Here is a 69,054-nt window from a genome sequence, read left to right as displayed (position 1 = left end):
AAAAATTGGGGGCATTTTTTTTCAAAATTGGGGGCATTGGGGCAAATGTGTTAGTGGAATTTGAAAAAAAAATTTTAACTGGGGGCATTTTTTTTAAAAATTGGGGGCATTTTTTTTCAAAATTAGGGGCAAAAAATTATTTTGGGATCGAGAAAATCAGCTTTTTTGGGAATTATATTGCCCCCTGATAATGTGTTATAAAATAATGAAGATTATATCTTTAAAATCAATTACGTGTAATAATCCAACCTTTTAGGTTTTATTACTTAATAAGATAGATTCCAAGATTGGATCAGAGCTCAATAGATTGATACGTGGGTAGATAGATAGATAGATAGATACCATGTGTCCTGAAAACGAATAATAAAGTTAAAAAGGCTAATTCACATCAAAATCTAAAAAGACCGTTTTTGATGACAATGAATCAACAAAAAGTGACAATTTCTAGGTTTATTGCAACTTTTAAAATTTTGTACAAGGAGTAATTTGGTTTATAAGAAAAAAGTATTAGAAAACTCATATTATCAAATTTTGAAGGAAAAAAGAACAATAAACACGAATATCCGACATCAATGATTTATAGATAAAGCTCCAGGCCTGAGGCTAAAGTTTTCTCCATGCATGGAAAGGAATTTCCTGTTAGAAGATTATAAGTTCAAATAAGATGTTCTTGATATTTCGGAATCTCACGTCAAGCTAAAGTAAATTCTACGTAAGACTGAAATACGATTTGTTGGCTACATTTCTCTTCTAAACAAAGGGTAATTGAGAAGAACTAAGATGTTTAAATTTCTAACATGTAAAAAGAATTAATTAGCTTTCCTCATACTTATCATAAAATCAAAACTAGAAGAGCTACGAGGTCACAAAGTCGTAGAAGTAATTCGCATTAATTAAAGTTTCAGTTCACAGTTCACAGTTCACACATTTCACAGTTCACAAATCACAGTTCACAGTTCACAAATCACAGTTCACAGTTCACAGTACACAGTTAACAGTTCACAGTTCACAGTTCACAGTTCACAGTTCACAGCTCACAGTTCACAGTTCACAGTACACAGTTCACAGTACACAGTTAATAGTTCATAGTTAATAGTTCATAGTTCACAGTTCACAGTTCACAGTTCACAGTTCACAGTTCACAGTTCACAGTTCACAGTTCACAGTTCACAGTTCACAGTACACAGTTCACAGTACACAGTTCATAGTTCACAGTTTACAGTTCACAGTTCACAGTTCACAGTTTACAGTTCACAGTTTACAGTTCACAGTTCACAGTTTCCGATGTATTTTCGAAAACCATCCATCGACTTTTATACTAACAAAGAAAATTATAATTTTGTCAAACTATTTTTAGTGAATTATATTAATCATGATGTCATCAAAGAAAAATAACTTTAATTGTTTATATTATCGAAAGGAACTGGGTTCTTTTCAATCCATATGTCAAAGATCTTATATTTGTCGAAAAAAAAATATAGGGATTAGAAAATCAGGGTTTGTGGAAAAACCATTTCTTTGTTAAAATCTAAAAATAAAAACCACTTCCAAACATTGAAATATTTAACATGAAACCAATTTTTTGTGGCTTTGTGAATTAAATGTTGAATTTATAAATGCTCATTAATTTTAAAATTTTTGAAACAAATCCTAAATGGTCATTTTACAATTTCTTGTTTGTTTTTGGGACACCCTGTAGATGGTTCGATTGGTGAAATAGATTTCTATCTAGATAAACGTGGGTTGTTGGGCAATGTTGGATTACTAGATTAAGACCTAGGACAAGGGGAGAATTCGTCACACAATGTCGGTTTTAACTAGGACAAGGGGAGAATTCGTCACACAATGTCGTCTTTAACTAGGACTAGGGGAGAATTCGTCACACAATGTCGTCTTTAACTAGGACAAGGGGAGAATTCGTCACACAATGCCGTCTTTTTCTAGGACAAGGGGAGAATCGTCACACAATGTCGTCTTTAACTAGGACTAGGGGAGAATTCGTCACACAATGTCGTCTTTAACTAGGACAAGGGGAGAATTCGTCACACAATGCCGTCTTTTTCTAGGACAAGGGGAGAATTCGTCACACAATGCCGTCTTTAGCTAGTTAAAGGAGAGAATTCGTCACACAATGTCGTTTTCAGCTAGGAAAAGGGGAGAATTCGTCACACAATGTCGTCTTCAGCTAGGATAAGGGGAGAATTCGTCACACAATGTCGTCTTTAGATAGGACAAGGGGAGAATTCGTCACACAATGTCGTCTTTAGCTAGGACAAAGGGAGAATTCGTCACACAATGTCGTCTATAACTAGGACAAGGGGGGAATTCGTCACACAATGTCGTCTATAACTAGTACAAGAGGATAATTCGTCACACAATGCCGTCTTTAACTAGGACAAGGGGAGAATTCGTCACACAAAGTCGTCTTTAACTAGGACAAGGGGAGAATTCGTTACACAATAGCGTCTTTAACTAGGACAAGGGAAGAATTCGTCACACAATGTCGTCTATAACTAGGACAAGGGGAGAATTGTTCGCACAATGTCGTCTTTAACTAGGACAAGGGGAGAATTCGTCACATCGCACAATAGCGTCTTTAACTAGGACAAGGGAAGAATTCGTCACACAATGTCGTCTATAACTAGGACAAGGGGAGAATTGTTCGCACAATGTCGTCTTTAACTAGGACAAGGGGAGAATTCGTCACACAATGTCGTCTTTATCTTTTTACCAGAAAGTTTAGATAATCAATTTTTTTAATGGTTAGTTATTTGAGTTAATTTTACAAATTGTATAATAAACAAGGTTGAAATTACTCTGAGTTTCATTAAATTATTACAGTACCATTTTCAGAAGAGTTTAACGATGTCTAGCTTGTAGAAAAAAAATAGAAAATTAAGTTTTAAATAATCTATTGGCAAGAGTTTCAAAAATAGAAAAATAAAGATTGAAAAAATTCCCCAAAAAATTAATAAAAAAAAATGTCAAATTTTTAACAAAAAGTATTAAAGAGGCAACGCTAAGCGCCGAAGTATAGAATTAGTAAATTTGTAAATAGTAGGTTCTGATATTCCCCGTGTAATTTATACACATAAACATATATAGATCTACACTGATCTAAATAGATACAGCTATTGTCTATTCTACCCAATATGCAACATTAATAGCAAGGAGACAATTTGTTTCATGGGGGGTCATGGGATGATAAGGAATGGTACAGGGGGGTACGGGGGGGGGGAGAGGTTGCAAGAATAAAATGGCCAACATTCTATTTAAAATTTATATTTTATAATATGATTCGAAATAATTTATTTTGCTTTCCCACCTTTTCGTGCTCTCCCCCCCCCCTATTTTCACCATAATACCCCCCCCCCGCACTGTTCGACTGTGTTTTCCCCTGACAATATTGGTTCTCAGTATATTTACGTTAAATTTACAACTAATTTTCCAGTTAAAGATATCTAGAATATATCTAGGAAATATCTAGAATATATCTAGAATACATCTAGAAAACATCTAGAATATATCTAGAATATATCTAGAATATATCTAGAATATCTCTAAAATATATCTAGAATATATTTAGAATATATCTAGAATATATCTAGAATATATCTAGAATACATCTAGAACACATCTAGAATATATCTAGAATATATCTAGAATATATCTAGAATATCTAGAATATATCTATAATATATCTAGAATATATCTATAATATATCTAGAATACATCAAGAATATATCTAGAATATCTAAAATATATCTAGAATATATCTAGAATATATCTAGAATATATCTAGAATATATCTAGAATATATCTAGAATATATCTAGGAAATATCTAGAATACATCTAGAATACATCTAGAATTTATCAAGAATATATCTAAAATATAACTAGAATATATCTAGAATATATCTAGAATATATCTAGATTATATCTAGAATATATCTAGACTATATCTAGAATATATCTAGAATATATCTAGAATATATATTGAATATATATAGAAAATATCTAGAATACATCTAGAATCCATCTAGAATATATCTAGAATATATCTAGAATATATCTAGGAAATATCTAGAATATATCTAGAATATATCTAGAATATATCTAGAATATATCGAGGAAATATCTAGAATATATCTAGAATATATCTAGAATATATCAATCCAATAAAAGGGTTTAACTAATCGTGTTTTGTTTTTCGTTTTTGCCTTACATTTTACGTCAGAATAATAAATACAAATTAAACTATTGTAAAAAGTTAATATAATGTAAACAATCAAACTTAAAAAATATATGCAATTTTAAAACATGCTAAACATGTCAGATTTACTTATGAGCCTAGCTCTAAAAAGTCAATAACTTTAATTCTTTAAAATAAATCAGAAAAGATGCCCCCCCCCCCCGTCCTGATGTTACGCCCTTTTATTCCTTGTTATCTGGTCTCCAGGATCTATTGTAAATATCTAACGATAATCATAAAACTAAACTAAAACCCATCGTCCTTTCTACCTATTCATCATACAGGGTGTCGTCAGAAAGTTTTCTTTCTACCTATTCATCATACAGGGTGTCGTCAGATAGTTTCCTTTCTACCTATTCATTATACAGGGTCTCGTCAGATAGTTTCCTTTCTACCTATTTATTATACATGGTGTTGCTAGATAGTTTCCTTTCTACCTATTCATTATACAGGGTGTCGTCAGATAGTTTCCTTTCTACCTATTCATTATACAAGGTGTCGTCAGATAGTTTCCTTTCTGCCTATTCATTATACAAGGTGTCGTCAGATAGTTTCCTTTCTACCTTTTCATTATACAGGGTGTTGTCAGATAGTTTCCTTTCTAACAATTTCTTATACAGGGTGTCGCTAGATAGTTTCCTTTCTACTAATTCATTATACAGGGTGTCGTCAGATAGTTTCCTTTCTACCTATTCATTATACAAGGTGTCGTCAGATAGTTTCCTTTCTACCTATTTATTATACAAGATGTCGCCAGATAGTTTCCTCTATTCATTATACAGGGTGTCGTCAGATAGTTTCCTTTCTACCTATTCATTATACAAGGTGTCGTCAGATAGTTTCCTTTCTACCTATTCATTATACAAGATGTCGCCAGATAGTTTCCTCTATTCATTATACAGGGTGTCGTCAGATAGTTTACTTTCTACCTATTCACTATACAGGGTGTCGTCAGATAGTTTACTTTCCACCTATTCATTATACAGGGTGTCGTCAGATAGTTTCATTTCTACCAATTTCTTATACAGGGTGTCGCTAGATAGTTTCCTTTCTAGTAATTCATTATACAGGGTGTCGCAGGATATTTTCCTCTTTACCAATTGATCTAAACGGGAGTCCCGAGAATGTTTCCTTTCTACCAATTCACTATACAGGGTGTCACCAGACTGTTTCCTCTATTCCTCTACAGGGTGTCACCAGAAATTTGCTTTCTTTCCATTCATACACAGGGCCAGTGTCACCAGAAACCTTCGTTTTTAAAGGGTATTACAAAAAAATCCTTTCTACTAATTTATCTGTAGAGTGTCTTTATTTCCATTCATAAATAGGGTGTCACCGGAAAGTTTAATCCACCAATTGACCTGAAGGGCGGCACAAGAAAATTTTCATCTTGTTAATTTTCAGGGCGAACAGAATGTTTCATATTCATTGTGTGTCAACAGTAAATTTCCATTTCTCTCCATTCATCTCGTGTAAAGTTCTCTCCATTCATCTCTGTAAAGTTCTCTCCATATTCATCCTGTGTAAAGTTCTCTCCATATTCATCTCGTGTAAAGTTCTCTCCATATTCATCTCGTGTAAAGTTCTCTCCATTCATCTCGTGTAAAGTTCTCTCCATTCATCTCGTGTAAAGTTCTCTCCATATTCATCTCGTGTAAGGTTCTCTCCATATTCATCTCGTGTAAAATTCTCTCCATATTCATCTTGTGTAAGGTTCTCTCCATATTCATCTCGTGTACGGTTCTCTCCATATTCATCTCGTGTAAGGTTCTCTCCATATTCATCTCGTGTAAGGTTCTCTCCATATTCATCTCGTGTACGGTTCTCTCCATATTCATCTCGTGTAAGGTTCTCTCCATATTCATCTCGTGTAAGGTTCTCTCCATATTCATCTCGTGTAAAGTTCTCTCCATATTCATCTCGTGTAAGGTTCTCTCCATATTCATCTCTGTAAAGTTCTCTCCATATTCATCTCGTGTAAAGTTCTCTCCATATTCATCTCGTGTTAAATTCTTTTCGTATTCATCTCGTGTAAAGTTCTCTCCATTCATTTCGTGTACAATTCTCCCCATTCATTTCGTGTAAAGTTCTCTCAATTAATCTTGTGTAAAGTTCTCTTTCTATATAGCTTTTATTTATCTATCTATCTATCTATCTATCTATCTATCTATCCAGTATCTAAACTGGAGAAATTATTGCTTACTATCTCTTAATCTTTACAATGGGTAAAGAGACAAGGAGTATATTTTATTGTTTAAATAAAAGCTGGCTGCCCTCAGATCTTAATATTAAACATGCACTGTATTCAAAACGACATTAATTACTCAACACAAAAAAACTAAATTAAAAAAGATTTCGACCTCACAATTAGGTTTTTTTTATTATAGCAGTTTTTTATAACTTAGTATTTCTTGATTAATGTATTAGCTCAATTTTAGATATATGTACATTTTTACCTTGATTTTTACCTAACATTGTTGGAGGGGGAGGGGGGCGGGTGAGGCCCCCCCTCGGTTTTGCACCCCTGAAACCCTATGTTTGGATGAGCAGTGAAGAATATGTCAGTGTTCCAGTGTAAAGTGGATTTAAATCCAATATACATCCTAGAGAATCTGGAAAATTGAACCCTGGGGAAATCCAGGGGGGATAAACAACCGGGGGAATAATAAGGAGACGGAGGGGGGGTTTTCAATATACGGAGGGATTATATTTAAATTATTTAGTTTATCCTCTGAATTAATAAAGTTGAAGAATCTGTTATAAACTTTGTTAGTAATCACTTTGCACCCACTCGCGTACTTATGTACACTGTACAGTAAATTATACATGTATTCACTAAATAAACTAGTTTTATACAAACTTTTTTTCTGACTGACTATATTTCCTGCATAAAACAGAGATCAAGACTGCTTTGAAATTTTACACCAATTTTCAAGACAGTCGAGCCTTGGCCCCTAACTAACTCTGTTATACCTATACGTAGACCTAGACATTTAAATTTTACAACTGTAAATCACTTGTTTTTAGCTTGAAGGTATTAGAGTAATTGGACAAATTCTCATCATTTTTTACATCAGAGCTTGCAACCTTTTGATCATTTTGGATGCACATTAGTTCAAAAGACGCATGATTCGAACCGGTACAAGGATAACGGTCAAGTCTATACCGTACCAGCCCGTCTAGAGTAAAATTCATAAAAAGGAAGGGGGTAGGGTACAAGGATAACGGTCAAGTCTATACCGTACCAGCCCGTCTAGAGTAAAATTCATAAAAAGGATTTGCCCATAATTGCTTCACGCTCCATTATTCAGAATTAGAACGTCAAAGTTAAGCAACATTACTTGTGCGAATTTGTGACCTTTGTTACGCACAAGTGTATGAAAAAGCCAATTCGTTTTGTAGCTTATTATATAAATTAGAACGTTTTTAGTTATTATCTCAATTAGCTCTTAAATAGGAGTATTTATGTTAAAAACATAAAATAATTCATTCCAGTAGTAAATGTACTTTAGTTTGACGTGGTTTCCATTTTCTTGTGAAAGTATGTTCTCATTACTAAGGAATATCAATATCTTAGAGATCCACACTGATACAAAAAGTTGCATCGATTTGCACGACTGTATCGACTTTAAAGTGTGGCAATGTCTTGAGTTTACTGGCCTTACTAACTTACTTATATTTTACTGTAGCCCTGATCAAGGTTATAATGCAAGGAAAGTTAATTGCTGTCGCGTATACTCTGCGTATATATTAAAGCCACTTCTCTCTGGGCGGAATTTGTAAACAAGAATATATGCATCAGTGTTCGTCTATTATCCGAGGAGGTTAAAAGCATTCAATTTTAAAAATTTTGAAAATTCACATAATAGTTTCCTGTGACCAGAATATTTCATAGATTATTTTTATGAAAATTGATTCCATGTCAGGCTGTGACTTCCGCCTTGTGTTTACTTTCCAAAGACTGTAAACTGCAGTGCAAAAAATGCGTACACCTCTGAAATAACTTTCCTTGCATTAGTACCTTGGCCCCGATCAAAATCACATTAATTTGGGTGTTAAACATAAAATACAAATATTTTGAAATTTTTTTTTCAGAATTAAAACAATAAAATCATCTTTCAGAAAAAAACTTTGACCCAACAAATGTTTCTTTGATATATTTGTCGGTTGAAAGCAATAATTTTAAATAATCAGGGGGGGGGAGGGGGGAATATCCAAATGTGCAACATATTTTCTAAAGAATCTCCAGGATAAACAAATGCCCAAATATAAATTGGTCAATTTTAAAGCGTATATAAAAAGCATTTATTCAAAGCTTTTTGAAATCATTTTAAAACAATTCTGGCAAAGTCACACAAATCTCAAAATTGCATTGTCCGTGCCGGTACAGCACGTTTACTGTATATGAACTTTACCGTACTATCCACATTGGCTACCCATTGTACACTGTACAGTCGTCCCAGCACGTTTTGTGAAACACATGTAGCCTGGCCATAGATCACAGTGAAGAAAGAGACTAAAAGTAATTATTTTCATTTACTAATAGCGCCGATTGAAGGATTCATAACTCTGATTGGATAATGCGCTGGATAGAAAGATAGATGTTACCGCCATGCAATTTCTGTTGGTTCAGAATAGACAGAAAACGCATGGCTGAACCCCGATTGGATTAAGCGCTAATGGACTCGGCATACATAGAGTGTATCATACATCCTCTGATTGCAGAGCTACGGAGAAGAACAAAAATGTTTTGAATTTATCATACTTGTGTTTAAAATCAAACCAAGAGGCACTACGATGTCAAAAAGTAGTTTACCAGTAATGTCGCATACATTTGATGTTCTAGTTCGCAAAGCAAACAAACGAGGATTTAAAAAAAAAAAGTTTGAGGTCTCAGTTAGTTCTAACTGTATCATCACTTTGTTTATTTGAACATATCAAAAACATCACGCATTAAAATGTATTTTCATAGCAAAAACTTGCAAAATTAAGTGCATAATTTTGTTTCTGTGGACTTGCAAAGAAGTCCTTTTTATGTGGAAAAAATGTTGTTACTATCTAGAATAAACTTTAAATGTGAACATATTCTGAAAATCTGTTATCTTCTATCTTCTTCTCCTTCTATCTGTCGGTCCATATAATGTTTAATCTGCCTTTATTGCAAATTATTCTTCAGGGCGTCCAAATAATATCAATTTATCCTAATCAGTAGACCAATTTCAACGCGCAACAATCCTATTGGTTGAAAATATTTCATCTCGACTTTCATTGGTCCACCGCCCAGAGCTTGGCTCTGATTGGTGGTTGAGAAAATCTACAGCTGCTATTGGCGGATTTGCCTGATTAGGGTCCAATGAGCTGGTCTGAATGGGGCAATGATGGGTGGAGCGGTCCATCATGGGGGAATGATTGTTCCGTGAGGATTTTATTGGTTCTCATTATATCCGGCGGTATTGTATACTCAGTAGAGATTAAACCATCACACAACGCACCCTCATTATCTCACACAACGTACATAAATAGTCTCACAACGCGCACACTGTGCAGTGATAAAGAACGATAAAGTAAGAAGAAGATGGCAAGCGAGAGTGAAGATGAGAAACCTCTGATATTCAGGAATTTAAACAATTCAATAACAAAAATGTTTAAGATTTCTGATTTTTTATTTTTTTTTATACTTTTCTTTGACTCCATTAAAAATCTAATATGTTATGATCAACAAATCAACGGCAATGGGATTGAGTCTTAGCCACAAGTTCCGATTTTCTAATATCTTTGCAACCTGATGTCGTAGACCTTAGATATTTCAAACTATGAATTATGTTAGATCAATTAGCATTAGTTTGAAATACCACCAGGTTGCAAAGGTAAAGGGATGAAAAAATTTGAGTTTGTGACAAAGACGTACTCTTTTCCTTTTATTGACCCAGTAGATTACAAAAGCATTTCAAAATATTTTTAATCGTCTTACGAGAAATACAAATTTCATTGTTTACTCCTTTTCTAAAATCAAAATTGCGATATGATTTTATGTTCTCTAACAATTAAATTATCAAATAAACAAATTTCTATATTTCATTTTCCATGTAAAATAACTTTAAGAGATACAAAAAATTCCAAATCACAGGTTTGAATTTTTAGATGATACAACGTGATTTATCCTAAACCTCCTTTATGTTGCAAACCATCTCTTTAAATTGATTGATTGATTGAATTGTTAATAATCAGACCTGAACGTCTAACCTCTGATAAACGATATAACGAAGTGGCTGATGATGAAAAACGAGGGTTCAGCTCCTCTCTCTGTAAACAGTATGATTGGAACTTTCTAAAGAAATCTGATTCTAGCAGCAGCAGTAATAATTCTTCAGAGATCTTTCATAGAGAACAAAACAGCAGCTCAGCGGCAGATATGTTCAAAAGCAGCTCTGCAGTAGATATGTTCAAAAACAGCTCTGCAGTAGATATGTTCAAAAACAGCTCTGTAACAGAAATGTTTGAAAATAGAGATAATAAAGATAGAAATTTTACATCAATCCAAGGTTAATATTTTATTAGTTTTTTTTCCATTTTTTCTCTTCCTTATTTATTCGTGCATCCGTTAAACCTAGATTGCTCTAACCACGCCAAATTGAAGATTGAAATCATATCGTATCGAAGAGCTATTGCATATTGAAACTAAAACAAATGTTATGCATTTTTATAACATTTCTATACTATTTCTATAATATTTCTATAATATTTCTTAATAATTTCTATAAACATTGATATCGAAATGATACTAAAATAAAGCTTTCAAAGGTACCGTTGTGAATCGGGCATTGTAATCTGTACATGGAGGGTCACATGACATTACGCTTACAGTCCTCTTAAGTTCTTTGTTATGTAAATCGTTATTCATAGCGTTCTCTATATTTTGTATCCATCTATAACCGTTCTATTTAGCATTATCGTAACTCGTCCTATTCACCATTAACCTTATATTTGTTCTTTTTAGCATTAACCATTAATTATCATTTGTCCACAATTATCCAGACTGCTATGAAGAGTCGAATATATTTGAAACAAAGCTTTCAAAGGTACCGTTGTGAATCGGGCATTGAAATCTTTGCATGGAGGGTCACATAACATTACGCTTACAGTCCTCTTAAGTTCTTTGTTATGTAAATCGTTATTCATAGCGTTCTCTATATTTTGTATCCATCTATAATCGTTCCCTGTAGCATTATCATAACTCGTCTTTTTTTCATTACCCATTTATTTGTTCTTTTTAGCATTAACCATTAATTATCCTTTGTCCATGATTATCCATGTTCGCCCTACATATTATCAGCCATAAATTTCCTCTTTATCATTATACGAATTTGTCCTTTACATCATTATATATATTCGTTCTCTTAATAATTATCCATATTCGTCCTTCATAATATTTTACACATCTGTCCTTTACATCATTATACATATTCGTCCTTCATGTTATTATCCACAATCGTCCTTTAAATCAATATCTTTATTCGTCCTCTTTATAATTATCCATATATATACGTTCATACATATTCGTTCATACATATTCTTTTTTTTAAATATCCCTTTTACTTCTTTTTATATTATCCAAATTCGTCCTCTTTATTATTATTCATAGTCGTCATTCATATTGTCGTCCATTGTCGTCCTTTTATCATTATCCATAGTCTTTTTTTTCGATATATATTGGTCTTCATTATTCCATAATATATAATATCTATCTTTATATATATGTGTATATATCTGTGTATATATGTATATATCTGTATATCCATATAATAAAACAAGACATTCGTATATAAATATGTTGCCTATAGCCGGCCAAACGACTGGACAGATTGGGCAGAAATTTTTGTGGACACTCATGGGTAGCCAGGGGTGTTATAGGCTAAAAAAAAAATCGAAATTTTTTTCAAAAATTATTTATATATTTTTTTCCAAATTTTTCCAATTTGGAAATACACAGGAAACGCCGAGCCCTTCAACTAGTATCTGTATATATCTTTTTATATCTGTATTTATCTTTATATATCTGCATATATCTTTATTTATCTATATACAAATGTGTTTAGACCAGAATGCCCTGGACGCTATCCGAAGGTACAGGACGGCGTTCACCAGGGAGCAGATTGGTAAACTAGAAAAAGAGTTCCTTAAGGAGAACTATATTTCAAGGTATTATTATTATTATTATTATTATTATTGTAGTGGATGCTATGGAGCACATAAAAATGTGGATTAAGAAGACGACATTTAATCGATCTTAGTAAGTGAAATGGATCTTTGTGCAGTGTATTATCATTATTATTATTATTATTTTTATTATTATTATTATTATTATTATTATAATTATTATTATTGTTGTTTGATTATTATTTATTTCAGACCAAAGAGATGTGAGTTGGCTCATGAACTTAATCTTCCAGAAAACACAATTAAGGTAACATTTGGATTTATTGCTATTAGAATTAAAGCATTAATTATTATTGATCTCACCTCATTCTCAAACTAGCCTTTAAGGGCTATTAGCGGCCCCTAGTTGTAGGATTAGTTTTATCTATTAATTGTTGCTCTTAAATCAACAACTGTTCTTCATTCTCTAATTAAATAAAAAATTAAGGTTTTTTTTGTTAAATTTGGTGCATATAAAAAAATATAACTGGCGACATTTTTGTAAGTGCAATTTTGTTTTTTATTTTATCGTCCATAAACCATCCCTGGGGCCATGTGAATTGCCACACAAAAAATGACCCCAATCGATTTAGCCGTTTTCAGAGTTTTTTATGTTTTTTATTGAGAATCCCTCAAAATTATGAATACAAAATATAGAAAAGAAAGAATGAAAATGTAATTTATTAAGGTTTGGTTCCAGAACCGTAGAATGAAGGATAAACGTCAGAAAATGATTTGGCCTTGTGGAGATCCAATACTTTCTGCATACCTACTTCAGGTCATAATACTTATAATTTCTGCATACCTACTTCAGGTCATATTACCTATACTTTCTGCATACCTACTTCAGGTCATAATACTTATACTTTCTGCATACTTACTTCAGGTCATAATACTTATACTTTCTGCATACTTACTTATACTTTCTGCATACCTACGTCAGGTCATAATACTTATACTTTCTACATACCTACTTCAGGTCATAATTCTTATACTTTATGTATACCTACTTCAGATCATAATTCTTATACTTTCTGCATACCTACTTTAGGTCATATATCTTTCTCTTGGTATTTATCTTGATTTTGTTCTTGTTCTTGTTCTTGTTATTGTTCTTAATCTTGTTCTTGTTCTTGTTCTTGTTCTTGTTCTTGTTCTTGTTCTTGTTCTTGTTCTTGTTCTTGTTCTTGTTCTAGTTCTTGTTCTTGTTCTTGTTCTTGATCTTGTTTTTTAGGTTGTTCTTGATCGTTTTCTTAAGCTTGTTATTATAATCTTTTTCTTAATCTTCTTCTTGATCTTCTTCTTGCTTATTATGATTATTGTTTAGCTAGTTCTTGTTCACCTTGAATTAACTTATTTTTTATCTACTAGTTTTATCTTGTATCTACTAGTTTTATCTTTTATCTTGTATCTACTAGTTTTATATTTTATCTTGTATCTACTAGTTTTATCTTTTATCTTGTATCTGCTAGTTTTATCTTGTATCTTTTATCTGCTGGTTTTATCTTGTATCATGTATCTACTAGTTTTATCTTGTATCTGCTAGTTTTATCTTGTATCTACTAGTTTTATCTTGTATCTGCTAGTTTTATCTTGTATCTGCTAGTTTTATCTTGTATCTGCTAGTTTTATCTTGTATCTGCTAGTTTTATCTTGTATCTTAGTTTTGGTAATTTTATTCGAATTCTTATCTGTGTACTTAACTTAACTTAACTTGATTATTTTCTTGTTCTTGTCCTTTTTCTTGATCTTATGTTGTGGTCTAAATGAGTAAATTTACAAAAGAATTAAGTCTTTGCCGCAAACTCTGATTTTTAATCCCCATATCTTTGCAACCCAATGTCGTAGACCTTAGATTTGTCAAACTATGGATCAAATAATCTAGGTTTTAAATATGTTAGGTTTACATTTCTCATTTTTTTTATATTCCAGGCTGCTGCATCCAGCCCCTACCCTTTCTCCCCCCTCCTCCCTCATCTTCCCATGCACAGACCGATGTACTCCCCACATCCATCCTTCCTCCCCTTCCCTCCCCCTTCCCTTCAAGACTTCATGAAACCTTCTCCAGAGCTTCCTCTCCATCCTTCTCCTCCTTCTCCGCGGAACCTGGAAAAAAGCAAGGATGAAGAGAAGAATAAGAATCTGTTCCAACCGTATCTTGACGCGGAGCAGAAAATCAAACCATGAGCAATGGATTAAGAATAGAAGGAACTTGTTGGAAGAAAACCGGTTTATTATTAATAAGATTTAATAAGGACAAAGTAAATAATATTGCAAACAAAGGAATTGAGTCTTTGCCACATACTCAAATTTTCTAATCCCAATATCTTTGCAACCAAATGCCGAAGACCTTTTATGTTTCAAATTGTAAATTCTCGTAGTTAAAACAATCTAAGTTTGAAATTCGGAAATTTGATTTAGTGACAATTTGCTGAATTCCTTTTGTTGTCCTTTTCCTGGGCGAGGTCCAAAATAAGTCCATTAACTGAAGTCTTGTTTTCCCATCAAAGATTTCCAAAGGAATTGAGTCTTTGCCACAAACTCTGCTTTTCTTAACCTTATATCTTTGGATTCCAATGTCGTAGACCTTAGATATTTCAAACTATGAATTCTGTTAGATCAAATAATATAAGTTTGAAATATCAAAGATTTACGACATTGGGTTCCAAAGATTTAGGGGTTATAAATTCAGAGTTTGTGGCAAAGACTCAATTCCTTTTTATCTTTCTCCATTCTGGTGTTAAACGTTAAAAGCATGGGCTTCCACAGAGGGGCTTAAAAAGATTTCTATCCGAGGGGGCTGTACCCCCATCGCCCCCACACCCTGTTTTAACGCCTCTGTTCAGAAGTACTGAAATCCTAGTATACTAGATGTTCAATATTTACATTATGAAAGGGTTTAAATTCTTTTGCACATTCAGTTAACCCTTTTTCAATTTTCACATTGTAAGTACATGATGAAATATGAATATTTGTTTTATGTAATGTTTTTTCATAATTTATAGCATCTTAGTTACAAGAAATTAAAAGAAAACATTTTCGATTTAGTCAAGAAAATGTATTCTTGAAAGTCAAAGTTTAGTTTTGATTACAACTGTGATTACAATTCTCATGTTTATATGATTTTAAATTACGTAAACTGGTACAATACATGGATGTGACCGTAGATAATAATGTATCTTACCTAAAGGAATTGGATTAGGGCATAAATCTGATTTTTAAAATAACCCCTTAAAGGGACTATACGTGTATTTCAAGGAGGGGTACGCTCGATTCACAACGGCACTCTTTAAACCTGAGTAGAATATCTGAAAACTAATATTAAAAATAATGATTTCTAATTTTGGGTTTTTGTAAATATAACTTGTGGATTTTGTGTAACAGGGACAAAGAACAAAATTAACAGTATTAAACACCTTTTAAGATGGAAAAACATTGATATATTTTCCATTGTTTTTCATATAAACGTTTAAGTGGTACCGATTTGAATCTGGCATACCACTCTGAAAATCGAAGTTCGATTGAAATTGTGTCTTCAATACCTATATACAACGTTTCTATATACTAGCTTTAAATTCTTGCATTTGAATAATTTTCATTAAAATTACAATCAGAGAATTTTATTCCAGTTTATGAGTTTAAAATTCAAAATTATATCAAGGGAAATTAAATATTTTATTTAATTCTTAATACCAAGGTTCCTCAGTAAGATATTGTTTCTGTAAATTACCCATTGAAACTTGCATGAGTAAAATTAGTTCTGCCATACTTTGTGAATAAAATCTAACTATGTAAAATGTATATCTTTTAAAAATTTTTTAATATGTTTAGTCTTTTATGTTTTTGTTTAACGGACATGTGGATAATACATATGATATACATTTTTCTACAATGAAATAGTTACAACAGAATCATTGTAACGTTTTGGTTCTTGTTTTTAAATAATTAAAAAATCAAATCTTGTGAGAAATTATCCAGCGAGTTTGTGGTCTTCAATTATAGAAAGTTAAAACAAATAAATACTGATAATCTTTTTGTTAATATTTCACTCTCAAAACTACCATAACTATAAGCCAGTTACTTTCTTTTAGAAACTTCTCATTTCTGTGTGAATCTAGAAGGAAAGAAATTGAGTCTTTACCACGAACTTGATTTTTAATCCCTATATCTTTGCAACTCAAAGTCGTAGCCTGTAAATATTTCAAACTGTAAATCTTGTAGTACCAAATCTAAGTTTGAAAAATCAAAGGTTTACACCATCAGGTTTTAAAGATATAGGGATTACAAAATTTGAATTTGTGGCAAATACTTTAAAAGATATGCTTTTATCAAAAAGATACAAAGCTGTATTCCGCTTTTTATATCGTATAATACGTTTTGATTCATAGGTTAGATCTATATTTATAAGAGGGATGGATGTTAAGGTGGTGGTAATTGTAAGAAAATATACTTTAACGATAACTCTACTCAAAGTCTAATTAGAATCTAGCTGACTCTATCTCTAGCCAAAACTCAAGGCTCTCTATCCTTAGCCACAACTCAAGGCTACGTATATGTACGTATTAAACGAATAATCGTGTTGAACTAATTTATTTTATATACAGGTGAAATTCAACTGACCGTAATGGCCAGTCAGGGTCAACATGAAACATGATAAGATCGATAAACGAACATAGATAAATCAGATATTACTAGCATGGTTATATAATTCATTACAGTAATAATTGGACATAATTTGATTCTTTTTTTAAACTTTCAATAAAACTGTATTCGGTTTAAGTTTGGGTCTTAAACACGTGACCTGATATCTGAAAATGTACTTGACGAGGAGGTGTTCGGTGATGAACCATTTTTTGTGGAATCTTCTTAAAAATAGAAAAACCCTCAGAAAACGAATTTATTTCTCATCTCTAGTTGGAGTTAGCTGAAAGATAAGGAAGGAGGGTTGGGTTGGGGGCGACGCAAATGACCGAACTGGAAGTTAAAAAGAAGAATTTATCCCCGTGTTTTATTGGTTTGTATAATGTCCCCACCCTAATAACGTTTAGCGTAGTAGACCCCAATAAACTGAATAATATGCCTTGATTGATATTATACTGGAGACACAGCTAGCAGGGATAATTAATAGATAAATAGATTGATAGATAGATAAATCGATAGACGGATAAAAAGATATAAAGATATACTGATATACAGATAGAACGATAGAAATATAGACAGATAGACAGATAGACAGATAGACAGATATACCGATATACAGATAGGCAGATAAGAGATAGAAAGATAGACAGATAGACAAGAAAACATGTAGACAGATAGACAGATAGACAGACAGTCAGATAGTCAGATAGACAGAAAGACAGATAGACAGATAGACAGATAGACAGATAGACAGATAGACAGATAGTCAGACAGTCAGGGAGACAGATAGACAGATTAGACAGATAGACAGATAGACAAGAAGACTTGTAGACAGATAGACAGATAGACAGATAGACAGATAAACAGACTGCGAACGATAATCTAGANTCGTCTTCATTCATGAAAATATTAAAAGGAAAACGAATTGAATAACACAGATTTGAAAAGTGTTTTATTATTCTAACTTTGATACATCATGATTTACAAACGTGGCAACTAATGATTGTAAATGCGATTTTGAAGTATTTAAAAATAGAGCTTAATGTATCATACAGTAGCCGGCAGTTATGTCAATACAATGAAGACGACTTTTTATTTAAGTTTTGAATATTTACAATTGCTATTTTGAAATTATTAGATTACAAGTAATCAAAGAGAAGCTTTTTTTTAATGACAGCTTTTCAGTTTCCATGATATGTGTATATATCCATGAGCTGTTTAAAATCAAAATTGAAATTGAAGGTCGTCATATTGTATTGATGTATGCAACGACGACTGTGATCAATAACTAAACAGATTTAAAAACACAAGAATATTTCCTATTGAATAAAACAACTACAGATTTAAGTTTAAATTTTGCTATTTCTGAATATATCTAGGGCGAGTGTATAGAAAATATTTATTCCACAAAACATAAAAAGATCGTAATGATCGTTGATAGATGATAGCTAATAATGCCAAATTATGTATCACAAAAAAAGTTCCCAATTTGTGAGTTTTCTTCAACTTGGTCTGTACTTTCTTTAACTTGGTCTGTACTTTCTTCAACTTGGTCTGTACTTTCTTCAACTTGGTCTGTACTTTCTTTAAAAATGTTTAAGACATAAGGATGGTCATATACAATTTTGGGGTTATTTGATAAATTAAAATTTTAACAAAATTCTTTATATCTTGGGTAATTTTAAAGGTTCAAAAAAGACAGTGCAAGGCCAAGAGATATTTTGTGATAATTGGTTTTGACAATCGAATCTGTAAAATCTGTTTTAATAGTGTCACAATATCGTATATCAAGAACCATCATGCTAGTGGAACAAACTGTATTTTAACTTTGTTTCTATAAAGTTGCATATATTTCAGCTGTCTATGAAATTATTCTGTATAGCCTTATGTTAAAATACAATGTTGAAAAAGAAAGGCAAACCTATTTCTAAAGTATTAACGTACAATGTTATAACATTGGCACTAAATTAATTTGTTATGTGTAAATTATACATTCAAATATGTCATTATTATAGAAGTGCATATTTATTATATACATAATACATATTTAATTATTTGATGTGAAATTACGTTTTCAAAACATAAACGGCTCATTAATCATTACTTATTGTACACATACAGCGTATCCCACATCACATTAGATCGTTTATAACTCTAAATTGAGATTTTAGGGACTAATCAGAAAATTTAAAAAGAATGAATAATTTAAAAAAATGTAATAGGCTAATATAACAATTATCTTGAAGAAAAGGCCAGGTTTTTTGAGTATTATGTACGTATTTTGGCTGTAAAGCTTGGAGATAATCCAATATGATATGGGACGATCTATAGCTTAGCTACAAGGTATTTCACAAAAAATATGTATTTTTAATTTAAAATTGTTTGCAGCATTCATACCTCATCCTGATTTTTACCTAATTCTTTAAAATTCAATATTTCTAATCAACATTGAAAAAGTTAACGGTCAGCAGATAATAGTTAACAGTCATAATAAAAAATATTCTAAAGAATGGATCTTTGCCACAACCTCAAATTTTCTAATTCCTATATCTTTGCAACCTAATGGTGTAAACCTTTCATATTTCAAACTTTTTGGACTTTTGTTGTTTTTGGCATTGCTTCATAATGCTTTCTTTGGCATGAGATATTATATTTTGAATAGGATTATTTTAATATATAAATTTATAAACACCCTTATATATTGTTGCCGTTCCCAGCAATACATATATAAACCTATTCATTTGTAATATATGTGAATTCTATTCCAATGTAAACTTTTTATGTAGGTTCCGAGGTAGGGAGGGGTTATATGCAGTTTCCAAGATAGGGAGGGGTTTTATGCAGTTTCCAAGATAGGGAGGGGTTTTATGCAGTTTCCAAGGTAGGGAGAGGTTATATGCAGTTTCCAAGGTAGGGAGGGGTTTTATGCAGTTTCAAGGTAGGGAGGGGTTTTATGCAGTTTCCAAGGTAGGGAGGAGTTATATGCAGTTTCCAAGGTAGGGAGGGGTTTTATGCAGTTTCCAAGGTAGGGAGGGGTTTTATGCAGTTTCCAAGGTAGGGTTTGGGTTTTATGCAGTTCCAAGGTAGGGAGGGGTTTATGCAGTTTCCAAGGTAGGGAGAGGTTATATGCAGTTTCCAAGGTAGGGAGGGGTTTTATGCAGTTTCCAAGGTAATGAGGGGTTTTATGCAGTTTCCAAGGTAGGGAGAAGTTATATGCAGTTTCCAAGGTAGGGAGGGGTTTTATGCAGTTTCCAAGGTAGGGAGGGGTTTTATGCAGTTTCCGAGGTTGGGAGGATTTTATGCAGTATCCGAGGTAGGGAGGGGTTATATTCAGTTTCCGAGGTAGGGAGGGGTTTTATGCAGTTTCCGAATTTGGGAGGGGTTATATGCAGTTTCCGAGGAAGGGAGGGGTTATATGCAGTTTCCGAGGTTGGGAGGGGTTATATGCAGTTTCCGAGGTTGAGAGGGTTTTATACAGTTTCCGAGGTAGGGAGGGGTTTTATGCAGTTTCCGAGGTTGGGAGAGGTAAGTATTCTTCATATGCTCCTTCCAATAAGGTTTCTTCTTCATCAATACAGCTCTGCAGGGTTTCTTTCACTTGACAGCCTGCAGAGGAGCAGCTATCATACTGGGTTTCATTTTCATATTCTTCTCCCAACCTAATGCAATAGATGTTAGCTTAGAGAAAGAAGCCATTAAGTAAAACTATTTCAATGCCGTAGAAATAGAACTTATTAATAAACATGGAGTTTCTTGTCACGTTATTTTCATTGGAGGGTGATGATTCTTTTCTTGTACTGTCCCGTTCTACCGTTTATATATGCTTTTGTTTATTGTAATGTACAAGTCATGCTCTAGAGGCCTATAAGTCGTGTCGGTTCAGTTTTTAGTTATATCGTGCTGTTTGGTTTCTTTAGTAGGGCCCGACAGGAAAAATATGTATTGGCGAAACTGGTCAAAGAAAATTGAGCCAATACATATTTTTCCTGTGGGGTCCTACTAAAGAAACCAAACAGCTCGATATAAAATGGAGTACCGTCTGCAAAGCATGTATAATCATATGGTAGGGCGAACCGCGTCAGTTGTCTCTCCCTTCTATTCCTTACTCCCTGGGTGTAAGGCAGAATAATTGTAATAGGGAAGGGATGAAGGATTATTTTCTGTTGAGAAATTAATTCAAAACGTTTAAAGGGACTGTAAGCGTAATTTCAAGTGACCCTCCATGCAAAGAAGGCAATGTTGCCCAATTTACAACGGTACCCTTGAAACCTTTGTCTGATCAAGTATGAATTAGATATCAATGTTTTTGTTTTTTAAACTGTTTACTTTCATTTTCGGGTTCTCTGCGAAAGTAAAGCAACGGAGAAACTCAAAGAAATAAACACTTTTCGACTCAGAAAAACGACAAATTCTTCCACATTTTTTGATCAGATTAAGCTGGTACCGTTGTAAATCGGGCAGCATAGCACGCAAAGCTGGTGTATATTTGAATATCCGAGCTGGGCCGACCATTTCGCTCCTAGTTTGGACTTTACAGACAACTTACAATTACTAATGTGGCAGACCTGTGTGATTACCATCTTTGCACGGAGGGTCACGTAAAATTACGCTTACAGTCCCTTTAACAGAGATTGTTGCCGTCCTCAGCAAGACATATATATATTACCTATTTATTCGTAATATATTTCCCATTTAAACTTTGTCACAAATTCAAGTTTTTTTCAATTCCTTTATCTTTGCTACCTGTGTGATATTTCAATTTTGGATTATTTGATTTAACAGCATTCACCGTTGAAAATATCAAAGGTCAAAGACATTGGGTTAGAAAGATATATAGGATTACAAAATTTGAGTTTGTAGCAAAATTATTTCAATTTTTTCCTTTATTTTGGATGAAAGACTAACATTTTCAGCACGCATATTATAAACGTATTTTTACTTTTGACAGCATCATGAGAAAGCCAGCAAAAAGAAATTGAAAACTTTAATAAAATGGCTGAATTATGAAAATTTAATAAAATTGGAGAAATTGGAAAAATTAAATATTAACTTTATTATCAATTTTTAAAATAGAATTGTAGTACGCACGCACATGTAACACATTTAAGTAAACTGCTCTGGTATTATAAATAGACTAGGCTTTTAGGGCGCTTCGCGCCCATCTTCTTTTTAAATTGTGAACATATTCTTTTTGTTTACATGTTTAAACAAAGAAGAAAAAAATTTTGCGGATATAAAAAAAATATTCGCGGATTTTCAAGAATTTAATTTTTTTACAAAATTATAAACCTTTAAAACACATTTTTTTTTAATCATTCATAAACTTTCCCTGTGATCACGTGATGTCCCAAAAAAAATTTGGGCCCGATCGGTTCAGCCGTTTTGACGTTTATTGGATACAAACAAACAGACAAACAGACAGACAAGCCAAATTTATATATAGATTAGAACTTTGCTCTGAGAAATTTTCAGTTTTCAAAATGTCTTACAAAAAATTAAGGGGATGATAACTTTAATGTGTTTTTTAAAGAATAATTAATCTTTTATTTGAAAAGGAAATGCCATATTACTTTACAGAAGTTGAATATAGCCTTTTGTCTATAACCAAATTACAACCATGCCCTGTAAACCTTTATTCATGTATTGATTGATAGTGGTGTTCTTTCTTTCCTTCAATTACAGGTTAAACGGTAACTATTGTGAATCATTTTTGGCAAGTTTAAAGGAACTGTAGACGTAATTAAAGGATTTAAAGGAACTGTAGACATAATTTCATGTGACCCACCTTTGTAGAGTGGTGTATCCGACACCATGAACAATTTACCCTTTAAACCATTAAATAATTAAAGATGACGGAAATATTCTTATTAATCTACAGAAACGCTTATGATTATTAATAACTTGAAGTTTCCAAGGAAATATAAATTTCAACTTATCAGAAGAAAAACAATTCGATGATACAATCCGTTTCCAGAAATTAGAACACAAATCTAGAGATAAACACACTGAATTCTCTACCTTCGATGATCTGACATATGTTTAAAGGGTACCGTTGTAAATCAGACATGCCTCTTTATAATTGGAGGTTCACTGTAAATTACGCCTACAGTCCCTTTAACTCAAAGATGCCATATCGACCTTTTTCTCATCAAGAATAAATGAGATTTGTTCAACGAGGTTATATTGTATAGAGTGATGATGTACGCTAATCCTTTACTAATTTTACAGGCCATAAACTATACCGAGAGCGTACTGCTGATTTGTTTATTTAACCCTATTCCCGCTGGGGGGGGGTCAATTTGACCCCCCCCTGTAGTTTTTTTTACATAACTCAAAAAGTATTGGTCTGAGGCTGTTGTGGGCCTGATCGGTTCAGCCGTTTTGACGTTTATTGGATACAAACAGACAGACAGACAAACAAACAAACAGACAGACAGACAAGCCAAATTTATATATAGATTAGAAGGAACTTTTAATATAAAAATTTGGATCGAAAAGTTTTGCAGGAAAAAGGAAATATTAATTATCAAAAAATGAAGAGAGCGATGATATTATGGAATAATTTTGCAAATCAAATTTTAATTATTAGATTGCATTTTCATTGAACTCGTTTCAATCAAAAAATGAAAAAGAATATTAAGAATGAATTATGAAAATAAATAAAAAATAAACAATAAATTATAAATTAAAAGTATTTTCAAATTATAGAGAAAGGAAAATACTTAAAGTTTGAACAACACTTCAAAACATAATTATTCATTTCAGGTAATAAATCATTCTTAAGTAGGGATGGACATCATTTTTAAACATTTAGGATTTTTTGACGTTAATAGTGGTTATCGAGAATGTGAACTGTTTATAATATTGCAAAATTGTATTCTAGATAAGTTTGAAATATTTTGCATAAAATTAAACTTATCAATCAAGCATACAATTTTGATATAAGATGTACAGCTAGCTCAGATTCTTGTGAGCTTCATAAAATTGTTTGATTTATAATTTGATCGAGAAAATATGTGTTCGATTTAACTTTTGATTGACTCCCAAGAGCCATGAGACCAAGTACTGGCCCAATTCTTAAAGAGACCGTTCACTTATTTGGATAATTTCAGGGTAAACTAATTAGCCTATTCGCTGTTGATCGGTATTAGTCTGAAAGACAACTGTGGCCGGAGAAAAAGCCGATTTTCGTTAAGAATTCGAGCGCAAAGGTATGGTACCGCAAAGGTATGGTACTCTGCAAAGGTTGGTACTGAAAAGGTATGGTACGTACATAGATTTTTCTCTTTTCTATGTTATACTTTATTGTTGGCAAATGCATTTGAAATTAAAAATGAAGACAACTTAAAATTGGAAAGTCTTTGCAACAAACTCAAAGTTTTAAATACCCATATCTTTTCAACCTGATGGTGTGAACCTTATGTATTTCAAATCTAGATTATTTGGTCTGACAGAATTCATAGATTGAAATATTTATGGTCTACGACATTGGGTCGCAAAGATATGGGGATTAGAAAATCACAGTTTGTAGCAAAGACTCAATTCCTTTAAAGAATGTCGAATTAAAATTGAAGAACACTTGATTACCTTATATGGCGTGAAGAAATTATATCGGGAAATCTTTTTGCCACAGTTAAATAAACCAGACACCCTGTAATCAATAAAAAGGTTTATTTGAATAAAAAGAAGTAACATTTAATATTAGTTAAGCAAAATAGTTGATGTTTTATAATTCCGTTTTGTAACTGTCTGAAGTGTCTTAAGTCTTAACAGAAAAAGAAATATCATTATTAAAAAAAAACATAAAAACAACACAATTAGAAAACCATTGACTATTATTGAACCATAATAATTTTAAGTGGAACGTGTGTGGATTTTTTAGAAACGACCCGCTGATTTTACCAAAGAACTATTAAATTAGCTTTCTTTTATATCAATTAAAAATATTATTATTCTTTAAATTATAATAATCTCTAATATTCGATAAAATTATTCGATTGAAAATTATATATTATTATTTTATTATTTTATTTTTCACAATACTAATAGTTGTACTATAAAGTATATTATTATCATGCCCTTGGTTATTACTTTATTTTTTACGTTTTGTATTTCTTTATTAAAATAACAAATTACCTATTCCAGCCTGGAGGAGTATTATAGCAGCGATATGCCAGGCAAATATCATTGTTATTATCATCATATCATCGTGTGTAGTCCATACACCCCCTCCCTTTAATAGATATAAGGGGAATCAAAAGAGTTGGCGAGTTGAATTTGGGCCCTCATATTATTATAAAATGACTTTTGGCTCATGAAAATTTAAACATACTATTCTTCCTGGTTTTGTAAATGATATTTATAAAAAGCAAATATGTACACATTTAAATAGACTTTTCAGTAAATTCCTTGCGCAGCAGATATACAGTCTGCGAGTCTTCTGAGGTCCGAGAGAATAAAAAATATCTGTAGAAACCTACCAAAGAAATGTAGAGAATGACAGATGTATGTAGAAACCTACCAAAGGATTGTTGAGAATGAAAAATATCTGTAGAAACCTACCAAAGGATTGTAGAGAATAAAATATATCTTAAGAAACCTACCAAAGGGTTATATGAAATGAAAGAGATCTGTAGAAGAAACCTACCAAAGGGTTTTAGAGAATGAAGGATATTTGTAGAAACCTACCAAAGGACTGTAGAGAATGAAAGAGATCTGTAGAAACAAACCAAAGGTTTGTAGAATGAAGGATATTTGTAGAAACCTACCAAAGGATTGTTAGAGAATAAAAGAGATCTGTAGAAACAAACCAAAGGTTTGTAGAGTGAAGGATAGTTGTAGAAACCTACCAAAGGATTGGTAGAGAATAAAAGAGATTTGTAGAAACCTACCAAAGGATTGTAGAGAATGAAAGATAGTTGTAGAAACCTACCAAAGGATTGGTAGAGAATAAAAGAGATTTGTAGAAACCTACCAAAGGATTGTAGAGAATGAAAGATAGTTGTAGAAACCTACCAAAGGATTGGTAGAGAATAAAAGAGATTTGTAGAAACCTACCAAAGGATTGTAGAGAATGAAAGATAGTTGTAGAAACCTACCAAAGGATTGTAGAGAATGAAAGATATATGTAGAAACCTACCACAGGATTGTAGAGAATGAAAGAGATCTGTAGAAACCTACCAAAGGATTGTAGAGAATGAAAGAGATTTGTAGAAACCTACCAAAGGATTGTAGAGAATGAAAGATATATGTAGAAACCTACCACAGGATTGTAGAGAATGAAAGAGATTTGTAGAAACCTACCAAAGGATTGTAGAGAATGAAAGAGATTTGTAGAAACCTACCAAAGGATTGTAGAGAATGAAAGATAGTTGTAGAAACCTACCAAAGGATTGGTAGAGAATAAAAGAGATTTGTAGAAACCTACCAAAGGATTGTAGAGAATGAAAGATAGTTGTAGAAACCTACCAAAGGATTGTAGAGAATGAAAGATATATGTAGAAACCTACCACAGGATTGTAGAGAATGAAAGAGATCTGTAGAAACCTACCAAAGGATTGTAGAGAATGAAAGAGATCTGTAGAAACCAAGTTCCCTGCAGAAATACAGCAAATGTCCTTCCAAGTCCAAAAAGTACGTTTTCCCTGATTGAAAAATTGTAGTCAAAAATCTGTCAATTTTAAAGGTTTTTCATTTTCAGGATAAGATTTTTAGTTTAAGCTGTTTTAGTTTCCTTTTATTGTAACGATGGTTTACGTAAAAAAAAAACAATATAGAAGATGATTTTAAAAATTATACCATATCTATATATATACTTGTCTGTTTGTTAGTTTCTCTGTATGTTGTCCATCAAATGTTGAAAATCCGCGAAATTTTAAAAGAAAATCCGAAAACTTTTTTGTTTTCGTCTTACAATGAATACAAAGGTTTATATATTACAATTGTCTCAAAAAATCCATTTTTTTTCAAAAATTTTGAAAACCTACGACAAAAATTTATTAAATCCAATATGCTCTCAGATAAAGCCATAATTAAAAGTTAAATTATAAGATGGGTGAAAAGCAGCCTGAAACCCTTGCTTTATAAAACTGGTTAAATAAAAAACAATGAACGTAAAAAATCCTTCCGCGGCATGAGAATGAATAATAGAGTAGAAGATATAGGAAGGATGAAGGGATGAATAGATGAATGGATGAATGTATTCACCTGTTAAATGTCTCAAGAATTGTGAAGCTCACTGTAAGTAGTATGGCGTAAACCAGAAAAGTATGCAACTAAATGTATTTATTTTTAATGTGAAACTTTTTTAGAAAACCCCTACCTGCACTTTAACCTATATTGGACATAAAACCAACCTATACATGAACCAAACCTGAAGTTGAACTCAATCTGTACATGAACCCATCCCGTACAAAAAAAACCAGCCTGTACATAAACTCAACCTGTACAAAAAAACAATCTCAACATAAATATAACCTATAAATAAACCCAACTTGTACATAAGCCCTACCCGTACACATATATGCTATACCTGTAAAAAACCCCAACCTCTAAATAACCCAAGCCTGTACATAAACTCAAACTGTACATGAACTCTACCTGTAAATAAACCCACCCTGTAAATCAGCCCTACCCGTACATAAACCCAATCTTTTCATAACCCACATTGTACAGAAACCAACTCTGTACATAAACCCCACCTGGACATATACCCATCCTGTGCATAAACCCACCCTGTACATAATCCCAGCCTGTGCATAAACCCAATTTGTACATAAACCCAGCCTGTACATAAACCCAGCCTGTACATAAACCCATCCAATATATAAATACAACATATATATACCCACCCTGTACAAGGACCCAACCATTACAGTATACACAAACCCACCCTGTACATAAACCCATCCTGTACATAAACCCACCCTGTACATGACCCCTACCTGTACGTCTATCTCCGTCCTTCCGTGAAGATGCCAGGAGAAGAGAAATGCTTCAACTCCGAACCCAACAGCAGCAGATATATAATCCAGTTGAGGAGGGAGGACACCGGGTCTAGTGATTATTTTTGGTTTGGAGAAATATAATAAAACATTGTTTTGATAAAATATTTAATTTTTGTCAAATTTTTGGATTGATTAAATATCCTGTTTGAAAAAACATATTTGGTTTTGTCACCTATTTGCTACAGAAAATTTGTTGATTTCCCTAATACTTGGTTTGGTTGAAAAAACATTAAGAAGGTCACCGCACATGTTTTTGTTGCATTTTAAAGTTATTGCTAAACATTAAACAAAACCTGTAAAAGTTCCCAAAAAACCTGTAAAAGTTCCCAAAAAACCTGTAAAAGTTTCCAATAAAACATGTAAAAGTTTCCCAAAAAAAATGTAAAAGTTTCCAAAAAAAAAATTGAAAAGTTTCCAACAAAATCTGTAAAAGAATTTCCAAAAGTTATGTAAACGTTTCGAACAAAACATTAAAAGTTTGCAAAAAAAACATACATTTAAAGTTTCCAACAAAAAGTTTGCCACAAAACAAACCTGTAAAAATTTACAACATCCACTACTCCATTTAATGCAAAGAATCCAAACATAGTAATATGTTGACCATTCCCCAAATGGACGAATTTTCCGTCCTAAAATACGGAAAATGTTTACTTTTTTTACATACTAAGTATACTGTTACTTACAAAGAATAAGACTGTAAAGACTACAGACAATCTAAGTATGACGTATCAAGGTTAAATTAAGTCTTCTGCTCTAAATATAATATTTTAATGGCTTATTTAAAGATTTGGCAAAGAAAGAAAAAAAAATTACAGTTGCAGGGAATCGTGAATATAAGGAAATAGACAGTTTAAATTCTGCACAGTCGTCTATGAAGTCTCATCTTTTGTGGGTAACCGTTTATCCGTCATTAGGTTGCATATACTACAGTGGAGGAGATCAGAGAAAACACGACATAGTGTTTGTAGTATCCTGGCACCATATTTCTTTCATACTAAATATTTATAAATGATGTGACAATATTATGGAACCACCTGGGGTTTAAACTAAATATTACTTTACTTGATTAATTGTGACAATAATCATTAAAATAAGTAATAATACAATATAGTCCTTTGGAGACATGATACTAATGATTTAAATAGACTGAGGCCAAATTTAAAGAATTTGAGCCGCGGCTCAAATATGGTTGGTTCCCCTTAAAATTGTATTCAATGTTTCAAGAATGTAACCAGTTTTTGGCGGATTTTAGACGCGGATCAAATCATTAAATTCGGACACTGTTAGTGTATTTTCAAATGACCCTCCTTTTTCAAAGAACCCACAAAATTAAAAAAAAAATCATGGATATCTAATTCATACTTGATCATTTAAGTGTACTGCTGTAAATAGGACCTTGCCATCTTTGCATGGAGAGTCACCAGAAAGTACGCGTACAGTACCTTTAAATTACCAGAAAGTATGCGTACAGTCCCTTTAAATTACCAGAAAGTACGCGTACAGTCCCTTTAAAAGACCAGAAAGTATGCGTAAAGTCCCTTTAAATGACCAGAAAGTACTCGTACAGTCCCTTTAAATGACCAGAAAGAACGCGTACAGTCCCTTTAAATGACCAGAAAGTACGCGTACAGTCCCTTTAATGAAATGACCTTAAACTAACCTGAAATCCTGTAACTGTTTCGCCAACAATTCCAATGCTGAACAAAGTTTATTCAAATTTATTCTGCTAGGCTTATAGAGCACTTCGCGCCTATCTTCTATTTCAATTTTTAATTGGGTCTCTTTCTGTGAGCATCTTTTCTTTATACAATGAAAAACAATAACAAAAACAAGTTCGCGGATAAAATGATATTTTTTCGCAAATTTTCTAAATTTAACAAAAATCAAAAACTTTTAGACACAAATTTGTGTAATTTTGAGCATCCATAAACCTTCCCTGGGGAATGGGGATATGTGAGGTCCCACACAAAATTTAGGCCCGATTAGTTCATCCGTTTGGACGTTAATTGGATACCACAGTCGGACAGACATATAAGCAGACACCATGACAGACAGACAGACAAATAAAGTATATACATAAATGTCAGTTATTTTCAAAGGTGAAACAGGGGTATTTTGTGGATAAAGAGTGGATTTTTTGGTGCTCCAAAAGTGCACGTCACAAACGAAGTTAGTTAGTATATTATACTAGAAATTCAAGGCGCTTCGCGCCCTTCTTTCTAGCCTTTTAGGGCGCTTTGCGCCCATCTTCTATTTAAATTGTGAACATGTTCTTTTTGTTTACATTTAAAAAACAAAGAAGAAATTTTTTTTTTGTATTTTGAAAAAAAAATCGCGGATTTTCAGGAATTAAAATTTTTTTTACAAAATTAAAAACCTTTAAAACACATTTATTTTTTATTTTTATCATTCATAAACCTTCCCTGTTGTCACGTGATGTCCCACAAAAAATTTGGGCCCGATCGGTTCAGCCGTTTTGACGTTTATTGGATACAAACAAACAGACAAACAGACAGACAAGCCAAATTTATATATAGATTAGAACTTTGCTCTGAGAAATTTTCAGTTTTCAAAATGTCTTACAAAAAATTAAGGGGATGATAACTTTAATGTGTTTTTTAAAGAATAATTAATCTTTTATTTGAAAAGGAAATGCCATATTACTTTACAGAAGTTGAATATAGCCTTTTGTCTATAACCAAATTACAACCATGCCCTGTAAACCTTTATTCATGTATTGATTGATAGTGGTGTTCTTTCTTTCCTTCAATTACAGGTTAAACGGTAACTATTGTGAATCATTTTTGGCAAGTTTAAAGGAACTGTAGACGTAATTAAAGGATTTAAAGGAACTGTAGACATAATTTCATGTGACCCACCTTTGTAGAGTGGTGTATCCGACACCATGAACAATTTACCCTTTAAACCATTAAATAATTAAAGATGACGGAAATATTCTTATTAATCTACAGAAACGCTTATGATTATTAATAACTTGAAGTTTCCAAGGAAATATAAATTTCAACTTATCAGAAGAAAAACAATTCGATGATACAATCCGTTTCCAGAAATTAGAACACAAATCTAGAGATAAACACACTGAATTCTCTACCTTCGATGATCTGACATATGTTTAAAGGGTACCGTTGTAAATCAGACATGCCTCTTTATAATTGGAGGTTCACTGTAAATTACGCCTACAGTCCCTTTAACTCAAAGATGCCATATCGACCTTTTTCTCATCAAGAATAAATGAGATTTGTTCAACGAGGTTATATTGTATAGAGTGATGATGTACGCTAATCCTTTACTAATTTTACAGGCCATAAACTATACCGAGAGCGTACTGCTGATTTGTTTATTTAACCCTATTCCCGCTGGGGGGGGGTCAATTTGACCCCCCCCTGTAGTTTTTTTTACATAACTCAAAAAGTATTGGTCTGAGGCTGTTGAAATTTTCTGACTTTTCTTACATACCCAAAGCCCTCCCTTTAGGCCTAAAACCGGGCTTTAATACTAACTGCCTGAGTCCTCAGGCACACTGCCTGAATGACTGCTTTTGCCTGTAGCAAACTAAATCTTTGTTTTGGCCCACTTTCACTTGTCAGATTTTGATAAAATTTAGCTTTTTGGAAAGCCTATGACATAAGGAAACGGATTGCACAAGTTTTGCGAAAAAAAAATTGCAAATCTTTTGCAAAAAACCTGTCAAAGGAAATTTGCACATTTTTAGTTTTTCTTGATTAAAAATCAGGTTATTTAAAATTTTGCAAAATTTTTTGCATATTTGAAATGGCATGGTCAAGGGCTTTTTAAAAATGTATAATTTGTCATTTTTTGGACAAATTTTTTTTTGCAAACATTTTTACTATAAAACTGGATTTTGCGATAAAAAATTCAATTTTCGCAAATTTGCAAATTTTTTTGCAGATTCTAAAAGTAGAGCACAAGAGCTTTCTAATGATGTATCATTTGTCATATTTGGACATAAAACATGGGATTTAGAGGGGGGGGTCAAATTGACCCCCCCCCAGCGTATCCTGGTTTTCAAGTACCCCAGCGGAGATAGGGTTAAGTTGATTCTGGTCTAACCTATAGTATATCAATATTAGTAGACAGTTGAAAGTGTACAGTATAGCTAACTGAGCACACAGGTAGAGAACTATCATTCCCCTGGATATCTTTACTTTTCTAACTGAAACTTGATTATTTCTAATTGTGATGAGAAATCGTGCAAACGAGCAGATGAATGAATTTTCAGAATTAAAACATTTTAAATGTTGGAAGACGACGCTATCTTTGTTACTCAGGTAGAGGTATAGAGGGTACCACTGTGAATCGGACTAAAAAACATCTACCTGATAAGCGTGAGTTTGATGACTGCTTCCAAGGGAAAGTTAGATAAACAGTTGCATCTAGAATTCATCAATAATCAATTTCTAATTTAAATCTGATTTTTTGTAATTTATAATTAAACTCTTAATTTAAAAATAAACGTCTCTGATCAAACAAAATTGAGAAAAAAGAATCAAAATCTATGCAAAAAAAAATAAAAACAAAGGATCCAAATCTATGCAAAAAAAAATAAGAACAAAGGATCCAAATCTATGCAAAAAAAATAAGAACAAAGGATCCAAATCTATGCAAAAAAATAAGAACAAGGATCCAAATCTATGCAAAAAAAATAAGAACAAAGGATCAAAATCTATGCAAAAAAATAAGAACAAAGGATCAAAATCTATGAAAAAAAAACTAGAACAAAGGATTAAAATCTATGCAAATAATTGAGAAAAAGGATCAAAATCTATGAAATTAATTGAGAAAAAGGATTAAAATATTTACAAAATAATTGAGAAAAAAGGATTAAAATATTTACAAAATAATTGAGAAAAAATGCTTAAAATATTTGCAAAATAATTAAGAAAAAGGATTAAAATATTTGCAAAATAATTGAGAAAAAAGGATTAAAATCTATGCAAAATATTTAAAAATGAAATAAATAAACAATGTTTAGAAACTATTAAGGATTGTTCCTGCAAAGTTATGTGTGCTTTTTAAAGGGACAGTAAGCGTAATTTCAAATAACCCTCCATGTAAAGATGGCAATACCTGGTTCTCAACAGTACCATTAAAAACTTTTTCTGATCAAGTATGAATTAGATATCGATGCTATAATTTTGAAAACTGATTATTTTCAATTGTGGTTTCTTTATAATAGTGACCTGCGTATTTCTACTGCAGGAAAACATAAAGTATTCGGGGAATTGGAGGGTCACTTAAAATTACACGCACAGTCCCTTTAAATTATGTTATTTACCTGAAGCTGGATGAATTAAAATATTTTCTTTTGCTGAGTCGAGATTCAAAATATCTCCTTTAATTAGTAGATATAATTTCTTGAGTAAAATTTTAAAAACTCATTAAAAATTGTTAATGAAAATTAGATAACGTTTCTTAACCCAAACACAAATACGTAATTGTCAGAAACCCGTTGTTTTTCTTTCAATTTTCGGCGTGTTTAGTTGAACATCAATATCGGTTTCTATAATTAGACCTTTTATTTTTAACTTTTATATAGGTGGACTTTAGATATCTAATTAAATCATGAATTAATTACTGAAATGTCTCTTACTCTTGGAGGAAAAGCATATTTGAGAAAGGAGATGAGGGGGGGGCGGTATACCTTTATATGGATACCATCCACCATATAGAGAAGGATATAAAGAAAGGGGGGGTATATACCTATATATGATAATATGGATACCATCCACCATATGAAGAAGGATATAAAGAAAGGGGGGGTGTACCTATATATGGATATCATCCACCTTATAGAGAAGGATATAAAGAAAGGGGGGTATACCTATATATGGATATCATCCACATTATAGAGAAGGATATAAAGAAAGGGGGGGATGTATACCTCTATATGGATACCATCTACCAGATATACAAGGATATAAAGAAAGGGGGGTATACCTCTATATGGATACAATCCACCATATAGAGAAAGATATAAAGAAAGGGGGGTATACCTATATATGGATATCATCCACCATATAGAGAAGGATATAAAGAAAGGGGGGGTATACCTATATATGGATATCATCCACCATATAGAGAAGGATATAAAGAAAGGGGGTATACCTATATATGGATATCATCCACCATATAGAGAAGGATATAAAGAAAGAGGGGGGGTATACCTATATATGGATATCATCCACCATATGTAGAAGGCTATAAAGAAAGGGGGGGTATACCTATATATGGATATCATCCACCATATAGAGAAGGATATAAAGAAAGGGGGGGTATATACCTATATATGGATACCATCTACCAGATAGAGAAGGATATACAGAAAAGGGGGTTATACCTGTATATAGATATCATCCACCATATAGAGAAGGATATAAAGAAAGGGGGTGGTATGTACCTATATATGGATATCATCTACCATATAGAGAAGGATATAAAGAAAGGGGTGGTATACCTCTATATGGATATCATCTACCATATAGAGAAGGATATAAAGAAAGGGGTGGTATATACCTATATATGGATACCATCCACCAAAGAGAGAAGGATATAAAAAATGTTCCAGGAAGAACGTGACCCATAAACGAACCCATTTTGTTACCTAAAATATAATTTTACAAAAAAAATACATTTTTAAAATTTTAAATACAACTTTATTCCAAAAACAAAATTAAAAGTTTGAAAATTTTAAAAGTTCATAATTTCTATTTAAAGGGACGGTCAGTTTAATTTCAAGTGAACACACAATGTCGATCAGCTCAAGTATGAATCAAACATCTATGTTTTTTGTTTTTTGTTTTACTTTTCATTTTCATGTGTGGTTTCTCCGTAAAAGTGACTTGTGCATTTCTTGCTTTAAAGAAACAACGGTGAAATTATCAGAATAGAACACTTTTCGAGTCAGAAATTATACATTATCTTTCACACATTTGATCAGATTTGAGGTTTTCAGCTCAAATTCTTGAATAAATGATTAAATAATGTTCCTGTTCACTGTGTGTGTACCTTTACACTAAAGAGTCTACACGTTAGAAACAATGACTTTCTCCCAAACAATGATGATTATATGATACAAGAAAATTACTTGGAGTTTATTCATTATCAATTATGACGTTACAGAACTTTCAATCATAACAATTAGTTTAGTTCAGTTTGAGCAAATGTTTGTAAATAATTTTTAATTGATAAAAATCAAGTCCACCATAATCATGCCTCATTTTTCCGTGCATCTATGATCTACAATCGATCATTTCTACCCGACCGCTATTCCACCAGACCCCTTATCTACAAACCTCCTTTTAGCACCTTGGTAACCAAACACATAACACAATATTTGTTGATTAAACTAAACCACATGTTGCATATTATATAATTACATTATTATAAAATACAACCACGGCAGCTGATTCTAATCTGACCGCGCGCAGTAGTACACGGTTACCCGCAAAGCATGAAACTTTAATCACGACCCAAAACTGTAAAAATATAAATATTTTCTGCATTTTTGTTTTTGTCTTACAAATAGTTTTTAAATGATTTGGGAAAAAAAGTTTACAGTTGCGATATAAATCAAGGAATAAAGTCACAGGAAAAATATTTCTGAAAAAAACCTGGAAATAAAACTTTCGTAAAAAATCCCAATTTTCTGAAGTCCTAGGACAACATGTCACAGGAAATAGAGTCCTGAGTTTTAGATTTTTGGGACTTTTTTTCCTTTGTTCCATGCTTTTCGGGGAATTTTTGTTTAAAAAAGTCCTAGAAAGTAAAATCTCAAAATGGTAGGACTTAATTTTCATAGATTTTTTATCATAAGGATTTTTTCAAAGGACTATATAGTGCCAAAATTTAGGACTTTATTTCAGAAAACTTTTTTGGCGGTTACTGAATCAAGAATGTAAGAAAACCGACCGAATAAATTCCTTGCAGTAGTCTTTAAAGTCTCATCTTTTATATCATAAATTGTGATCTCACGGCTGTGGCGGATAATTTTGTATTTTTTGTGCCCCAAACTCTAATCTTTGAATTCTTTTGGCTTTGCAACCTGTTATCTATAAACCTTTTAATATTTCAATCTTTGACTATTTGATTTAAAATAATTTATAGTTTGAAATGGTTTACTGCATTAGGTCATTGTAAAGCTTATAAAAACAATGCTGTAAAGGACCATCATGCCATTGTGAATTGGGCATTGCCATTTTTGCATAAAGGGTCACTTGAAATTACGCTTCCAGTCCTTAAATTTAAAAATAAAAACTTAAATTCATATGAATAGCTATTTTTTATTTAACACTATTCTCTATGGCTTGAAAATTATGGAAAACATTAATGTTCTGGTTTTTAAGCCTTAACTTTGGAACCTATTTACACCAATTAAAAGAAGATTAATTGTATTTACTATTTTATACTTTTTGGTTGGCCTACATTGGTAGACAATTATATGAATACAATGAAGACGACTTTTTATTTTTAATGATTAAGAAGCTTTTTTTCGAATTACAAGTTTACAAGTACTCAAAGAAAAGCCTTTTTAACTGACTTCTATGTTTTTGTGTAACTATGCTGATAAACAGATTGATATAAATATATAAAATTAATTCCTCCTCGATGTTCCGTGCTGGTCATATCCTGCAGAGAATAGAGATAACGTATTGATCATTGAGAATAGAGATCATGCATTGATCCTCAAATTTTAAAATTTCCCACATCGGATATCGAGCTCAATTTTAACGATCCTCCACGGAAAAGTTCCAGCCAATGGTAAGGCCGCTCAGCAGCTAAACAAATTATGATTGCTTATTTATAAGATCTTATAGTTAAAAAAAAATGATCACTTTAAGAAGAGAAATTCTTCGTGCAGTTAAACTATTTTTTTAGCTTTTCTCTTAAACGTTTTTAGGTGTCGAGAAATAAAGGAAACTAGGCTGCAACAGGGTGTTTCGCACAATTATTTATAAAAATAATTTTGTTACTTCAACCATTTTTCTTAGAGTACACTTCCAAAAATTAACATTAAAAGAATTCGCAGATTTTCTGTTTTCATCAGTGGATTTATTTTTAATTTTGTGACTGGGAAGTCCTGCCAAAACTTTAAACCAGATTAGTTCAGCCAAGCCAATTATATATATATATATAGAGATGCCTTTTTAGCTGAATCCTATTTTATCTTTTCAATATTAGTAAATAATCTACAAATCTAATTTCTATAAGTTGTGAGTTCATTGTCACAANTATAAGAATAAACAATAAATATGTAACTTTCCTTTCATTTTCCTTTTTTAAGAAGTGTGTGAAAATATTCTCAAACATTTATTATATACTTTTCTTTATTATACTGTTGGTCTGTTTGTTTTTGTGTTTGATCATAACTCATGAACCCCTTGACCTATTTGCTTATATAGCTTTGTTTTAAAAATTTAAATTGAGTAGGTCGACTTATTTCCCAGGCAAAGCTGGGTTCCTAACCTATTGGCAAATGGCCCTCTATAAATGGAACTTAAGAAAAATATTGTTATTAAATTAAATGCATGTTACACACATTATATAAAGTTGACATTAAGTCTTTCAGCCTCGGTTAACAGACACACACACACACTCAGACACAGATACAGACACACCAATCGCATGCATGCATGTCGCATGATAACAAAGAAACCTCCAAGGTTAGAACATTGTATTTAGCAATAATGGAATACATGTAGAAAGCAATATTTCTTTTTATTTATTTTCCCACTTCAAAACAAGTTATTTACGTACAGGTTAAAATAACAACTATAGATTAAAGGAATTTCAGACGCATTCTGCCGCTTTTGTGTTCGTTATTACTTTTGGTTTGCAAGCAATAATTTCTGAGAGAACATTTAATTTCAAACCCCTAGGAGGTATTCGGTTCAGCCGCATACATTCATTTCTCAAACATTAAGTTCCAAATAACCAAATTCACCCCTTTTACCCTTTTTACTTCCTTCCATCTTTTTTATTTTTAGATGATTTTATGCTTTTTGCTTTGTATTAGTTAATTGTTAATTTAAAAAAATGTATGTATACAAATTTGGAGAGCCCCAGTCAATCAAAACAACCATAAATGGTAACGCTTTTGCCCTGGCTAGATATCTATCATTTATTTGTAAATTATAAGTTAAAAATGTATTTTTTAAACATTTTGTTGCATAAATAAATCTATCTAACCGGTTTGATAAATGGGTTAATATTTCATTAAATTAAACAGCAGTCCTACGCACGCACTAGCGTGGTTACGTCACTTCTAACACCCCATTTTCTTACCGTGCTATTTGGGCATCACCCATCCCCCCATTCCCACTGCATCTAAACCCATACCCCCCCTCTCTTTAAAGCTGCCCACGTAAGCGGTCAACTCATCTTCTGTTTAAAAGTCAGCGTTGAATCTCTAATCATCAGTATCAAAGATGCAGAGAACTGGAACTAACCACGCCTGGTCTCGTGTACCAGGACAGCAGAACGCCTGGGAGCCTCTTGATTTCTCCGTCAGCGATGTCGTCTTCGACCGTAGGATTGATGAGCCTCAGGAGATAGATTGGTCTACCAATGATGTATCCTTCTCTTCTCCTATGGAGAGAAGAGACAACAGGAATCTCAGGAACGTCAATGATGTATTCTTCTCTTCTCCTAGAGAGAGAAGAGGCAACAGAAATCACATGCACGTATTAAACAACAGGAACCAAAACTCTGGATTAGTTGATCAACGGAACGCCAGGAACGAGGACCAAGGGTTAATAACTCCAAGGTTGCGTTTAGATGTTGTTTCTCCAAGTAGGGAATACGTGAGCTGGCTCCAGGGTCTAGGTAGTCCTCAGCATCCTCCTCCAGCACTTGATGGGATTCCACACAATACTCCTGTAAGACAGGATGCTCTTCTAGCTCTAGCTGTGCAGATCCAAGATGTTGGACCGATAGGTTCTCCTCCCTCAATCTGGGAGGATGGGAATACCCTGAGCTCTGATCCTAGTCCTGTATTTATACCTGGATCCTCTAGTAGTCCTATATCCTGGGAGAACTCCGGGATCAACTATCAGGAGAATAAAGTTACCGAGGAACCCAACCCTAATCTCGATGCTGAACTTGACGCTAAACTAAAAGAAGACGAGGAACTGAACGCGATTGTTCTCAAGATTATCAATTATTAATCTTAATCCTAATTAAGTTTTGCTTGTTGATATAAAAATGTGATCAAGTTGGTCAAAGAAAAAACAATTTTCAAATTGTATATATTTTATAAAATATAATATATAAAATATAATTAAATGTTTATTTTATTTCCAATATAATCATAACATATTTTCAGGTTTACCAGAAACATTTGTTTAAAATTTACGTTTAAGCTGCCTTAGTGATCAGATATTTGAACAATCCTGAGAAAATCCAACCCTGGAATATCTAGGAAAGTTCTACCTATACCTAGATTAACTCTAGGTATAGGTTTACTCCAGACTATTCTCTGAATAGGTCTAGATTAACTCTAGGTATAGGTTTACTCCAGACTATTCTCTGAATAGGTCTAGATTAACTCTAGGATAGTTTAACTCCAGACTATTCTCTGAATAGGTCTAGATTAACTCTAGGATAGTTTAACTCCAGAATATTCTCTGAATAGGTCTAGATTATATCTCTAGGATAGGTTTACTCCTGACTATTCTCTGAACAGGTCTAGATTAACTCTAGGAATACTGACAGCATCTTTGCAATCAACGAGACTATTTGCTCCAGCATTAGTCCGGAAGACCAACGGTTGAATCTAAACATAGATACTCATTACTTCCCGCAAACGCTATTATTTTAATGCCAATATCTTTGATACCGCATCGTGTAAATCTGTAATTTTTCAAACGTTGACTAATTGATTTAGCAGAACTCATAGTTTAAACCATCAAAGGTCTAGGACACCAGGTTGTAAAGATTAAAGATTAGAAAATTTGAGCTTGTGGCGACTAACCAGTTGCTTTGAATTTTGATGCATAGAGTTTTGTTTAAAATTATTGATTTTAAAAAATACAGTGATAACAAAAACCCCTGAAATAGGAAGACTTGTAAATGTTGTTACAATTCACATTGTTTTACAGGACACTTATTGAAAATTTTTAAAGTGAAATGGGTCTGTTTACACTGCACAATTACTGTGTCCCAAGCCCACTTGACTAATTGAAGTAATAACTTGAGTATAAAAGTCGTCTTCCTATTTAAGAGTTTTCTGGTTGTCACTGTATTTAAAACCAGTCCTATCCCAGTCTATTATTGGCAACAGCTAATAATTATTCCTTTTGTAATAATTAATTAGATCTTAAAATGTTAAAATGATCGAAACTTACACAATCCAATTCAGATCTGTTAAAAATACTTTCGGTTGATTTAGATTATCTGTAAAGAATCAAGAATATATTCCCCTGATTAATATTAAATGAAAGTTAAATCTATTCCATTAAATGAAAAGGAATAAAGAGGTTTAAAGTATTTGTTACCTCAGCAATTTTGAAGTTGTCACAAATAATTCTTGCCAAGCTAACCTTTCTCAGTTCATTTACTTGTTCAAAACTAAGAAAATTCATAATAATAAGATAATTAATTATTTAAGCAACTTAAATTAGCTGTATATTATAGCACCGTGCTATAAAGTAATCAAAAGTGCAATAATCTTATATTAGCTGTATATTATAGCATCGTGCTATAAAGTGATCAAGTGCTATAATCTTAAATTAGCTGTATATTATAGCATCGTGCTATAAAGTGATCAAGTGCTATAATCTTAAATTAGCTGTATGTTATAGCATCGTGCTATAAAGTTTAATTGGTTCCCAGATTTTCTTCGAAAATGTATATTCTTTATTTTTCAATACCTAAATCCGTCCTTGTGTTCGTTCTCATAGAAGAACCTGTCCCCACGTTTCAATCTAAAAAAACATTTTTTATTTCTAAATTAAAGGTTAGAGAAATGTGGGAGAAAGAAGGACTACGTCTGATTTATAGAATTAAATTATTTTTTTAAAACCAATTTTTAATTCAAAACGTTTTTTAACTATTCGATATGCTATAATAGTGTTAAAATAAAGTGTAGATTAAAAACGTCCAGTTTACCAAAATGTGCCCACTTTCATGCAAAAAATCTACCAAGATTTTGCCAATTACACCATTTAAACTGAAACTAGACACTAGCATGCAGCTGAAATTCTAATATGTTTAAAAATATCTGTTTATATACCATTATGTGCGAAAGTGATACAAAGGTACTTAGCTTTTGAAACCCAATGTTTTACATAATTGAAATTTCATTCTATGAATTCTGTTGGATCAAATAGTTTAAAATATTAAAGATTTACACGACCAAGTTGCAAAGATTTGGAAATTAAAAAATCCAAGGTTGTGTCAAGATCTTAGTTTTCAAAAAAACTTATTCTAAGAATATTTTTAAGATCTATAGTCGAATAGATCTTTTTCATTTCTCTTTTTAAAAAAAAACGAAACAATGGCTTTAAGAATATTATTTTTACCTTAAAAATTGATCTCCAACAATGCACTTGAAGGTTGGGCCCAGTAAGGAGTTTCTACAAAATTCAAAAAGTTGTCAAAAATATTTTTTTTAATATTGTTTAAAAAATGTATACCTATGTGGCTCTTCCAGCACTCCACCAACAAACAGATCAATATCATTCACATCTTCATAAAGCAGCTTCAGTCGTCTAACAAAAGTAAATTGAGATGTTTTAGACATTCGACCCTCACCCCCACCCATCCCCCTCAAAAAGATGATTGACTTAAATTGCTCATTCTTATTCGCTCACTAGATAGATATATAGATATATATCCATCATCCAGTTAATCCATATTCCTAGCTTACCTAACTTCTTCTATATATTTTCCTAGCTTACCTAACTTCTTCTGCAGATATATATCCATCATTAGCTATAGTTCATCCATATTCCTTGCTTACCTAACTTCTTCTATATATATATCCATCATTAGCTAGTTAATCCATTTTCCTAGCTTACCTAACTTCTTCTGCAGATATATATCCATCATTGGTTAGTTCAGCTATATTCCTAGCTTTCCTAACTTCTTCTGCAGATATATATCCATCCTTGGCTAGTTCAGCTATATTCCTAGCTTACCTAACTTCTTCTGCAGATATATATCAATCATTGGCTAGTTTATCCATATTCCTAACTTACCTAACTTCTTCTGCAGATATATATATCCATCATTGGCTAGTTAATCCATATTCCTAGCTTACCTAACTTCTTCTGCAGATATATATAAAGCATTGGCTAGTTTATCCATATTCCTAACTTACCTAACTTCTTCTGCAGATATATATTCATCATTGGCTAGTTAATCCATATTCCTAGCTTACCTAACTTCTTCTGCAGATATATATCCATCCTTGACTAGTTAATCCATATTCCTAGCTTACCTAACTTCTTCTGCAATTATATATCAATCATTGGCTAGTTTATCCATATTCCTAACTTACCTAACTTCTTCTGCAGATATATATCCATCATTGGCTAGTTCATCTATATTTCTGACGCTTTTGAAGGATCCAGAAGCACACTCTTGTCTGTATCTAAAAATAAACAATTAATAGAAAAACATCTCAGAAAGATTTCTCGAATATATTGCACAAATCAGAGGTGAAGGATAAGACTTGGAAGACAACTGTGCGGAATTTTTATTGTAGTTGGTTCCCATTATTGTAGTTGGTTCCCTTTATTGTAGTTGGTTCCCATTATTGTAGTTGGTTCCCATTATTGTAGTTGGTTCCCATTATTGTAGTTGGTTCCCTTTATTCTAGTTGGTTCCCATTATTGTAGTTGGTTCCCTTTATTGTAGTTGGTTCCCTTTATTGTAGTTGGTGCCCTTTATTGTAGTTGGTTCCCTTTATTGCAGTTGGTTCCCTTTATTGTAGTTGGTTCCATTTATTGTAATTGGTTCCACTTACCGTAGTTGGTTCCCTTTATTGCAGTTGGTTCCCTTTATTGCATTTGGTTCCCTTTATTGTATTTGGTTCCATTTATTGTAGTTGTTTCACTTTATTGCAGTTGGTTCCCTTTATTGTAGTTGGTTCCCTTTATTGTAGATGGTTCCCTTTATTGTAGTTGGTTTCCGTTATTGTAGTTGGTTCCCTTTAATGTAGTTGGTTTCCGTTATTGTAGTTGGTTCCCATTATTGTAGTTGGTTCCCTTTATTGTAGTTGGTTCCCTTTTTTGTAGTTGGTTCCCTTTATTGTAGTTGGTTCCCTTTAATTATGATTCCCTTTATTGTAGTTGGTTCCCTTTAATTATGATTCCCTGCATCTGTAAACTGGTTTCTTACTTTGCCCAGGCATTAAATATCAAATAAACCATTTAAAGACAATTTTTGTAAAACAGAATATTTGAATTCAACCATGAGATCGTCATATTTTATAGGTTTCAGGGGGTTTTTCCAGTATCTTTTTTTCAGTTAAAAACAAATTCTAAACAATTTATCAACGATTTCTTCAATTTTTTTATATCAGATTTCTCTATCTTTATCTATTGATATACTCTGCTTGTCCCTTTGTCTTTCCGTTTGTCTGTCTGTTTGTCTGTCTGTTTGTTGAACCGATCGGGCCCAAACTTGTGTGGGACCTCACATGACCTCAGAAGTAAGGTTGTGGATCATCACAATATATCACAAAATCTTAAAGGGACTGTAGGTCCTGTAGGTCCTGTAGGTCCTGTAGGTTTATGTGAACCTCCATCTATGAAAGGGAATGCCCGATTCACAATAGTACCCTTTAAACCTTCGTCCAAACAAAAATCATTACTCTGTTTTCATATTTTTAATTTTGATTTCTCTATTAAATTACTTGCGGATTTATGCTTCAGAATCAATGAACTTTAAGAATTCAGCATTTTTTATTCGTGTTAAAAGCTACTTTATTTTTGCTTGATAGATAAAGACTGACAGTGTATTACTGTAAATGCTTTAGATGAAGGGTCTCTTATAATCACACCTACGGTCCATTTAATTATATAATTTTAACCAAAAAAATTCTGTTTTGAACCTGTTGTATCCTGGCACTCCCCTCTCCCTTCCTCGCTGTATATTGATACTCATTAGATCCAGACCACCAGCCTTATATACAACAATTATATTATTATTATTATTATTATTATTATTATTATTATTATTATTATTATTATTATTATTATTATTATTATTATTATTATTATTATTATTATTATTATTATTATTATTATTATTATTATTATTATTATTATTATTATTATTATTATTATTATTATTATTATTATTATTATTATTATTATTATTATTATTATTATTATTATTATTATTATTATTATTATTATTATTATTATTATTATTATTATTATTATTATTATTATTATTATTATTATTATTATTATTATTATTATTATTATTATTATTATTATTATTATTATTATTATTATTATTATTATTATTATTATTATTATTATTATTATTATTATTATTATTATTATTATTATTATTATTATTATTATTATTATTATTATTATTATTATTATTATTATTATTATTATTATTATTATTATTATTATTATTATTATTATTATTATTATTATTATTATTATTATTATTATTATTATTATTAAATTACTCACATCCTTATATAGAATAATGTAATCTATTTAAAATGTATATAGTATATACAAATACATTATATATCATTTTCAACTTTTTTTCATATTTAAATATATCTAAATCTGAAATGTTTAAATATATATTTTCCAAGACAAAATGTTTCATGGGTCTGACCCGATTAATATATCTATATTAATATCTAAAATGTCCTAGTTATTTGTACTTTTTAAAGAAAGACAGCACATAATTACATAAACAATTTCTTCAAAGAAGTAATTTAAACAGCTTTACACTGGTTAAAACTGGTTAAAACTGGTTTAAACTGATTTAAGCTGGTTTAAACTGGTTTGAAATGTTTTAAATTGGTTTAAACTGGTTTAAACTGGTTAAAACTGGTTTAAACTGATTTAAACTGGTTTAAACTGGTTTGAAATGTTTTAAACTGGTTTAAACTGGGTCGAAACTGTTTAGAACTTGCTTAACACTGTTTTAGACTTGTTTTAGCTAGCTAAAACTGGTTTAAACTTATATTAAACTGGTTTAAGCTGGTTTAAGCTGGTTTTAACTTGTATTAAACTGACCCCCTGGTCTTCGAAGAGATGATTTACAAGATCGTCAGTAAACACTTGATCCCTCTCAGCAGCCGAGTTTCTCGTCGCTCCTCTGAAATTATCAAAACTTACTTATTTATAAAAATATTAAGCATTAAGGTCCATTTTTAACAGTTTTAGCTTTTTAAATGTTGCTTTTCAAGTCGAAATTGTGTGATAAGAGTAAGGGGGGATAAAAATACAAAATCGGTCCAATTGGTTCAGCCGTTTTAACGTTGATAGGGTATACAATTTTAAACAACTTTTTTCGAATTGTGAGCTCATGCATGTTACAAGTTACAACACGAAGAAATGTATATTTTTCGTCAGGATTAATATAACTTATATATAGATATGAGACTTTGATCTTGTCTTTAATATTTTACACTTAACCTTGGACAAAAACAACGCATGATATTGGAAATGTTGACAATTCTTTCTATCTAAAATTCTTCAACAACTAAGCATCCAGGCCGCTTCGATTTTGACTTTTAATTGTGGCTCTATCTGTGATATTTTCTCTTCTTAAATTATCAAAAAATAACAAACCAAATTTCGCAGATTTGTAAATTTTTTTGTAAATTTTAAAAATCGGAAAAATGGTCTAATTTTTTTTTAAATTCTAACCATCCATAAACTCTCCCTGTGGTTCTGTGAGATCTCACAAAAAATTCGGGTCCGATCGGGTTAGCGGTTTAGACTTTTATTAGATACAAACGGTCAGACACGCAAAATGTATACATATATATACGTTTAACATATTTTAAACTTTTATTATTACCTAAGTGAGTTTTCCACAAAGCCTGACTGTCTGATATTATTTGCGTTGTTAAAAACTGTTTTCAGATCAACAGAGTTTGTATTACGTCCTCTAGAAGAAATATATTTAGTTAAAGGGTGCCGAAAAAACGTTAGTTAATGCAAAAACCTAAATTTTTTATTTCCGGTTTTGGACATTATCCTAAATTTGCGAATGTATGTTTTTCTGGATTGAAAAGTGTTCAATTCTGAAAATTATCTCCATTGTTTCTGTAAGCAGAAATCCGAAAGTCGCTTTTAAGAATAACCCACATTTCAAAATTATCAAAATTTCAAAGAGAAAAACATGGATCATTTATACTGGATCACTAGAGGGTCACTTGAATTCATGTTTACAACTCCTGTAAATGAAGAAAAAGATGATTTTGTAGTTAGATTATATGAGATTCCGTGTAAATATCAAAATGTCCAAAAAACAGAAATCATTCAAAATTTTTGGTGTACACTCTATGCAATGTTTAAACATTAATAGATTTTTAAACATTTAAAAGAATATTCTTTTCTAATTATAATTGGAAAGATTAGAAGGAGGTAAAAATGGTTATTTTGCCAAAACAGATCAATGATCATTTAAAAAATGTTTATTTTTTATCTTTACCTATCACTAACTTGTCCTAAAGTGCTTTTCACCATAGTGTGACCAAACCTTAAATATATATATTTGTTGAATCGAGAACAGACCTCACTGAAGATTGGTCCATTTCAATTGGTCCTTGAAACATTGGGAATGAGGATTTTTATTCTTTATCTATTTCTTTTATTGAATAATAAATTGATTATTTATTGAATCATTTTTTGTCACAAATATAATTATCTTAAGGCTCATTAGGAATCTGAGGAAAAAAATTTTAATTTGAAGAAAAAAAACATTTTCATTTTTCCTGGTTTTCTCATTAATAATGGGGCTGGGAAAAAATTCCGTAAACGATACGAAGGTTTTCGAAAATTAACAGAAGAGTCCGTTAACGTACGGCAAAACCGTTAATTTTTAAATCGGTAACGAAATGGATTGGCCGGTTTTTAAAAAAAACTTAACGGTTGAAAACGAAAAGGAAACGGATTTTTTTGAAGCGGTGAATTTCGTTTTTAAGGTTGAAATTGCATGAAACTTGTGAAAAAAAAGTGTTTTGATGTTTTTAAATGTCGTCTTCAGTGTTAAAAAACCATCGACGATTTAAAAACGTTGCACCGTTAACACTGTTAATACTGTAATTTATCATTAATGGCTTTGCCATCAATAAAATTGAGATTAACAGTAACTTGTTTAAAAAAAAAAAAATACCGTTAACGAAAAGAAGGTTTGTTCTTATACCCTCTAAAACTAAAGGCTACCTGAGATTTCATTTTAAAATTGGTTGGAACTAACCATTAACAAAAACGGCTTGAAATAGTTGGGACGTGCCCAGTCCTAACTAATGATACTTCTTCAGCTAAAAAAAGGATAACACGAATTTTAAGAAAAATTATAAATAAAAAGAACAATGTATATATAACATAAACATAAAGCAATAAGGAATACCGGAAAGCCGCTGCAGCAAACTCATTTGTCACTCTTGGATCCATGCTGGGATCGTAGTCCTAGAAAAAAGGATTACATTGTAGATTAATCCTAATATTACGGATACAATGTGGATTGATTAGGGATTGCAGAATGGACTTGAATAGGGATTATAATGTGGATTATAGCCCTGGAATAGGAATCACAATATGGATTATAATCACGGAATCGGGATTGCAACGTGGATTATAATCCTAAAACATGGATTACAATTTGTATTAAAATCATAGAAGAGGGATTACAATATGAGTTATAATCCTAGAATTGGGATTACAATATGGATCATAATTTTAATGTAGGGATTACAATGTAATCATAATTCTAGAATAGGGATTAAAATATAATTTTAATTCTAGAATAAGAATTACAATCTGGATTATAATCCCAGTATAAGGATTACAATATAATCCTTGAATAGAGATTACAGGATGGAATAGAAAAAAAGGATTAAAAGATGGCAGAAAAACAATGGACGAATTGATTAAAGGAAAAATTTGAATAAATAAATGAATGAAATTATTTATGTGTAGATAAATGACAGATGTAAATGAATAAGTATATAGATAAATGAATAGATAAAAGATTCAAATGAATAAATGATTAAGTAGATAGATAAATGAACAAATTAAATATTCAACTGAATAAATTAAAAGTTCAAATGAAATGAATAAATGAATAAGTAGATAGATAAATCAATAAATTAGAAAAATGAATAATTTCTTTTTTAAATATTATTAATATTTACTGTGAGTAGAGGACTGCCTGGTGAGAGAGGAAGCAGACCGAACACCTAGACATTATTATTCAAAGGGATTGTTAATCCATTTTAAAAGGTTTATACAATTACAATTGTGTTTTTTTAAATTATTAAGACCTGCATATACTCTGGACCAAGAGCCAGGGGTAGCCATTCATTATATATAATATGCTGCCATTCAGCAATATTAATCCGCCTAGATTCCTGGAACACTTTCTCCTGGGGCCAGCTTGGGTTTATACTGGATAGTTCCTCAGCTAGTCTGTTATGTTCCCTACAATATATATTCTTGGAACTCTATATAGTTCCAGCTTAGGTTTAAACTTGATAGTTCCTGAGCTAGTCTATTATGTTTTATACAATTTATTTACTTGGAACCCTAAATAGTTCCAGCTTGGATTTATACTGGATAGTTCCTCAGCTAGTTTGCTATGTTCTCTACAATAATTGTACTTGGAACACTATATAGTTCCAGCTTAGGTTTAAACTAGATAGTTCCTGAGCTAGTCTATTATGTTTTATACAATTTATTTACTTGGAACCCTATATAGTTCCAGCTTGGGTTTATACTGGATAGTTCCTGAGCTAGTCTGCTATGTTCCCTACAATATATATACTTGGAACAATATATACTAGTTTCAGCTTAGGTTTATACTGAATAGTTCCTGAGCTAGTCTGTTATGTTTTATACAATATATTTACTTGGAACCCTATATAGTTCCAGCTTGGGTTTATACTGGATAGTTCCTCAGCTAGTTTGCTATGTTCTCTACAATATATGTACTTGGAACACTATACAGTTCCAGCTTGGGTTTATACTGGATAGTTTCTAAGCTAGTCTGTTATGTTCGTTGGAACACCGCTCCTGGCACTTTTAGATATAAAACATTTTTTTAGTCGGAAAATCGCATTTAATATCATAATGAAATTAACTTTACGAATTGTAAGTATAAATCAAAGGAACTGTTGTAGTAATCAAGTGACCCTCCATTTAGAGAAGTACATGTCAAATTTACAACAGTACCCTGTAAACCTCTACTTGATCAAATATATGGAAGATACCGTCGTTGAGAAGTGTTTAATTCTGATCATTTCCTTCCATTGACGTAACAAAGCATTAATGGTAAGTTGTTGATCGGACCTGCCACTCTATAAATGGTAATTTCCTTGAAATTACGAGATACTTCCCTTTCATAGATTTACTGAAATTTACCTAATCCATGTTAAATGTTCCACTGTAAGACCAGGCTGCTCGCTAGCCCTAGAAATTAATATAAATCAAAGTTGTTGGTTTTAAGGATGAAAATACTAACAAAGGATTGTTTACACACAAATGTTTGTTTACAAACAAAGGTTTGTTTACAAAAAATGGTTTGTTTACAAACAAAGGTTTTTTTACAAACAAAGATTTGTTTTCAAACAAAGGTTAGTTTACAAACAAAGGTTAGTTTACAAACAAAGGTTTTTTTACAAACAAAGGTTTGTTTATAAACAAAGGTTTGTTTACAAACAAAGGTTTGTTTACAAACAAAGGTTTGTTTACAAACAAAGGTTTGTTTACAAACAAAGGTTTGTTTACAAACAAAGGTTTGTTAACAAACAAAGATTTGTTTACAAACAAAGGTTTGTTTAAAAACAAAGGTTAGTTTACAAACAAAGGTTTGTTTACAAACAAAGTTTTGTTTACAAACAAAGGCTTGTTTACAAACAAAGTTAGTTTACAAACAAAGTTTGTTTACAAACAAAGTTTTGTTTACAAACAAAGTTTTGTTTACAAACAAAGGCTTGTTTACAAACAAAGGTTTGTTTACAAACAAAGGCTTGTCTACAAACAAAGGTGTGTTTACAAACAAAGATTTGTTTACAAACAAAGGTTTGCTTCCAAGCAAAGATTTGCTTCCAAGCAAAGATTTGTTTACAAACAAAATTTTGTAAAAAGCAAAATTTTGTTTACAAACCAAAAGTTTGTTTACAAACAAAAGTTTGTTTACAAACAAAAGTTTGTTACAAAAGTTTGTTTACAAACAAAAGTTTGTTTGCAAACAAAAAATTGTTTACAAACAAAAGTTTGTTTACAAACAAAAGTTTGTTTGCAAACAAAAAATTGTTTGCAAACAAAAAATTGTTTACAAACAAAAGTTTGTTTACGAACAAAGGTTTGTTTACAAACAAAAGTTTGTTTGAAAACAAAAGTTTGTTTACAAACAAAAGTTTGTTTACAAACAAAAGTTTGTTTACAAACAAAAGTTTGTTTACAAACAAAAGTTTGTTTACAAACAAAAGCTTGTTTACAAACAAAGTTTGTTTACATAAAAAGAGTTGTTTACCAACAAAGATTGTTAAACAACGATTAATTTACAACTATTTTTTGTTTGTTTTACAGCAACAAAAGAAATAAGTGTTTACCTAAAGTCTCCTGAAAATACACAGTTTCTACTGGGTTCAGCACACACCTCCTCACAGCCCATTGGTCTCTCCCGCCGAGACTAAATATTTTAAAACTAAAACTTTACAATCTGTTAATAGTGGTCGTCACCATATTCTAGAAAGCAGCACCCATAGATCTAGACGGCTATGAAAAGCTGCATAAATTATTAAGACTGGGTCGAGTTTAAAGTGTCGCAACAACTTGGCCATTTATTTAACCTTACTTACTAGTTTATACTGTTTTGTAGTCGTAGACTTGTAAAACATAGAACTGTAAACCAATTGTTCTTAGCTTTAGTTTTAAAGAAGTAGTTGGAAAAACACTCATTGATAAATCCGTGAGAGCTTGCAACCTTTGGAACATTGTGAGCACCTAATCCTCTCCTAGCCGTAGCGCTTGCTCGGCTCCAATCTTTCCTAAGCTTGTCATAGCCACAGCACTTGGCCCAGATATAATTTTAAACATTATCTCATTAATAATAGCTGCTGACAATTAGTTTAGTTTTAAACTGTATTTTGCGTGTACAAAAATGTTAGAAAAAAACTTTACAATGAATGAGCCTGAATTTATTATATCACTAATTTTACCCCATGGTGATTCGAATCCAGGATTATCTTTTAACCCTAAAAAGAAATAAAATGATTCAATATTAAAAAAATCTTTACGTAAAAAAATCCCGTTCTGGTTCTAGAAACTATAAGAAGATGAGATGACTTACTCTGGGACAGCTGGGTGGTAAGGATTCTCCAGTACTGGTTCTAAACACTAGAAGAAGATGACTTACCCTGGGATAGCTGGGTGGTAAGGATTCTCCAGTACTGGTTCTAGACACTAGAAGAAGATGACTTACCCTGGGACAGCTGGGTGGTAAGGATTCTCCAGTACTGGTTCTAGACACTAGAAGAAGATGACTTACCCTGGGACAGCTGGGTGGTAAGGATTCTACAGTACTGGTTCTAAACACTAGAAGAAGATTACTTACCCCAGGACAGCTGGGTGGTAAGGATTCTCCAGTGCTGGTTCTAGAAACTAGAAGAAGACGACGATCCTGGGGATCCCGAACATCTTCGAATTCTTCCTAAACCATCAAGGATTAATATTGATCCGTATTTTAACCATTTAAGGATTTTGGGATATCAGATTGATCCGCAATTACAGGTCAATAATCAGTCAAAGGTTTAATAGGTACCGTTATGAATTAGGGATGTCTCTTTTTATATAGAGTTTCACTTGAAATTACGCTCACAGTCCCTTTAATAATTGTTTAAACAAATATATTTCTGTGTACCTCTGTACTCCCATATGTATTACTCAAATCTATCCAATGAGTCAACGAGTTGATTTGTTCACGTTGCCCTGAAAATTAAAGAAAAATTTAAAAGACGTTTGCATTTTGCAATAATATACAAAAATTATCCATAGTTTTGTATCAATAAATCAAAGAAGTAACTATTATTATTATTATCATTTGCGAATTAGTTTTTATTCTCAAAATCAAGCATAAACAGTATTTTTTTAATATATTTTGTGACACCCCCATTCCATAACTTTTAACGTAAAAAAGTAATTTATCTAAAAGATCAAGACACAAATTGGGGGTTAGTAGGAAAACAATCTGTTATATAAGAATGAAATTTCAGTTGCCTGACTGCTTTCAAGCGAGATGACTTATCCCACATAGATTCAGCCTGCTTACACCCCGTCTCAATCAATTTTTAAGACAGGGTCGACTTTATAGTGTCGCCTTGTGTTTAGATTTTACCGCTCTAACAAACTTATGCTTTTCTGTAAGCTTTAGTTTCTAGGAAGTAATTGGCAAAATTATCATTGATTATAGCTTGATCCTATGTGGTCCCAGAATTACAGCTCGAGAATCGCTGAGTTTAGTTACACATCTTGTATCCTGCAGGGGAAGCAAGAATTGTACATAGATTAAAACAAAACTTCATCTTTAGCTTGGTCCGCTGAAAGAGGAGTTAAACTCCTCGTGGGAATACAAGCCATGCACAACGATATTGGTTTTTTAGTCTACCAGATGTGAGGACTGAACTGCTATGGAAGATACCTCTCAAGAGAGCTTTCAGGGATCACAACTCCCCATTTTGCATAAGGGGTGCAGTTATGGGTTTCCTTAATCCCCCTTAACTGGGAAACAGTATATAATGAAGGAACACAGGGAGAAATCCACTATACCCTTCTTCCTACAAACCTCCTTATCTCTCTCCTACCTGCTCCACACCTTGATGTCAAAAGAAAATATGTGTAAAACAAGAAACAGGAAGCAAGAAGAAAAAAGAAATTGATTTGAAAAAAGTGGAAGGGAAATCTCTTGACAGCAGAGATGGGGGCTTAAAACAAGACCAACAAGAAAGAATATGAAAACTTTGAACAGGAAAATTATAAAGGGATTTGAGCTTTACACTATCTAAATTTTTTCACCGATAGCGAATGAAGACAAATACACAGGATGGCAGATGTTCCGTCCCCCCCTCTATGTCCTGCTTGAAATAAAAAACTAGAAAATGTGTAGCACGCCCCATACACCCAACCTCCAAGAAAATATCATGGAAGTGTGTAGAAAAGTAGATTATGCAAGCTACATGTGTTATAGCTGACTCAAACAAAATAAAAAACAAAACAAGATGAGAGAGTAGTGACCTTGCTCTCCTAAGAATTGGTCTGTGATACAGGGCTCAGAAAGAAAAGTTCTTTTTCTTGCAATTTGGCTAGCTGCAGGATCATCCAAAAAATTTATTTGTTTTTATTTTCAAAATTAGTCAAAGTATGATTGAAGGATGAAGGTGGAATAGATGATCAAGAAGAAAGAATGAAAAACAGGAAATATAGAAGTCTCAAAATGTTTCCATCTGATATCATTTAGAAATTTTAAAATATTGTAAAATTTAATTAAAATAAAAAAAATTATTAAAGTAAAATAAGAATGAAATTTTCAAAAGTCGTTCAATAGACTTTTTACCTGCTTTACATTTTAGGGTCGGAGAGAAGAGATTTCTTGACAACTCAATACATTCTCGTCCTTTATATTCAAACATTATGTTGTAAAATAACAATATTAAAGTGGCAACTTCCCAAATGTGCAATTTCCCAAGCGGCAACTTTCCAAGTCTATCCTAGCTGCAGTGCTCTGCCCCCCAGTCTATTCTAGTCGCGGCACTTGGCCCCTAGCCCATCCAATCCGAAACGCTCAGCCCCCATTGCAGCCTGCGGTGCCTCAGAGGGCCTAACCTTACCATTGGAAAGTTGCTGCTTGGAAAATTGCACATTTGGGAAGTTGCTAATTGGGAAATTGTCACTTGTGAAGTCGCCCTTGGGAGAAAAGCCTTTGTGAAAGTAACTAACATCGCGCAGGGTACTCATAGTTACTCCCACCGTTTACCTGCAGGAGAAGCTACAACCTTGGGAAAAATGGGGTTTAAAAATTGTAAAAATGGGGTGAAAAATTGTAAAAATGGGGTAAAAAGATGTAAAAATTGGGTTGAAAATTTTAAAATGGGATTAAAAATTGTAGAAATGAGGTTGAAAATTGTAAATTTGAAAATTGTAAAAATAGGGTTAAAAACTGTAAAAATGGGGTAAAAATGTAAAATAAAAGTTACCTCGAGGTCCCCAGAATGAATCATTGCTGGGTACTCGAATGGGAACACAATCAGGGTGACGAGGAGTTGATGGGAAATTCCAATGGAATCCTGAAGAAAAACTGATCACTTATTGCCTCAAACTTTATTTTACCCTGTATCTTAGCAACTTTTGGTGTAAACATTTGATTTTTTAAACTTTAATCATTTGATCCAGCAGAACGCTTAGTTATATCAATTGGTCTACAACAATTTTTTTCCGATAAAACTTCCAATTGCGTTACTGCGTAAAATAGAAATTACTTATTGATAAATGCAGCAGCAAAAAAATGACAAAATCATATCTTAATCAGGTTTACATTGGGAGATAATTTGAATCCCATTCATGAATATCACAAAGATAATATTTTAGATTTAAAATTTGGAGTTGATGATAATACTAGGGTAAATAAAATAGGTGTTAATAATTCCACTTAAAAAAAATATTTTTGGGTTTTAGACTTGCCTTGTGAGTTCTTGTCGCAGCAGTCCACAGCAACTACAGGGGTGTGAGCAAACTCATGATCAAGGAATTGACCAAACTAAAACAAAAACGGTAAACGTGTTGTCATACAGTCTTCGCCGTATATATTAATACAATGTAGACAACTTTCGCTTTCATTTTTTACTTTCAAAACGCATGGATACATACAAACATGAAAACAAAGAGAAGCTGTCAATTGACAAGTTCTATTTGTCTCAAAAAAATATATAAGACGACTTCATTGTATTGATATAAACACCGACCAATGAATCATAAATTTTATTCAAAAAGTTTACCAGCACAGGTCGATATCAAAGGTTCAATTCTTTGTGGGTCACCTTTGTGGTTTACCCTGTATCAGTTTACAGATCACCCTGTATCAGTATGTAGAATACCTGTACAAATAGTTCAGATATCTGAAATTGGTTTGGAGGATCTCCTGTAGAGAATATAGTAGTAGTTACAGACCTAGCTCCGGGTAGTTCTTCACCTCTACTGTTCTTCCTAGAATACATTTATTTTCCTACAGGGTGTCCCAATAAACATGGGAAATTCAGTGATAGCTTTGACATCGTCTTTGATCCATTTTTTCGTGAACACAGTTATTGCAGTATTCCAGCTTAAACTTCTAATTTCAAAAACGCTCGGTCTTGAGATTTTCAAAACGTGGTCTACCATTTTTGTATTTTCTAAATTGACAGAGAAATTGCAAAATGTGTACAAAGTTCAATCTATTTAATACATCAAAATTGTCTTCTTATCTAATAGTTTCGTCAATTTTTAAGATATAAGAAAGGTATATATAGACCACTTTATGAAAAGCTCGTCAGACGTACAGCCTCGTTTTTTTTACTTTCTTCGCCATGCATTCAAAATCAGAAGTTAAAGACGACTTTCAAGTTCTCTCTAAATTTCCATATTCATTGGGACACCCTTCCCTGTACAGTAATGTCGTCTTCCTATACAAAGAATTACTACACAAGACCCGATGAAATTAAAATTTTTCTTGACCAATCTGTTAAAAATTGTGGGTAAACTTAAATTTGACATACATAGGTCCTGAGCCAACAATTTAAAAATTTAGGCTTGTTCTGTAAATCCTTAAACCCGACTTTTAGGCATCTTCGACCCAACTCTTACGACAGCTTGTGTCACGTGATTGACAGCTGAAAGATCTTCGGCTCGACTCAATTGAAAATATAACCGACCTTGGTTAGTTTTAGTGGAGAATAAGGCTCAATGTTGAGTCATGTTCTCATCAAAACCCGGAATGCGCCAATTCCTGCCATGAAAATCCGCCAAATAGAATATTAAACCGGTTTTTTTTAAATTTTAACTCCGTTTAAATTGAATCCGAAAGCTCAAGCCGTAAATAAGGCCCAACGACAGCTTAGACCCGAGCCGTATTTTCCCGAATTTTTAAATCACAGGCTCAGGATAACATTTTCTCTGTTTTTGTTAATAAATTTATGGTTTCACTATCGTTTCTCGTCATCTAAAGTCTACCACCTCAGAATATTATCCTTGACTTATATTTTTATTTTCTAATTGTGAAAACCCTAATTGCAAAAATGGATTTTAAAAAATGGTTGATTTTGTATCATTAGAGTTGACGGACAATTTCTCAATCTCTTAAGTCAATTTAGAAGGAGCAAAAAAGATAGACCACATTTTCTAAACCCAAAGGTTAGAAGTTTTTGATATTTTACCTTGGTTGAAGGCCTGGTGAATATTCAGGAGCAACAATTCTTTGAAAAGGTGTACCTAAAATAATTCTTTGAAAAGGTGTACCTAAAATAATTCTTTGAAAAGGTGAACCTAAAATATTTCTTTGAAAAGGTGGACCTAAAATAATTCTTTGAAAAGGTGTACCTAAACTATTTTTTGAAAAGGTATTTGTAATAAAAAAACTTAGTATAGGAAAAGATATGACATTATTATTTTAAATTTAATTTTTTGGTTTAAAAACAAAAAACTTTCCGTTCCATGTAAAAAATCAAGTTGATGAAACTTCTAAAAGAACTCTAGAGATTTTAAATATAAGTACATAGTTAAATACAATGCTGTTTAAAATCAACCAAAGACGTTTGTCCAGGGAGGGGGGGGGGCCTTATTTTTTTTTCTTTCCAGTGGGATGAGTGTGGTGGAATCCCTAGATTTCACTGATGAGCTGAGCCCCAATAGCCCCTGCCCCCCCGTCCTGTGATTGTGTTATGCCTAACATAAACTTACTTGCCATCCCGTAGATAGGTGATCTAATATTGTTACAGCTTCCATCAATAGTTCTGTATTCTCTACCCACTACAAACAAATAAATGTAAAAGAAGCTGAAAGATAAATAAAGGGACTGGAAACGTAACTTAAAGTTTCAATTTATAACGTGGCATGTCTGATACACAACAGTACCCTAAAGCACTTGGTCTCATCAGAAATGCGAGAATGAGATATCCATAATTTTCCGTTTCAACTGTGATTTCTTTATATAGTGACTCGCGTTAATTTAGGCTTTAGAATATGGAGAAAATTGTTAGAATTAAAATCTGCTCAAGCAACAGAGCGTCCCATATCATATAAGACTTTCTCCAATCTTTAACGCCAAATACACATATAATACTCGAAAAATCTAGCATTTTCTGCAAGAAAAAAATCTATTAGCCTTATTAAATTTTTCAAAATGATTCGTTCTTCTGAAATTTTCTGATTTGTCCCCTAAATCGTAATTTAGACCCTAAATCGTAATTTAGACCCATTGACGCGGTCTAATTTGATGTGGGACACCCTGTAGAAAACGACGAAATCTTCCACATAATTGATCAGATAAAAGTTTCAAGGGTGCCTTGGTGATTCTGACATGTTTCCTCTTTAAATGGAATGTCACATTTGATCAACAACGACATGATGATCATTTTTGATTTAAATTATTTAAAAAAGTTAATTTAAAAGTAGCCGTGTACGTCTTCATAAAATTCTTTGTACAGTTAACCCCTAAATGAGCCATATATCGAAAGAATTTATCAAATGTCGTCTTGACAATTGTTCTATGGGTTTTTTACTATTTTACATAAATCTCAGTATTTGTGAAAATAAATAAATAGCCATGAATATGCGGGAACAGTTTTAAAGAGTTCCATATAATCATTTAATTAAAAAACTAATTATTTGCAACATTCCATTATCAGAGAGTGAAGAATAAAACATTTGATGGATTATTTAGTGTTTGATTTAATGTTGATATTGAAGCAATTTTGATTCTTCAACAAATTGAAATCTGGATAAAATTCAATTATTTATCCCCATCAATATTGAGTGTTCAAAAAAGGGAGACCTCATTTTTAAAATTTCAAAAGACTTCGAGTTGTTATTGTTTAAAATGAACTTATACTAGTATACTGTTATTGTGTTCATGAAAAATGCTGCGTCACATTAATCTTTCTAGAATAGGGTATAGGCTGTATGTGTATTGTGTACTGTACTTGCGTTAGGTCCTACAAATCAGGCCGGTACATTAAATGCACCAAAATTTTCAGTGGCGTGGCGTGGATTAAGGACGACATCCCCCAACCTATAACAAACCTGTTCTAGGGCAGTTAGGTTTCCTTCCAGCTGGTTTGTTCTGTGTCCAAGGACAGAGTCCGTCAATATCAACGCTGTTAGTTGAATCCAACCCTTCATCATCGGCTCGTAAACTAAAATAAACTTTATATCCCTGATCGCTACATTATTTTCCTCCCCATCTCATTTTTAGAGCATCAATTTATTGTTCTAGTCGGTTTTAAACCGGGACAATTAATAAATTTGGACACTTTATTATCCCAGCTGGCAACTTTATTGTCCTGGATGGATGTTAAGCATTAATGATGTTTACAAAAAGAAAAAGTACTAGGAATATTTTTAAACGCATGCATTAAGGCTGAACTTGATAATTCACACAAAATCTAAAATACCGGCATTAACTTTTAGTAATTTTTTTAAATAAAAAATTTAAAAGATATTTGAATAAGAATTGCTTGAAATAGGGGCTCCGAAAGTGCATTTTATCTTGACTCTAAGACAGATTTTAATAAAAGAGGGAGTCCGGCTGTACCAGATTCAGTCTTTTTGGAGTCAATTTTGATTTGACTTTTTATTACAAAAATAGTTTACCTTAGGGTAACACCATCTACATCGTTTAGCCGAGAAAGCTTGAGAGCTGCATCATAAATTGCCTGAAACGCAAGAGTTAAAGAGAAAGCTTGAGAGCTGCATCATAAATTGCCTGAAACACAAGGGTTAAAGAGAAAGCTTGAGAGCTGCATCATAAATTGCCTGAAACACAAGGGTTAAAGAGAAAATTTGACTAATTTCGAGTAACGCTTAATTTAAAAAGCTTTACATCTCCGAATCCAAACTTTATATCCTCTATCGAATTTTTCTGTCTCAAAAAGATGAAAATATGGTTGCATAAAACAACAAATCAGTGTTGAGACTCGAGCATACAGCTCCTTAAAGGGATCTCCGCGGGCTATGAAACATATTTGAACTGGGAATGCAGTATTGTAGAGAAGTTTTTCTCTACTAGATACTGAATTCTCAGTTCAAATATGTCTCTCCCTTTAAATGAAGGGTCACCTGAAATTAATTCGACAGTCCCTTTAAGGTAAATTAAATCATAATTTTTTAATAAAATGTTAATTACCTGATCAGATGGCCGTACTTGGTTGATAAGTCGAAAAGCCTGAATAAAAGTTAAAGATTGAAAGATATTTTTTACTTTTTTTACCCTATGAGAAATCACAATTTATTCACTCAAAACGATTTAGATAAAAACAATATAAATGTTTTCCTGCTTCAATTTTTTGCTATGCTAAAGTTATGTAAAAAAGTATTCTTTTTGGGAGAATAAGAAGACTTTCTTTTAGAAACTTCAATATAATATACAGGGTGTCCCAAAAAACATGGGAATTCAGTGACGAATTTGATATCGTCTTTGTTATGAATTAGCATTGTAATACCTGATTTCAAAAGCCATAATATTGTTATGTCTGCTAGAGTTTATTTTATGAAAAGGGTAAAAGACTGTAAAAATGTAACTTTAATGTCTCCGTAAGATGTACAGTGAAGACGGATAAGTTTACTCTGTTTGTATACTGCAATTTTCTTGTTTTACTAAGTACAACCGTATGCAGTCAAAACATAAACAAACAAAATGTGAACATAGCAGACGAAACTCTTACAGATTACAGGTTTCTCAGTAGGTATCACTATACTAAATCAAAAAATTATTTAAAAAGACGATATCGAATTCGTCACTGAATTCCCATGTTTTTTGGGACACCCTGTAGATTTAGGTCAGAACATTATTAGGTCAAATACAGGTCCGTCTCACCTTGACATCTTGATCCCCCTGTTTAGATCCATCCGAGAATATCGGAGATCTTGGAATCTTACTGATTTCTGCTCTGACAGATGCAGTGTTTACTCCGCTAGGTACTCGGAGACGTGTGTTAGAATCATCCTCTCTATAACGCAAAACAATTTTATTAAAATCTTAGTAATTTAAAATCAAACAACTCACATTAAATTGCTACAGCTCATCCTAAATCCCGGCTCCCTAAATAATCCCCGAGATACCTCCAAAACCCCTAGGATTCTCAAAAATCCCTGAAAAACATCAAAACCAGTAATTCAACAACTCTAGGAATCTTCAAAAATCTTTAAGATTCCTAAAAGATTCCTAAGATCCCACTATAACCCCTGGGATCCTCAAAACTCCCTGAGAACCCTCCAAATCCCTTGGGATCCCTCCAAACTCTTGGGATCCCTCCAAAACCCTTTGGAATGCAACGACCTCTTGGGATCCTCCAAAACCCTTAGGATACCAAGAAACCCTTGTGATCCCCCAAGATCCTTTCGATCCCACCAAACCCTTTGGATCCCACCAAACCCTTTGGATACCAACAATCCCTTGGGATCCCTCCAACATCCTTTGGACCTCACCAAACACTTGGGGATTCCTCCAAAACTTCTGGGATCCCTCACAACCCTGAGAGCATGCACTTAAGGGGGTTGTTTTTTCTTTGACCGTTGACAGCTTAACATATAAAGTATTTCTCACAATCCATTGAAAATTAAAAAAGAGTTAATTACAAATAATAAAATAAAAAATAAACTTTTTCTTGAGTAAAAGTAATTACCGTTCAAAGTAGTAAACAACCCTTAACTTCTTCTTTTATCTTTATAATTGCTACAGCTGGCCATACGGCTGAACCAAATCGGCTGAATTTTTTTAAACAGAACCCATGGATACCCTGGGAGTGACATATAGGCTAAAAAATTATTGGCTTATTTTTAATTCGACGAGCACTGCTAAAATCATGATTTAAGATCAATTGCGGGTAAACGGCGGAGCAGGAGGAACTCTGAGTAACCTGGACAACGCCAGGCAATTTAGCTAATATGAAATGTTCTTTACGAGCAGTTTTAATTGTCGTCTTTGTAATGTTTGACACTGTACCTAAGGGAAAGATTTGGTTTCCGGTTTGCTTGCTGAACATCCGGGCAACATACCCCAGTCTTGCCTTCCTCCAGACTACACTTCTTGCTGTCAAACAATCTAAACAAATATTTTCTAAATTAAAGATTAAGATTTTAATGGCGGAATATAAAAGTTTGGCATGTCTAATTTACGACGGTACCATTTAAACTTTTGTCTGATTACGAACGAAGATGATATGATCGTTTTTCTTTCCATTGTGGTTTCTCTTTAATTCTGAATTGCGGATCTGGTTTGATGAGACGAAGAAAGAAAATGATGAAAAATTGGTCTGGAGAATCGGAGACATACAGGGTGTCCCAATAAACATGGGAATTCAGTGACGAATTCGATATCGTCTTTTTAAATAATTCTAAGATTTAGTTTAGTGATACCTACTGAGAAAGCTGTAATCTGTAAGAGTTTCGTCTGCTATGTTCACATTTTTTTTGTTAATGTTTTGACTGCATACGGTTGTACTTAGTAAAACAAGAAAATTGCAGTATACAAACAGAGTAAACTTGTCCGTCTTCACTGTTCATGAGACATTATAGACACATCTTTACAGTCTTTTACCCTTTTCATAACATAAACTCTAGCAGAAATAATAATATTAAAGCTTTTGAAATTAGGTATTACAATGCTAATTCATAAAATTTTAATTTAATATTAAGACGATATCGAATTCGTCACTGTCGAATTCCCATGTTTTTGGGACACCCTGTATATGTGCTATCAGCTGTTTTTGGGACACTCTGTAGAAAATGAGTCAGATCGTCCCTAAAGTCTTATTCTTTGTAGGGAATCCTGTATTTTACTTTGAGATTTTTTAATCTTGATTATTTTTGAAAATTATTTCTTTGGAACATTAATTTGCAACTATATGGATAAGTTTTTACCCTAAATCTCGATATTGACCAACACACTGGGAGAACGGCTTGCAGGTGCATGCTTGTCGTCTTCAAACGATATTTTTAAATCATTCAATAAATTGTTTTCTCTGAGACTGGAATTTAAGAGATTTGTTTACTACGGTTAAATCACATGACCAAATCTATTAATTTAAATTAAATGTCAGGGTTTAAAAGTTGAATTTTAAAATAAACTATGCCATGATTTCTCTAGCGTAAGTAAATAAAAATTATGATCCATAAATTTTGTCACAAATCTAAGGAAAGTAAATTCCAATAAATATTCTGAATAAATAAAATGTCGTCTTCCCTGGTTCTTTCTCCGAGTATACTCGCATCAAATAGCAAAAAGCTGAAAAAGAAATAGTTTTAATAATCGCCATTTTAAAATTATCTATACATTTTTCTCATTTTGTTTTACCTAAACAGAAATATAGATTTCGCTTTCATTTTCCATATGTTTATATCTAAAATTAATTAGTTTAATTAATCGAAATTATAACGATATATATACGATGGTTTTGTTTAATATAATCAATTTCTAAATATGCCTGATAATATTACTATTTTGTGTGTAAAAAAAAGATTATTTAGTGTACATCTATATATAAATTTAGCTTGTCTGTCTTGGTGTTTGTTTGTCTGTTTGTTTGTATCCAGTAAACGTCAAAACGGCTGAACCGATCAAGCCCAAATTTGTTGTGGGACCTCACGTGACCCCAGGAAAGGTTTATGAATTTGGAAGCGCCCTAAAAGCCAAGTAGTTTTATATTTCAAGAACTGTTTTCATAAATAAAAGGATTTTATGACAATTATTACTCTAGAAAAATAATGCAGTTTAACCCAAAACTTCAGAGCCATCGAAATAGTTTATGAAATGTCGTCTTGACACTTTTTCAATGTGTTTTTTACTATTATATCTAATTCTAAGTAATTTTAGAAATAAAACAATAATATGAAATATGCGGCAACAGTTTTAAAGAGCTCAATATTCAATTAAAAAAACTAAATATCCGCAGAATTCCATTATCGATAGGTTTAGAAAACCACATTTTATAAATTCTTTTGGTATCTCTGAAGTTCTGGATTGAACTGTATGATGTGTGACACAAACTTGTGTGCAGAGTTTTGTGCATATTAAACTATTCATTTTCAGTTTGGGCACTTTTGATTTGATGATTAATGCTTGAATTAAATTTATGGCTTTAAAGTCTGCAAGAAAAATGTTTTCTCCTCATATTCAAAGTTCTAACGTGTGTGAAGTATTGCGGGATTTCGATTATTTGAAAAAATGTAAACAATACACTTCAGTCAAGCAAGCAACAATTTCAGATAGATCTTCAAATTTATTAAACTCCTCTAAATATATCCTTTCTTAACAAACATTATAAAAAATTAATGGCTATTAACGAAAACAAAGACTGGCTTTTAAGGGCAGTTTAAATTGCACCCCGCGACCGACGGTTTCTCGACGCTCTAGCACCCTCGCACGTGAAGCGATCCGACTGGCAAGCTTAAAGTGTCCTTTAGAAACTTTCAATTATATTATATAGTACAGAGGAAGTGCAACATTTTGTATCCAAAACCTTAAAAGTGCATAAAACATACATCGAAAACCAATATACCACGTTAAAGATTTACGATCCACACAAAAGTTCAAATCTTGGATCAATTTATTAAAGATGATTCTGCAATTTTTCTATAAATGAATAAAGGGGTTAATTAATTAGAAAAATCAAAAAACATTCACATACAGGGTGTCCCACGAAACATGAGTTAATAAATAGTCTAGAATGTCGTCTTCCAAATACTAGATTAGATTTAAAGACTTTTTGCAGTTTATTCGATAGCAAAATCTTTTGCTCCAATATATCTTAATCTGAGATCGATTTTACCAAAATAAAACTGCCATATAATGTTTATTATAATTTTATTTGGTATCAAACAACTTGAAAAATTATGGAAGAAGACATTTTAAAATATTCAGCAACTGTCATGTTTCGTGGGACACCCTGTAAGTAGCATTGATGGATTCATCTAAAACACATTTTTATTTTTCATAAGTACTCCTTTAAAAACGTAATTGAAAGGTCGTCTTCGCAAACCAACTTTTTTCAAATTAATATATTGCTGTCGTTTTATGTCAAATTTTAAAGTTTCAGGTTATAATTAAATTCTCATCCTTTTTCGGTAACCCTGTGGATCAAATTTAAATTAACATTCGGCATAACGATTTAAGATAGATAGTCAAGTGTAGGGTTTTAAGATAAATTCGATTTTACAAAATCTAACCTTTCATGGTTCTACCAGGTACCTTAGGTTGATAATTTACGAAGAGAACGAAATATTTGGTGTGTAGTGTGTACAGCCTAAAAAGATAATCGAGTATCTTAATTTTGCCCTTGAAAATTCTCATATAATAATTCTGTTTTCTCATTTTTCTAACAATTGCTCTTAAAAACACAATTGAAAAAATAAAACATATTGTCGGATTCTACATGTCATTGGCGGCAGACATACAGTGTTATTCTGCAAAGCTCGAAAAATGGTAGGATATCACGGGAAATTAGTATTGAAAATATTATCTTGAGCGTAAAACGATGAAAAATTATCAAAAATCATGTTTTTTTCTGGTACTTGTCATTTTTTTGATTAAAATATACAAGTTAGACAATAATACAAGTGTGTAAAATATCCCAACCTTACTGCAGAATCAGTCCCTGTGTTTAATTTCTTCAGTTTAGACCTTTCAATGATGTTTTTATGAACAATTGACAAAAAACCAGGATTAAGGAAGTATTTATACAGGGTGTCCCATAAACATGGGAATTCAGTGACGAATTGGAAATCGTCTTTGTTATGAATTAGCATTGTAATACCTAATTTCAAAAGCCAAAATATTATTATGTCTGGTAGAGTTTATTTTATGAAAAGGGTAAAACACTGTAAAGATGTGTTTATAATGTCTCCGCAAGATGTATACAGTGAAGACGGACAAGTTTACTCTGTTTATATGCTGCAATTTTCTTGTTTTACTCAGTACAATCGTATGAAGCCAAAACATAAGCAAACAAAATGTGAACATAACAGACGAAACTCTTCAGATTACAGCTTTCTCAGTAGGTATCACTATACTAAAAAGACGATATCGAATTCGTCACTGAATTCCCATGTTTATTGGGACACCCTGTAAAAGCAGACAAGGGCAAAACTAAGATACTCAATTATCTTTTTAGGCTGTACACCAAATAATTCGCTCTCTTTTTGAATCTGTTACCTAAGGAAAGGATTTGTACAATTGAATTTATCTTATCTTAGGGAACCAAGAATTTACGACACAATATGCAATATCTAAGCCATTGTTTATGATACAGTTGAAGATAATTAACTAAATATGTATTGTTGGTCTGGACTCTACAGTTGAAGATAATTAACTAAAAATGTATTGTTGGTCTGGACTCTACAGTTGAAGATGATTTACTAAAAATGTATTGTTGGTCTGGACTCTACAGTACAAGATAATTAACTAAAAATGTATTGTTGGTCTGGACTCTACTGTTGAAGATAATTAACTAAAAATGTATTGTTGGTCTCGACTCTACAGTTGAAGATAATTAACTAAAAATGTATTGTTGGTCTAGACTCTACAGTTGAAGATGATTAACTACAAATGTATTGTTGGTCTGGACTCTACAGTTGAAGATAATTAACTAAATATGTATGGTTGGTCTGGACTCTACAGTTGAAGATAATTAACTAAAAATGTATTGTTGGTCTGGACTCTACAGTTGAAGATGATTAACTAAATATGTATGGTTGGTCTGGACTCTACAGTTGAAGATAATTAACTAAATATGTATGGTTGGTCTGGACTCTACAGTTGAAGATAATTAACTAAAAATGTATTGTTGGTCTGGACTCTACAGTTAAAGATAATTTACTAAAAATGTATTGTTGGTCTGGACTCTACAGTTGAAGATGATTTACTAAAAATGTATTGTTGGTCTGGACTCTACAGTTGAAGATGATTTACTAAAAATGTATTGTTGGTCTGGACTCTACAGTTGAAGATAATTTACTAAAAATGTATTGTTAGTCTGGATTCTACAGTTGAAGATAATTAACTAAAATTGTATTGTTTGTCTGGACTCTACAGTAAAAGATAATTTACTAAAAATGTATTGTTGGTCTGGAATCTACAGTAAAAGATAATTTACTAAAAATGTATTGTTGGTCTGGACTCTACTGTTGAAGATAATTAACCAAAAATGTATTGTTGGTCTGGACTCTGCAGTTGAAGATGATTCACTAAGCAACAACTAGTTTAGAAACCAACCTTTTATAACATTTGCCAGCAGGTCTTTATCTTAACAGGGTGAAATAAATGTACGCGTATATAGGTCACATAGATACAAATGATCAACACTTTTTAAAATAGTTAAAGCTCCAGTTAAAAATGTTGATATACAGTTTTTATTATTAGAAAATGAAGCAGAAATTAATTGAAAAGTCTATTGTTGTATTAAAGCAGGTTTCTTGTATAACTGAGTGTGATTCCCCTTTAGTATAGAATAAGCAAGATACTAGTTAAGGAAGAGGGCAAACACCTTATATATATTTTTCTAAGATATTATCGGCACAATCTGCTTCAAAAGGGATTGGTCATGAATTTGAAGAGATACTTTTAATTTGAAAATTTTAGACTTGTTCTGATTTAAGGGAAATAATTATATTCAAAATTTAAAGGGACCGTTCACTTATTTTGGTAATTTCAGGGTAAACTAAACAGCCTATTCGCTCTTGATTGGTAATAGTCTTACTTTTCAAAGACAACTGTGGCCGGAGAAAAAGCCGATGTTTCGTTCAGAATTTGAGCGGAAAGAGGCGGTCCCTCTCTATAGACACTAATTGATGTTTTTCCAGTAACAGCAGCCCAACAACATTTAAATTTAGTATATTTTAATGTCATTATGTGTTCGTTATTATGTACTAAAATATAAAAACTTTTGATATTTGTGTTAGCAAGAAATTTACGTTTTTCGTAATAAAAAAAACTAAAATGTGTATACAAAGACGACGTCTCTACGACAATCAATTAATCATAACTCGTATTTGGTTCGTAGATTTTGTAGATTTTGTTCCCGTATGTGCACAACTTTTCATTTGTCATGCCGCGTTCAATTCAGCTTTTTACACAGGCAATGCACAATTTTGAATGCAATAAAATAGTGTTATTTTAGATATAGAAAGTTAAAAAAATAACAAAACAATTTAAAAATAATAAAATTTACAATTAACGATTAGATATTAAAGTTTAATTTTGTATTCGAAATTTATTTTGATTCACAACATACTGAAAAAAAACATCAATTAGTGTCTATAGAGAGGGACCGTCCCCTTCCGCTTAAATTCTGAACGAAAAATCGGCTTTTTATCCGGCCACAGTTGTCTTTGAAAAGTAAGGCTGTTTAGTTTACCCTGAAATTACCCAAATAAGTGAACGGTCCCTTTAAAAGGTTGAAATTAAACTGTTAAAATACGTTTATTTAAAGATCATGCAATAGATGCTGGAACTTTCTTCTTAGCAGAGATCTTGGTTGATCATTTACCTCGGGGCCTCATCTAACTCCAGGGTGAACTCAATGAGAAAAATTTCTTTTTTCTTAAAACTTTTGTTTTGTATGAGGTGGGATTTCTTCTTTTAAATACAATAAATGCACATAACTTCTAGATGATTAAAAATATAGCTTTTGCAGAAAAAAAACTGGTTTCTTGCCTTAAACCTAAATTATCAAATACTTTTATATTTGCAACTTGATGTTACAACCTCAGGCCACAAATATACTGGGATTAAAAAATTCAGAGTTTGAGTGTCCAGTTTTGTATAAAACAACCATCTGTTTAATTAAAGAAATATATCAAAAATAAATATTTTAAAAATGTTATCTAACAAAACAATGGAAATTACAAGAACGAGTTTAATTAGTAAAAACCTTAGAGCAATATAATGTTTGCAAATGTTTTAGAAAAATCAGTATTCAGACGTTTTAGCCAATTGATAAATTCACATCTATTAGATTTTTATATACTATTGTATGAGTGGTTGGCACAATTTTATTCAGTTACATGAAGAAAACATAAAAACAATCTTTTATAATTAATTTCCTGAAGGCTATACATTAAACTGAGTGACTTGAACATACAGGGTGACAGAATGAGACTATAACGACGACCTTAAAACTCTTTAAAGTAACAAATAATAAATAAAGTCTTTTTATGATTGGGCAAAGGAGAAAAAAAAGTTTTGAGTTGTTATGGAATCAGAAGTACACGAAACCAATTCATTTCCGTCTCTGAAGTCTCACCCTTTGTGGTTAACCCTGCACATAACAAAACAACTTATTACAATATTAATAATTTATCTTTTATAATAACAGTTTTCTATATTAAAGATGCTTTGTGTAATTGAAGAGTAAAAAATCTTGTTTAAACTTGTTGTAAAGCTGATTTTGAAGATAAGGAGATAGTCTTGATAGGTATTCTTCACTAGTCTTCTTAGATCCATATCTTGTTAATACAAGGGGATAC

General features: G+C 32.1%; 4 protein-coding genes across 4 annotated transcripts in view; 1 reads left to right on the top strand and 3 right to left on the bottom strand.

Moving 5' to 3' along the window:
• The first annotated feature begins 9,599 nt into the window (after nucleotides 1-9,599).
• On the top strand, nucleotides 9,600-15,022 carry LOC111703463 (homeobox even-skipped homolog protein 2). Its single transcript, XM_023475410.1, has 6 exons — nucleotides 9,600-9,869; nucleotides 10,482-10,795; nucleotides 12,350-12,452; nucleotides 12,663-12,717; nucleotides 13,138-13,227; nucleotides 14,382-15,022. The coding sequence occupies exons 1-6, from the start codon at nucleotides 9,829-9,831 to the stop codon at nucleotides 14,634-14,636; spliced, it is 858 nt and encodes a 285-aa protein (XP_023331178.1). The 5' UTR covers nucleotides 9,600-9,828; the 3' UTR covers nucleotides 14,637-15,022.
• A 3,569-nt stretch (nucleotides 15,023-18,591) lies between these two features.
• Nucleotides 18,592-34,735, bottom strand: LOC111703467 (transmembrane protein 45B). Its single transcript, XM_023475416.1, has 11 exons — nucleotides 34,652-34,735; nucleotides 33,414-33,470; nucleotides 32,455-32,511; nucleotides 29,757-29,793; nucleotides 28,631-28,725; nucleotides 28,034-28,145; nucleotides 27,297-27,364; nucleotides 26,641-26,734; nucleotides 25,227-25,323; nucleotides 24,678-24,741; nucleotides 18,592-20,749 (listed from the first exon to the last, which is right to left on the bottom strand). The coding sequence occupies exons 1-11, from the start codon at nucleotides 34,729-34,731 to the stop codon at nucleotides 20,590-20,592; spliced, it is 921 nt and encodes a 306-aa protein (XP_023331184.1). The 5' UTR covers nucleotides 34,732-34,735; the 3' UTR covers nucleotides 18,592-20,589.
• Nucleotides 34,736-39,408: 4,673 nt separating this feature from the next.
• LOC111703462 (peroxidase) lies at nucleotides 39,409-62,968 on the bottom strand. Its single transcript, XM_023475409.1, has 31 exons — nucleotides 62,888-62,968; nucleotides 62,777-62,818; nucleotides 62,455-62,514; nucleotides 61,538-61,636; nucleotides 60,410-60,542; nucleotides 59,720-59,758; nucleotides 59,188-59,249; nucleotides 58,618-58,730; nucleotides 57,277-57,345; nucleotides 56,754-56,808; nucleotides 55,440-55,548; nucleotides 55,027-55,102; nucleotides 54,543-54,632; nucleotides 53,903-53,962; nucleotides 52,214-52,281; nucleotides 51,908-52,003; nucleotides 50,904-50,983; nucleotides 49,711-49,758; nucleotides 48,615-48,771; nucleotides 48,486-48,530; nucleotides 47,702-47,760; nucleotides 46,781-46,828; nucleotides 46,145-46,234; nucleotides 45,355-45,436; nucleotides 44,193-44,263; nucleotides 42,636-42,728; nucleotides 41,770-41,844; nucleotides 41,656-41,709; nucleotides 41,005-41,058; nucleotides 40,630-40,702; nucleotides 39,409-39,908 (listed from the first exon to the last, which is right to left on the bottom strand). The coding sequence occupies exons 1-31, from the start codon at nucleotides 62,914-62,916 to the stop codon at nucleotides 39,804-39,806; spliced, it is 2,334 nt and encodes a 777-aa protein (XP_023331177.1). The 5' UTR covers nucleotides 62,917-62,968; the 3' UTR covers nucleotides 39,409-39,803.
• A 5,594-nt stretch (nucleotides 62,969-68,562) lies between these two features.
• The window catches only part of LOC111703466 (carbohydrate sulfotransferase 11), a 4,795-nt gene continuing 4,303 nt past the window's right edge, over nucleotides 68,563-69,054 (bottom strand). Inside the window, exon 5 of the mRNA XM_023475415.1 lies at nucleotides 68,563-69,033. Coding sequence (XP_023331183.1) covers nucleotides 68,913-69,033 — 121 coding nt within the window. The 3' untranslated portion in view covers nucleotides 68,563-68,912. The remainder of the gene's footprint in view (nucleotides 69,034-69,054) is intronic.

Source organism: Eurytemora carolleeae, unplaced genomic scaffold, assembly GCF_000591075.1.
Source record: "Eurytemora carolleeae unplaced genomic scaffold, Eaff_2.0 scaffold504, whole genome shotgun sequence".
Taxonomy (NCBI): domain Eukaryota; kingdom Metazoa; phylum Arthropoda; class Copepoda; order Calanoida; family Temoridae; genus Eurytemora; species Eurytemora carolleeae.
The sequence above is the reverse complement of the archived record's forward strand: the minus strand, read 5'-3'. Positions and strand labels throughout refer to the sequence as shown.

Excerpts from the sequence above, each read along its gene's own strand:
- LOC111703463 (XM_023475410.1), top strand. The coding sequence starts at position 9,829 with ATGGCAAGCGAGAGTGAAGATGAGAAACCTCTGATATTCAG. Across the intron at positions 9,870-10,481 it reads GAGAAACCTCTGATATTCAG|ACCTGAACGTCTAACCTCTG; the intron begins GAATTTAAACAA and ends GTTAATAATCAG. Across the intron at positions 12,453-12,662 it reads AAGGAGAACTATATTTCAAG|ACCAAAGAGATGTGAGTTGG; the intron begins GTATTATTATTA and ends TATTTATTTCAG.
- LOC111703467 (XM_023475416.1), bottom strand. The coding sequence starts at position 34,731 with ATGGGTTCGTTTATGGGTCACGTTCTTCCTGGAACATTTTTTATATCC. Across the intron at positions 28,726-29,756 it reads AAACAGTTACAGGATTTCAG|GACGGAAAATTCGTCCATTT; the intron begins GTTAGTTTAAGG and ends TCCGTATTTTAG. Across the intron at positions 24,742-25,226 it reads ACTCCTCCAGGCTGGAATAG|GGTGTCTGGTTTATTTAACT; the intron begins GTAATTTGTTAT and ends TATTGATTACAG.
- LOC111703462 (XM_023475409.1), bottom strand. The coding sequence starts at position 62,916 with ATGAAAGCGAAATCTATATTTCTGTTTAG. Across the intron at positions 45,437-46,144 it reads TTTGTGGAAAACTCACTTAG|AGGAGCGACGAGAAACTCGG; the intron begins GTAATAATAAAA and ends TGATAATTTCAG. Across the intron at positions 40,703-41,004 it reads GAACACAAGGACGGATTTAG|TTTTGAACAAGTAAATGAAC; the intron begins GTATTGAAAAAT and ends GAATTTTCTTAG.